Below are 67,547 nucleotides of genomic sequence, written 5' to 3' on the forward strand. Positions count from 1 at the left end.
AGAACAACCACCACCAGAAGCCAACCGTGCTGCCCAGTAGTTGCTGCCCTGGAGGCAGCATCCATCCGGTCCTGCCTTTGAGCCCAAGACTGTGCAGCTGAAACCCCCACCCCAGGCACCCCTGCTTGGAGAGAGCCACTGCGAGGAGGTATATGAAGTTTTGGGCTGGCTATCTGGAACCTGGATGAGTTGGCTGGGGCCCCAGAGGTGGGAGTACCCCTGGGCCAGGGTGGTGGCTCCGAATAGCCCGCCTCTCCAAACTGGTCCCGAAGGATGTCCATAGTGTATTGGCCCGATGCTGTAGAATAGCTCCACTCCTTCTCTCATCTCCAGTCAACTGTCTCTCCCTCCAGCCAGAGAGGGCCTCCCCCAGTCCTGACACATGCAGCCGGCCAGCCTCTGGGTGATGCAGGGCAGGTCTTAACCACCATTCCCCTGAAGACACCGTAGGGCCTGTCTGCTGAGACTCACCCACTGGGCCCACAGGGTGCTGGGCCTTTTCCTTGGGCTGTACTACTGGCTGCTCCTCCCCTGCCTCTGCTGTGGTCTGATGCAGTTGAACCACCAGCTCAGTAGCCTCCTGCTCTGCCACAACCTCTTGGGTTCCCTCTGCCATCTCCCGCACTCACAAGGAACCAGGTAATGCGAATAGAAGAATGTAATGAGTGCTGTCTTACTGTCGAAGTCATCCTTTTTGGTGCTCCGAATAATAAGCCAACAAGCAGGAACAAACGACTGACGGTAGTTTTAATTTACTCCGTACAAAAAAAGACAGCTGACAGCCTCCTCCCCGCGGGTGAGTGTCAGCCCCTTGAGGCGAGCATTACAGCAGCGGCAATGGGCCTGGAGGCAGGTCAGGACTCAGGGAAGGCGTCTGTCAATGCTGCTAATATTGAATACTCATGCTTTGACAAAATATGCAGAACTGTCTGGTACTTTTAGAGTTAATTCAGATTAGTCAGAGAGGAGAGAAAAGCCCACGAAAGGGAATGGAAGAGAACCTTTGCCCTTCAAACTAATTGGAGAACGTAATTCATGACAGCAAAATAAGGGAGGGGAAATGCTAGCAAAAATAACTGCTCGGCGGGTGGAGATTTCAGATCTTAGCATCCTTCATCATGCCGTGCCGACATTTTGTCACATGAATAAAAAGACTTTTTAGGATAAAATGCCTGGAAGTTTTTTGAAGTGTTTTATTAGTTGGAACCTTGACATCATGCTAATATCTCAAATCCTTTTCAACCAACCTGGGGTCCTGAACTCCATCCGCTGTCTCTAGGCTTGAGAGGAGCTGATAAAGATTCAGGGAAGAAAAATTTATCATGAAAAAAGTGAGTTTGCTTCAAGACCCAACAGCTGCTGATAACCCAGAGGAGGAAACAACAGACAGCATGCTGTGGAAAGATGAATTCTGGCAGATTCCCAGCTGGGAGCAAAGACTTCAAAAGCAAAATGGTATAGAGTTAACGAATGGCCTGCTACTCAAGCTTTGGGTGAGTCACTGGAAAGATTTCAAACCCCAGATGTGAAAAGCAGAAATCCATTCCTGCAGAGAGAAGCCTACAGCCCCTCCCTTGCAGATCAGATCCTGGTTCCCCTGGTCAGGAACTCCAGCCCTGAAAAGAGAGGAAATCCCAGTCTGAGGCCTCTGCAGCAATGGGCAGATTGGCACCCCCCCACAGGTAGATGATCAGCAGCATCTGAGCTTTCCACAGCTATTAGAGACCTTGCAACAGCTTGGGGTGGTGCAGAAGCTAGAAGATCAGCAGCTGGTGGGAGACCGACCACAGCAGGGAGATTGGCCACAGCCCCCGAACGTGCAACCCCTGGGCAAAAATCAGAGCAACCTTCGATGGGGACCCAGAGAAGCTGGGTTTTTTTTCCTCAACCAAGTGCACTCTCATTTGAATTGCTGGGCCTATCTCTATCCGGACCCAGGGGCCATGGTCGATGTGATTGTGTCCAGCCTAGAGGGAGAAGCATTCGAATGGCTGAACTATTTATATAATGAGCAAGATCCACAAAATAAAGCAAGCCAGCAGGCCTGCCCTGGAGTACGTGCAGGAATTTCGCAAGATAGCAGGTCAAATAGAGGGGTGGCCTGAACAATCCCTAATCCATCATTTCATTGAGGGATTAGATGATCACCTCTCTCAGGCATGCATCTATCGAGCCGTACCTGATCAGCTACAAGAATGGTACCAGGCAGCAGTGAAGCTAGACATTCAGCTCGCTCACTATAAGAAGCCTCCCCCACACGAATCCGAGCAGCAACCAGAGCTACTCGAACAGCAATCACCCCCACGAAAGCCTCCAACTACTGCAATGGCTGAGAGACCCAGGCCACCTACAGGCCCATCAATTAAGTGTTTCCAGTGCGGATAGGAGGGACATCAAGCTGCAAACTGTCCAGTCCCCTACCCCCGATTACAGAGGAGACTGGAACCAGAGATGACAAGGAAACCTGCCCAGTGGCTGATGAGAGAGAAATCCAACTGGGTCACGCAGGAACCTGTTGCCCAGATTACACCCCCCACGCAGGAGAATGCCGAGACTCCAGGTGGACCAGCCCCTGCTCTAGCCTCCTTTGACACCGACAATGAAGGAGAGAATGACCCGATGGTGAGTCGACAAATCCCGCCTTTTTCACTGGCCACCAAACTTATAATCTCTAAGTCTGGGGCACAAATGGACTTAAACGTGCTAATTGATTCTGGATGCACCCGCTGCATTATTAGTCTGCCGTTTGCCATGAAAATGGGCGTACAGGCAAAAAGCTTTCCAAACCTGTGAGGTTTGAGCAAGCCGATGGCTCCCTGATGGGAGGGACTCTTGTCACATAATTAACCGAGCCCTTACGCCTAGAAATAGGTGTGTACTGGGAGTTTATTCGCTTCCTAGTGGCTCCAAAAATGACTGAGACTGTGATCCTAGGGCTAGACTGGTTGGCAAATGGAAGTCATTTATCTGGTAGGAGAAAGGAATGAGAACTGTGAGAATAACTATAGGGCCTAAACCTCCCACTGATTCAACTGGTGTTGTGGGACACCTTAGGCCACCCAGTGATCGAGCGCACATGGCTACCTCACCGCTGCCAGGCGAACTACTCATCCCCAATGAATACCGGACCTGGCGGAGGCATTTAGTGAAAAATAATGTGATGCCCTGCCCCCTCACAGACCCAATGACTGCTCCATCAAACTGGTGCCAGGAGCCAAACTCCCACACTCGAGAATGTATGCTATGTCCCCCCTCGAAATGGAGGAGATGCAGCAATACGTGAACCAAAACCTAGCAAGGGGGTTCATCGAACAGGCCAAATCTACCGTTGGAGCCCCTGTGTTGTTCAAAGAGAAAAAAGATGGATCTCTTTGTTTCTCCGTAGACTATAAGAGTCTCAACGCTGTGAGTGTGGAAAATAAATATCCCCTCCCCTTCCTAAAGGACTTATTAACCCATCTGGCTAAGGGGAGTATCTTCACTAAATTAGACCTGAGAGAGGCATATTACCGGGCAAGAATAAAAGAGGGAGACGAGTGGAAAACTGCCTTCAACTGTCCTATGGGGAACTATCAGTTCAAAGTCATGCCATTTGGACTACAGGGAGCCCCAGCTGTATTTATGCAGTTGATTAATGAGGTCCTACATGATCACTTGTACAAAGGGGTTTTGGTGTATCTTGATGACATCCTGATATACAGCACGAATATGACTGATCACATAAAGCTGGTGAGAGAAGTGTTAAAAAAACTATTGAATGCCAAGCTTTATGCCAAATTGTCAAAATGTGAATTTCACCAGACCCAATTAGATTATCTTGGCTACATAATTTCCAACGAGGGCATTGAAATGGATCCAGCCAAGGTGAAAGCTATAATCGAATGGCAGCCCCTAAAGACTCACAAACAGCTCCAGAGCTTTCTGGGTTTTGCCAACTTTTATCGTCAATTCACCCCCTCTTTTGCCGAGATTGCCCTACCCCTTACAGAACTACTCAAAACAGGCAAAGGAGGAGGGAAGCCATGACTGGGCCAACCATTAGCATGGACAATGGGCTGTCAAACAGCTTTTGAGAATTTAAAGAGACTATTTGCTGCTGAACCAGTCCTAAAGCACTCCTGCCCAGGGGAGCCCTTTGTGATTCAAGCCGATGCCAGCGATGTGGCAGTTGGAGCTGTATTACTGCAAAAGAACAAAAGTGGAGTCCTGCAACCCTGCGCCTACACCTCTAAGAAATTTAATGAAAGCGAGCGGAGATGGGCAATTTGGGAGAAAGACGCCTTCGCGATTCAGTGGGTGCTATTAAACTGGCAAACACTATCTAGAAGGGAGCAAGATTTGAAGTATGGACAGATGACAAAAATCTAGAAGCACTGAAAACTCCCTGCAAACTGTCCCCAAAGCAAGTATGGTGAGCACAGCACTTTAACCGCTTCAACTTTACTCTAAAGTACATACCAGGAGGAAAAAACTTCCTAGCTGATGCACTATCCCTGTTACCCTAATACAAAAGCAAATGGGAGGAGGTTAACGAGGCAATTATCCCCAATCCACAAACTACCACTTAACATACACCTCGCAAGGTCCCAATCCTGATGACCCTGGGGTAAAGAAAATAAAACGAGAGCTCCTTACCGATCAATGGTTCAGAGATAATCAAACCTCCCTAATGTGCAGGGATGGCTTGGTTTACAAAGGGGGGAAACTATATTTGCCAGAAGCCCTCCGTCTTAATGCTCTCAAACACAGCCATGATGTAAAACAGGCTGGACACTTTGGATATTTGAAAACCCTACACCTCACCTGCCGGCAATTTTGGTGGCCGGGGCTGAAAAGGGATGTGGAAAACTATGTAAAAAGTTGTACTGTATTTGCCACAATGAAAAGAATCCCAGGGAAAACCCCTGGGTTACTGCAACCCATGACAGACCCTTCTCAACCATGGGAAGAAATAGCTATGGACTTTATAGTAGACCTACCTGAAAGTAGAGGAAATACTGTCATCTGGACTGTAATAGACCTGTTCTCGAAGCAGGCTCATTTCATTGCCTGCAAAGGACTCCCATCTGCCCAACAACTGACCAAATTGTTCCTGAAACATATCTACCAGCTGCATGGTGCCCCTAAGCGAATAATTTCGGACAGGGGGGGTGCAGTTCACAGTGAAGTTTTGGAAGAGTTTTCTTAAATTAATTGGATCATCTCAAGGTCTATCATCTGCTTTTCATCCAGCCACCAATGGGGCTGGAGAATCTGCTAACAAAATGGTGGAGCAATATCTTAGATGCTACGTTTCCTATCAACAGGCAAACTGGACTGACCTCCTCCCTTTCTCAGAGCTGGCGTACAATAATTCTGTGCACAGCAGCACTGGCTACATGCCTTTCAAACTAGCCACAGGAAAAGAGTTCAGCCCAATACCTGAATACCCTCAGGTGCCCTCCGCTTCCCAGACACTTGACCAATGGATGAGGGGGTGGAAAGAAGTTTGGATAAACACAAAAACTGCTTTAAAAAAGACCTTTGAAACCTATAAAAAGCAGGCTGATAGAAAGAGGGCTCCTCAAAGAACATTCCAAGTTGGGGAAAAGGTTTATTTGTCAACTAAATATTTATGCCTCAAATTGCCCAGCAAGAAATTGGGACCAAAATTCTTGGGGCCTTACCCCATAGTAAGAATCATCAATCCAGTCACCATAGAACTAAAACTCTCTAGACTTTTAGGGAGAATTCACCCAGTCTTCCATTGTAGCTTGTTGAAACCTTATCGGGGCTCCACTTTAAGACCTCCCCCGAAGAAGGCACCTGGGCCCCTTGCAGTTGTGGAACAAACCCACTATGAAGTGAAACGTATCCTTGACTCTAGAATTTTTAAAGGGAAATTGCAGTACCTAGTACAATGGAAGGGATACCCGTTGTCTGAAGCCACCTGGGTAAAATCCAGTGAGGTGAAAGCTGACAGGCTCATCAAAAGGTTACATGCGAAATACCCCAACAAACCGAAAACTAGTCATTAACATATGCTTTTGTTTACATTACAGGATCTGTCCTTTTTGTAAGGGGGGGCCGGATGTCAATGCTGCTAATATTGAATATTCTTGCCTTGACAAAATATGCATAACTGTCTGGTACTTTTAGAGTTAATTCAGATGAGTGAGAGAGGAGAGAAAAGCCCGCAAAAGGGAACGGAAGAGAACCTTTGCCCTTCAAACTAATTGGAGAACGTAAATCATGACAGCAAAATAAGGGAGGGGAAATGCTAGCAAAAATACCTCCTTGGGGGTTGGAGATTTCAGATCTTAGCATCCTTCATCATGCCATGTCGACATTTTGTCACATGAATAAAAAGACTTTTTAGGATAAAATGCCTGGAAGTTCTTTGAAGTATTTCATTAGTCGGAACCTTGACAGTGTCTGGGTGGAGATGGAGCCATAATGCGTGAGGGTTGGCCGCAAAACGGCAATGGACCCGCGGCCCGCCGCTCGTCAGCCCGGATGGGTCGGCCTCGCAGGGTTCGACACCATCATCAAAAGTGTTCTGTTTTAGAATCAGAGACATCGAAGCAAGGCAGGAGTAACAAAACACAACTTCTTTATTGAGATCACAAACAGAATAGAACAGCAAACAAAATGGCACTGGCTCTTTTATACTTCCCTTGCAGGGACAGCATCAGCCTATCAATGCAAGGCTAGTCTCCCAACTTGCACATGCTCACAAGGCTGGAGACAGCCTATCTGGTCCTGGGCAACCACGTGGTCTGTCCGGGCCTTCTGCAGCCTCCTGAACCTGCTGAGTTATTCAGCAGTCCCAGGACATAACACCCCTCCCCCTTGGATAAAACAATAAGTGAATGCTTACTGTTTTATAGCAGCATACATATACATGTGTTCAATTAAACATGTTGTTATTTCTAAATAACAGTTATGCCTATAAGCAGGCAGACCCAGTCATTACATTTCTCATATTTACACAAATACCACATATTGTTTAATACTATCAAACAAAACACCTCAACTCTGAATGTGCCCTGAGTTCAAGAGAATAATTAAGCCTCCATTACATACATTGTATTTTTTCACAAGACTATTAGGCCTGGCCTGGAATTGACAAGAACCTTACATAGTCTTGTAAATGCTTGGGGTGACCCCTTCCTCGCTCTGATCTTCTTAGAACTGTTGTGGGCACCTGGCTTGCCTGCCAGGCTTGGCAGACCAGGACGTAGATGCCCCCTTGAATCCGGCGATCTTCCATCATACTGACTGGCCAGCGCCTGTAACCCCAGACCAGATTTCCTTGGTGGGGTGGAATTCCCCGAGTCCACAATGGAACCCTCTTGAGAGCACTGTCCCTTGAGCCCAAGACCAGCAGATGGAGAAGCCTGTAGTGCCTGCTGACTGGCCAAATCCATAGACCCAGTGCCCGAGTCAGAAGCTGCCTCGTAGGCAGAACCCCCTTCTGAAGCCAGTGTATCCCCACTTTCACAGAGAGACTGTGGTTCACGATCATAATCGTGCTTTTCCTCCCCCCCGAGAGCAGAGCCATAAGCAGAAGTGTTGCTGGGAAGCCTCCAGCGTAGTTGATCGATGTGCCGCCTTAACACACAACCATTGTCCAAGACCACTTCGTATGACAGTGGCCCAGAGACCTATCATACCACTGCAGTCACCCAGAGATGTCCAGGTCCATAGTTCCTTGCCCAGATCAGATCGCTCACCTGTAGTCTCCTAGGTGCCCGCAGCTGTGACATCTATGAAGCCACCCGGTCTGGGTGCAACCTGTCCAATTTGGTAATGAGTCTGCGACCCCAGTGGAGTTCACCTGGGCTCTTCCCAGTGGCAGTACAAGGTGTGGTGCGGTGGCAAAGAAGAAAGTCAGCTAACCTGTGATGCCAGTTGCCATGAGTGATTCTCTTTAAAGCATCTTTGGCAGTACACACCATACTCTCAGCCTGGCTGTTGGAAGCTGGATGGAACGGTGCAGATGTGGCATGCCAGATCAAGTTGGCTTGAAGAAAAGCCTGAAACTCAGAAGATGTGTATTCGGGTCCATTGTCAGAGACAAGGACGTCTGGAAGACCATGTGAGGCAAAGATTCCTCTCAGCACCTGGATGGTCCTAGCAGTAGTAGTGGAGAAGACAGGAACAACCTCTAGCCACTTGGAATGGCTGTCCATGAGGAGAAGGAAGAATTGCCCCTGAAAGGGCCCAGCGTAGTCGATGTGTACCCTCAACCATGGAGTATGTGTCTCCTCCCACCTATGTACAGGGGCTTGGGCCATTTCAGGCCTTGACTGTTGGCACACTTGGCACCCATGAACCTGGGTCTCAATCTCTTTATCGAGCCCAGGCCACCAGAGATGGCTACGTGCAAGCGCCTTCATCCAGACTATTCCCGGATGTCCCTCATGCAGAGAGAGCAAGACTCTAGTCCTCAATGAGGCTGGGATGACTACTCTGCAACCCCATAGGATACACCCCTTGAAAGTGGAAAGCTCGTGCTTTCTTTGCCAGAAACTCTGGAATACTTGCACCAGGACACGTGTCAGGCCATCCTGACAACACCCATGTCAGCAAGCTTGTAAGCGTGTGATTAGTGGCAGTTTCTGCAGCTACGTCCCTAGCATTGAGGGGAGATTCAGGCAATTCCTGAATGGAGAGAATGTGCAGAGCAGGAGCAGGATCTGCCTCTACCTGCTGTAGAGGTAATCTGCTGAGCCCATCTGCATGGCCCATTTCTTTACCTGGCTTGTGAAGCAGGGTGAAGTCATATGCTGACAGGAAAATTGACCATCTCAGCATTTGTGGAGATATTATGTGAGGGGTTTGTTTGTTTGTTGTAAACAAGCCCAGCAGAGGCTTATGGTCTGTGTAGACCGTGAAGTGGTAGCCATATAAGAAATCATGGAATTTCTTTATGCCCGCCACTATTGCCAAGGCTTCTCTGTCAATCTGAGCATAATTACACTCTGCAGATGAGAGAGTCCTGGAATAGTAGGCCACAGGGACTTGTGTCCCATCAGCCTTGAGGTGGCTCAGCACAGCCCCAACCCCATAAGGGGATGCATCACAGGCTATGCATACAGGCAATTGCGCATTGAAATGAGCTAACACAGTGTTTGAGGCCAGCAAGGTCTTGGCTTCTGAAAACTCTTTTCATGGACTTGTGTCCACTGCCAAGGAGCCTGTTTATCCAAGAGCCAGTGTAACGGTTCAGCCACTGAGGCCTTCTGAGGTAGAAATGCATGGTAGAAGTTTAACAGTCCCAGAAAAGCCTGAAGTTCGCTTTTGGACTTGGGACTTGGGGCCTGCTGAATTGCTTTGAGCTTGGATTCAGCAGGATGGATGCCTTCAGCATCAATACGGAACCCCAGAAATTCAGTGGAGGTAACTCCAATCTTACATTTGTCTTGCTTCAGCTTCAGCCCTCAGCCTTTAAGCTAAATTCCCAGATGACTCCCCAGCAATAAGGACGTCATCAAAGTAGGGACAGACCCCAGGAATACCATGAAGTGTTCGCTCCATCACACTTTGGAATATTCCAGGGACCACATTAACCCCAAACTGCAGCCTTTTTACCTTAAAGGCTCCCTGGTGCGTCACAATTGTTTAGGCCTCAGCCTTTGCCTCATCAACAGGTAGCTGTTGATAGGTCTGAGCCAAATCAAGCTTTGCAAAGATTTGCCCCCCCCCCTTGAGCGAGGCCAGAATGTGGCTCACCACAGGCACTGGATAGGCATGCTGCTGCAATGCCTTATTAAGTGTACATTTATAATCCGCACAAATTCGGACCTCCATTGGCCTTTAGTGGCGTGACTACAGGGGTTTCCCATGGACTAGAGTCCACAGATTCTAAGATGCCCTGCTGAAGCAGCTTGTCCAGCTCTGCATCTATTTTTTTCTTTAGGGCAAAAGGCACCCTTTGGGGCTTGATCCTGATGGGTATGATGGCTGGGTCTAAACGTAAAGCAATGGGAGGCCCTTTGCATGAGCCAAGCTCTGAACTGAACACATCAGCAAACTCCTTGCAAACTTCTGCAAGGCCTGACGTTTGCAGATTGTGAAGTCCAGTCACTTGAATTCCAAGGGCCTCGAACCAATCAAGTCCAATAAGACTTGTACAATCACCCCCAACTACCACCACATCTAGCAGCCCTTCAAAACTCCTACGCTGCACTTTGAGCATGGCCTCCCCCTTCGCGCTGACTCTGGAATTCTGGAAGCCAGTAAGGATTAAATTTGAAGGCCTGAGTTTAACTCATAGGCCACTTCTGCTGCAAATCTTTTTTAAAGTGTCTAAGGAAATGATCAATAGAGCGGACCCTGTGTCCAACTCCATCGACAAGGGAACCCCTTGCAACTTCACATCTATGTGAAGCTTCTTTTTAAGTGGCCTGTGAACTCCAGTTTTGAAAACGGCCCTATGGGACGCGTAGAAGCCCACCCTGTTTTGGCTGGGGAGCTTGGTACCTTTCAGAGGCAATTCTTCTGGAGACCATTCCTTCTGGCGACCCAAACAGATGGAGGCAATATGGCCTTGCCTTCCACATGCCCGGCAGATAGCGGAGTGGAACCGGCAGTCAGAGCGCTTGTGGCGTCTTCCACACCTAAAACACCGAGGAAATGAGGTTGTCTGTTGTCTACCTTCCTGAGGCCTTCTTTCTGCTTGCTGCTGAAGCCTCTCTACCTCCAACTCTGGATCCTCTTTTCGAATCTCCCGAGCGACCTCGTGATGGACGGTGCTAGGCATTGGGGGGTTCTTGGCAAGCCGCACGGCCTTCACAGCTCCTCCCACTGCTTCTTCAGCTGCAATCTCTCTCAAAGCATCTTGAAATGAGACATCTTCTTTTGCAAAACGTTTATGTTGCAGCTCACAACTTCGTAGGCCACAAACCAAGCGATCGTGGAGCCTTCTAGATCCTTAAATGCACACAGCCTAGCTGCTTGTCTTTTTTTTTTCCAAAGATAATTTTTATTAAATTTTTAAAATTTTACAAAAACAAAAACAAAACAAAACAAACTTCCCCCACACCTCCCCAACCCTCCCATTCCCACCCCCGATCTTCCCAGAGCTGAATATAGGCTTAATTAAAATTTGACCAAAAAAATCTTAAGAAAAAAATATAAACCATAAATGAATCTAGCATTATAAAATAATTATAAAATAATTAACAATAGTATATATTTAAAAAAAAACAAAAAACAAAAAAGGGAAAAAGAAGAACAGAAAGAAGAAAAAAAAGAGAAAAAAAGAAAGCAAAATATTCCATTTTAAATATAAATTATTAAAAAACTAAATAATATTTTTTATATCCAGCTTATGTTGTATAAAATCTATCCATTTTTTCCATACCGCAACGTACTTCTCTTGCGATTGATCCTTCAAGAAAGCCGAGATCTTTGCCATTTCCGCCAAATAAGAAACTTTGAGAAACCACTCTTGCAAAGTAGGCAAAGATTCCTTCTTCCAGCATTGCCCTACTAACAACCTTGCGGCAGTAATTAAATTTAACATCAATATAACCTCCTTGGTATCACAATCAGTAACAATACCTAACAAAAACAATTGTGGGGTAAATTTTACCCTCCTTCTAAAAATTCTTTGAATATTCCACCATATCTTAATCCAAAAGGCTTTTATATTTTTACACGACCACCAGATATGATAATAAGTAGCATCCAGACATCCACATCTCCAACATTTAGGCTGTAAGTCAGGATACATACGAGACATTTTTTGTGGATCAAGTTGCCATCTGTAAAACATTTTGTAAAAATTCTCCCTTAAATTCTGAGCTTGTGTAAATTTAACATTTCTCACCCAAATAGTTTCCCAAGTATCTAATAAAACTGGTTCACCAAAATTTTGTGCCCATTTAATCATACATTCTTTAACTAATTCTGCTTCTGAGTCCAATTCTACTAACACCCCATAAATTCTCTTAATGTGAGTTCGTCTTTGATCTTTTATTTGTTTAAAAAAATTCTCATCTTCTCTGAGCAAACCCACATTACAATCTACCTTCCATCTATCCACAATTTGTCTGTACTGAAACCATGAATATATAATATTTTCTTGTCTAAATCTTCCAAAGATTTTAACTGCCAATTTTTACCATCCCATCTAAGTAATTGTGCATAAGAAACACTATCCATCTTAACTCCTCTCCTTATCCGCTGTATCGCATGCCATGGTATAGCCCATAATGGAATCTAGCTGCTTGTCTTAAGGCAGCAACAAAGTCCACAGCAGACTCACCAGGCCTCTGATCCCTCTGCTCAAAAGCGTGCCTCCATGCAATTACTGAGAGCTTGGGTTCGAAGTGCTCTCGCAGCATCCTCTTTAAGTCAGCATACACAATTGATTCCAGTGGTGCTGGGGCTACAAGATTCTCTGCAATATCAAAAGTCTCTCGCCCACAGACACACAGCAATGTAGCAGCTTTAAGACCATCTTCTTGGATCTTGTTTACTCGAAAGTAATTCTCTACTCGAGCCACATAGGAGCTCCAGCGCTCAGTGTGAGAAGTATCAAATTCCAATAGACGGCCTAACTTTGACATCGTTACAGCCTGGAGCCTCTTTGATACCTCTCGCTGCAAGGTATGAGAAGGGGTCCCACGAAGCTGAGCTCACCTCCAGCGTTCTCGTACTGACAGGCAATCACTTCCTCCAGATGCCGAACTTTCCAGCACTTCAGGCCTCCTCTGGTAAGTCAGCCTAGCTTCTCCTGTTGTTCTTCTTGCAGCCGATCCCACCTTCGTCGCCAATGTTCTGTTTTAGAATCAGAGACATCGAAGCGAGGCAGGAGTAACAAAACACAACTTCTTTATTGAGATCACAAACAGAACAGAACAGCAAACAAAATGGCTCTAGCTCTTTTATATTTCCTTGCAGGGACAGCATCAGCCTATCAATGCAAGGCTAGTCTCCCACCTTGCACATGCTCACAAGGCTGGAGACAGCCTGTCTGGTCCCGGGCAACCACGTGGTCTACCCGGGCCTTCTGCAGCCTCCTGAGCCTGCTGAGTCATTCAGCAGTCCCAGGACATAACAAAAAGTTTAAAGAGCAATAAAGCCTCAGGTGAGGATTTTTTACCAGCAGAATTATTCAAGAAATTTCCCAACTGGTGGGGTCCTGAATTGGTAGGTCTTTTTACACACATAAATAACACCTGCCATATACCAGATGGGTGGAAGATGGCAATAGTTATCCCCATACAAAAGGGAATAATAAGGACCCTAGTAATTATAGGCCCATTAGCCTGATTGATATTGCAGCAAAAATATATGCTAGGTACCTTTTGAACAGAATTGAAATCTGGGTAGAGGAAAACAATATCCTCACAGAAGAACAAGCAGGTTTTACACAAAGCCAATCTACTATTGATAACTGATTTGTCTTGAACCATCTAATTGCCAAATATGCCTATAAGAGGAGACCCCTGTTTGCTGCTTTCATAGACCTTACAGCAGCATTTGATATAGTAAACAGAGAAGTACTATGGAGTAAACTGACATCTCTTAATATAGAATCTAGACTCCTGGCTTTGATTAAGTACCTGTTTGAGGGTGCAGTATAGGGTTAATGGGGCTCTGACTAACAGGATTCACACAAATAAAGGTATAAGGCAAGGGTGTATCCTGGCCCCATTATTATTTAGTTTATATATCAATGACTTGCCAGGGTTAATGAAGGATCCCATGGTACATATACCTATGATCCTAAATATTACTGTAACAGCTTGCTTTATGCCAAAGATATGATTTTATTATCATATTCACAAGTAGGATTATGTAGGCTATTAAGAAGATTCAGCTCTTACTGTCAGGATAACTCCCTAATTATTAGTAAAACTAAATAAAAAATAATGGTGTTTGGAAGACACCGTCAGAGACATAAGTGGCAATTAGTTGGTGAACCAATTGAACAGGTTAACACCTTTGTATACCTGGGCGTAAATTTTTCCAAGACTGGATCTTGGGTTTGCCATCATCAACGAAGTATATTTAGAGCAAAAGCCCACCTGAATCTACTGCTTAAACTAAAGAACCATAGTTATTTAGGGTCCTTAGCTCCATTAATTAAGATATATAAAGCTAAGTTTACCACTATGCTCTTGTATGGAGCAGAAGTTTGGGGTCTTTACTCAACCATAGTCTTAGAACAAACACAGTCCCAGCATTTGAGATGTATTCTGGGTGTAGATCCAAGAACATCTGCTGCAGCAGTTAGAGCTGAATTGGGAATTCATACAATTCATGCTCTATCCAAAATTAGAGCTTATAACTACTGGTGCAAAGTCAATGAAATGGAGACTGATAGACTCCCCAAGTTATGTCTACTAGAGCAAATAAAATTACAATTACAAATCTCCTGGATCACCAAACTAACAAATTTTGTAAGAAGCTGTGGTCTTCCTGTCTCTTGTGTAACAGGAGAACAATTCAAAAAAAGAGCTGGCCAAAGAATTAAGGATATAGAAGCACAAAATGATATAGTGGTCCTTAGTAAGGTGGGTAACTTGAAATGGCTAAGTAAATACAAATGTACTTTTCAAGTAAACAACTATTTGAAGTTACAATTGCCAAAACACCTTAGGGAGATATTTACATGTGCAAGATTCGAACAGCTTGACACAATGGTCAGATATGGGAGATTCCTTCAATACCTTACAATGAGCATCTCTGCATTTGCGAAGCAGCAGAGGTAGAAGACCTGGCTCACATACTATTTGATTGTTGCCTGTACAAGAGGGTGAGAGACAGGTACCTTGGTCTATATACCAAACGAATGACTCATTGGGATTCCCATCTCGCCCCGCCGCCCTGTTTAGGGTGACCTGTTCCCTACTTAACGTTCGGGAAGCCGGGGAGCCCTTACAGGGTAAAGCGGAGGAATTTGTGCAATTCCTATCAGACAAAATCGCTCGGATTTGGACAGACCTAGAGTCCGATTGGGCAGGGCCTTCTGAGATGACTGGGGCAGTTCTTAGCTCAGTTTTATGGGATGAATTTGAGTCTGTGACCGCTGAGGATGTTGACAGAGCGGTGGGAGCAATGAGCGCCTCCACTTGTTTATTGGACCCGTGTCCTTCCTGGTTGGTCTCGGCTGCCAAGGAGGTGACACGAGGCTGGCTCCAGGTGTTGATCAACGCTTCATTGAGGGAGGGGTCTTTCCCGCAATCCTTGAAGGAGGCAGTTGTGAGGCCCCTTCTCAAGAAGCCTACCCTGAACCTGGCTGACTTAAATAACTTCCGTCCAGTCTCCAATCTCCCCTTTGTGGGGAAGGTTGTAGAGAGAGTGGTGGCGCTCCAGCTCCGATGGTCTCTGGATGAAGCGGATTATCTAGACCCTTTTCAATCTGGCTTCAGGCCCGGCTTCAGCACAGAAACCGCTTTGGTCGCACTGATGGATGATCTCTGGCGGGCCCGAGACAGGGGTTATTCCTCTGTCTCAGTGCTACTTGACCTCTCAGCGGCTTTTGATACCATCGATCATGGTATCCTTTTGCGACGACTTGAAGGGGTGGGAGTGGAAGGCACCGTTTTACGGTGGTTCTCCTCCTACCTCTCTGGCCGGTCGCAATCGGTATTGGTGGGAGGGCAGAGGTCAACCCCAAGGCCCCTTCAATGCGGTGTGCCGCAGGGGTCAGTCCTCTCCCCCCTCCTATTTAACATTTATTTGAAGCTGCTGGGTGAGATCATCAGACAGCACGGGGTGAGGTTTCATCAGTATGCTGATGATACCCAGTTATATATCTCCTCCCCGAGCTCTCTCAGTGAAGCGGCCGATGTGATGGGCCATTGCCTCGAAGCCGTGAGGGTCTGGATGGGGGTTAACAGACTCAGGCTCAATTCTGACAAGACCGAGTGGCTTTGGATGTTGCCTCCCAAGGACCATGTTGACTGTCCAGTGTTGACTCTTGCGGGGGAAAATATACCCTCTTCGGAGCGGGTTCGCAACTTGGGTGTCCTCCTTGATCCACAGCTGAATTTGGAACATCATTTGATGGCTGTGGCTGGGAGGACCTTTGCACAAGTTCGTCTGTTGCACCAGTTGCGACCCTACCTGGACCAGGAGGCTCTCCTTACAGTCACTCATGCCCTTGTCACCTCAAGTCTGGACTACTGCAACGCGCTCTACATGGGGCTACCCTTGAAAATATTCGGAGACTACAGTTGGTCCAGCATGCAGCCACGCGAGTGATAGTGGGTGCTCCTCGATACACCCACGTTACACCTATCCTCCGTGAGCTGCACTGGTTGCCTATTGGTCTCTGGGTCCAATTCAAGGTGTTGGTTATTACCTTTAAAGCCCTATATGGCTCAGGGCCAGGCTATTTGCGAGACCGCCTACTACCTCATAGTTCCCTTCGTCCGGTTAGATCCCACAGGCTGGGCCTCCTTCAGGTCCCATCGGCCAAGCAGTGCCGTTTGGCGGGGCCGCAGAGGAGGGCTTTCTCTGTGATGGCGCCCACGTCTTGGAACCAGCTCCCCCCAGAAATTAGGACCGCTCCCACCCTGTTGGTTTTCCGTAAGATGCTTAAGACCTGGCTTTTCCGGCAGGCCTGGGTTTATAAAATGTGACCCCTGGATGACTGTTCTTGTACTGTTTGTTTTGTTATGTTTTATGTCTTTTTATTGTTAGCCACCCAGAGTCCTTCGGGAGTGGGGCGGCTTATAAATTTTAATAATAATAATAATAATAATAATAATAATAATAATATCAAAACAACTTACCTTATGTGCGGCCAGAACTTGAAAATAACATTTAACACAGCACAGTATTTAAACAAAATGGTTCGGTTGAGATCTGCATATCTGGGACTGATTGGGATAGATTGCAAGGGTGATTCCAAGATATAATTTTATCATATTTTATCTATATTTTAAATTACTGTACTCTATTTTAATTTCATTTTAGACTGTATTTTACTCCAATTTCATTTTAAGTCGTATTTTACTCTAGTTCCATTTTAAACTGTATTTTATCAAATTTCATTTTAAATTGCTTTTATCAAACTTTAGTAATAATTTGTTGCTGGAACTTTGCACTTTGATATGGCCCAAGGGCTAATCAATAAAGATTTATTATTATATTATTAACTAAATGTTTGAATATAGTGAAGGATAATTGCTAGAAATAGAAGTACTATTATAACTAGAAAGATAAGATTTGTAACTAGAATATTAGATTTTGGTATAAGAAGGGAAACAGGAAAACGCTAAGAAGTTTGAATAAGAGAAGCTTTTGGTTACCCAAATATAACTTACTTAGAAATTATAGAGACATTTTGAACACTGTTGGGAAATTAAAATTTAAAAAAAGCAAAAACAGAGTACTGATTGAACATGTGGATATTAAGTGCAAATGCAATTAAGATGTTTTGGTTAGAAAAGTAATCTAAAACTGATATTATTGATATTATGAAAAAAATGTAACAAAGATGTTGATATTCAATTGTATATTTACTAATAACAACGAATTGTATCTGCCTAGTGTGGGAAAACAGGTAGTACCGAAAGAAGAGAGGAAACATTTGATGGTGCAATATTGGATCTAGACTGAAGAAGTTAATTTATACCACTGAATTATTAATGGATCCAGACGACATGTTGTTTATTAAGTACTTGATTATAAAAATAGAAAGTTAATAAAACATTTATATAAAAAAATAAGAACCAGTGGTGTGACAGCAGTGGCTGTCCCCCCTACAGCAGCTCTACAATAAGCATGACCTCCCCAAAGACCCAAAGAGGGGCCACCCCAGCCTGCAGAGATGAAACTGATTCCATTGGGAGTGAAATTTGACGGGACTCCCAAAAGGTTGGGGTTCTTCCTTACCCAGGTTTTCACCTACATGCAAATATATGGGAGAATGTTGCCAACAGGTGAGGAGAAAGGGTGGTCACCCTGGCAGTGGACGACAGTGTGGCTGACTGGATGGTGACCTTTTACAACTGCAACGCTCAAGAATTGAGAAATTTTAACCAATTTATGGCAGCCCTCCAGCATTGCTTCAAAGACCGCTTTGCAGACCAGAAAGTCCTTGCTTGCATAAAAACGAAGCAGGGGCAACGGTTGGTAACCGAATACACAGAGGAGTTCCGAGAGCTGGCCAGCTGTCTAAACTGACCAGAGGACATCCTGGTGAGCTGTTTATAGGATGGGCTGAACAAAGACCTATACAATGCCTGTGTGGCCCTCAGGGCAGGACAACTGTACGATTAGTGCCTATTGGCAGAGGAGGTAGAAATAGATCAACACAAATACCATCACCATCCAGTGAGAATGAGCTTCAAGCTGCAGCCTGAGAGGAGAGGAGAAACCACCCAGACACCATCAGCACCACCCTGCTCCACTGTTTGCTTCAAATGCAGAAAGGAGGGCCATCGAGCAGTCGACTGTCACAGCAAAGTGCCAGCAAAGAAAGGAGACCGTCAACTGACTGGGAGATCCACAAAAGCCACACTGCAGCCAAGGAAGTTGGCTTTGAAGACTGTGTAGTTGGTAGAGCTTCCCCAGGCCCATGGGGCAGAGGGACAAGCTCCAACTCCACTAGATGACAACTAAGAAGCAGCAGAAAGTGACTACGAGGAGGTCCCCTTAGTAAGTGAGCCGATCGACTCCATAACCATGCCCCTAGAACTGTCCATACCAGGCACTGGGAAGAAAGTAAAATTAGCAGCCTTGCTGGACTTGGGGTGCACCTGCTGCTTAATCAGCCCGAAACTGGTAGGGAAAATGGGAGCACCCCTCAGGAGATCAAGACTCTAATCACCTTTTGTCAGATTGATGGAACCATTGCAGGGGAGGTACCGGCCAGTTTTACCACCAAGCCCCTGCATTTAACCTTGAGAGACCACTCAGAGACTTTAGCATTTGTTGTGGCTTCTGGCATGGAGTGGCCACTAGTGCTGGGACTGACATGGTTACAAAAATGGAACCCCATAGTTGATTGGAGGGAGGGATGCCTGAAATTCCTGAAGAGGAGGGCCCCATCCAAGAATAAGAGCGGGAGGCATGGGGTTATAGAACCTCCCACTGGAATACCGGGACCTAGCTGAAATGTTCAGTGAGCAGAGATCGGATGAGTTTCCACCCCATTGACCCACAGACTTACCATTGAGATTGCCCCAGGGGTGAAACTCCCAAAACCAAAGTTGTATTCCATGACCCCTAGGGAGTTGAATGAGCTTCATAAGTTCATTGACAAAAATTTGGTGGGGGATTTCATTCAGCCTGCCAGATCCCAGGTAGCTGCCCCGTGCTATTTAGAGAGAAGAAGGATGGGTCTCTTCATGTCTGCATGTATTATAGGGATCTGAACGTGGTGTGCATGGAGAATATGTACCCCTCCCTCTAATGAGAGACATGCTAGCACACTTGTCAAAAGGAAAAAATTTCTCTAAACTAGATTTGTGAGAGGCTTGCAGGGGGCTCCTGCTGTATTCATGCAATTGATCAACAAGGTTCTTCATGAGCACCTGTACAAGGGGGTTTTGGTTTATCTTGATGATATCTTAATCTATACCGAGACCAAGGCAGAGCACGTCAAACTGGTCAGAGCAGTATTAAATAAACCGCTCTGTCAAACTCTATGCCAAACTCCCAAAATGCTAATTCCACAAAGATCACATTGATTACTTGGGCTATCACATCTCAAACAGGGCTGGAGATGGACCTGGAGAAAGTGCGAGCTATACTGGAGTGGGGGCACCCTCACACTAGGAAGCAACTACAGAGCTTCTTAGGCTTTGCACATTTTTACCAGCAGTTTATTTCTTCCTTTGCGCAAATTGCGCTCCCCATCACAAGTCTGTTAAAAACCAAAGGTGGGGATAAGCCAAAACCCAGCCAACCACTGAAATGGACAGGGGAATGTCAAGCCGCTTTTGAAAAGCTGAAGAGACTTTTCTCTGTGGATCCAGAGGAGACTTTTGTTATTCAAGCTGATGCTAGCAATGTGGCAATAGGAGCAGTTCTCCTCCAAAGAAACAAGGAGCTTTTGAAAGCAAACTGAATGTCCGAGAGAGAGGCTTTTGTGAGCAAAGTGTGTGTGAGAGAGAGACAGAGAGACAGAAGCTTTTGCGAGCAAAGAGTGAATGAAAGAATGAGCAAGAAGCTTTTGCAAGCAAAGTGAGTGAGTGAAAGAACAAGAGAGGCTTTTGTGAGCAAAGTGAGTAAAAGTGAGCAAGAGGCTTTTGCAAGCAAAGAGTGAAAGAATGAGACAGACTTTTGCGAACAGTGAGTGAAAAAGAGAGGCTTTTGCAAACAAAGTGTATGACAGAAGCTTTTGCAAGCAAATTGTGAGTGAAAGTGAGCAAGAGGCTTTTGCAAGCAAAGAGAGTGAAAGAGCGAGAGGCTTTTGTGGGCAAAGTGAGTGAGTGAAAGAGCGAGAGATCGAGCGAGAGGCATTTGTGAGCAAAGTGAGTGAAAGAACGAGCAAGAGGTTTTTGTGACCAAAATGTGAATGAGTGAAAAAGCAAGAGAGAGCCTTTTGTGAGCAATGTGTGTGTGTGTGTGTGTGAGAGAGAGAGAGAGAGAGAGAGAGAGAGAGAGAGAGACTTTTGCGAGCAAAGTGTGAGTGAAAGAGCAAGCAAGGGTCTTTTGTGAGCAAAGTGTGAATGAGTGAAAGAATAAGAGACCGAGCTTTTGAGAGCAGAGAGCAGAGAGTGAAAGAGAGAGAGAGCAAGAGGCTTTTGCAAGCAAAGTGGGAGTGAGTGAAGGAATGAGCAAGAAGCTTTTGTGACCAAAGTGTGAGTGAGTGAAAGCAAGCTAGAGGCTTTTGCGAGCAAAGTATGAGTGAGTGAGCATGAGCGAGATACTTTTGTGAGCAAAATATGAATATGTGAGAGCAAACAAAAGACTTTTGCAAGCAAAGTGAGAGTGAGAGTGAGAGGCTTTTGGGAACAAAGTGAGTGAGTGAAAGAATTGAGCAAGAGGCTTTTGTGGGCAAAGTGTGAATGAGTGAAAGAGTGAGTGAAAGGCTTTTGTGAGCAAAGTGTGAGTGAGTGAAAGAGAAAGTGTAAGCGAAAGGCTTTTGCGAGCAAAATGAGTGCGTAAAACAATGAGCAAGAGGTTTTTGCGAGCAAAGTGAGTGAGTGAAAGAAAGAGGCTTTTGCAGGCAAATTGAGTGTGGAAGAGAGAAAGAGAGGCTTCTGCAAGAAAATTGTGAGTGAGCTAGAGAATGAGAGGCTTTTGCGAGCAAAGTGAGTGAGTGAAAGAACAAGCAAGACGCCTTTGTGACAAAGTGTGAGTGAGTGAGCATGAGCAATAGGCTTTTGTGAGCAAAATGTGAGTGAGAGAGTGAGCCAGAGGCTTTTGCAAGCAAAACGTGAATGAGAGCAAACAGAAGGCTTTTGCAAGCAAAGTGAGTGAGAGCAAGAGAGCGAGAGGCTTTTGTGGGCAAAGTGTGAAAGTGCGAGTGAAAGGCTTTCGCGAGCAAAATGAGTGCGTAAAAGAGAGAGCAAGACGTTTTTGTGAGCAAAGAGAGTGAAAGAAAGACTTTTGCAGGCAAAGTGAGTGAAAGAATGAGCAAGTGGTTTTTTGTGAGGAAAGTGTGAGTGAGTGAAAGAGCAAGCAAGAGGATTAGTGAGCAAAGTGAGTGAGTGAAAGAAAAAGAGAAAGGCTTTTGCAAGCAAATTGAGTGAGCAAGAGAATGAGAGGTTTTTGTGAGCAGTGTGAGTGAAAGAATGAGTAAGTGGATTTTTGCAAGCAAAGTGTGCATGAGTGAGCATGAGTGAGAGGCTTTGGTGAGCAAAATGTGATTGAGTGAAAGAATAAGAGAGCGAGAGGCTTTTGGAGCAAAGTGAGAGTGAGTGAGTGATAGAGCAAGAGAGCAAATGAGATGCTTTTGCAAGCAAAGTGAGTGAGTGAAAGAATGAGAGAGAGGCTTTTGCAAGCAAATTGTGAATGAGTAAAGAGTGAGGGGCTTTTGCGTGCAAAGTGTGAGTGAAAGAGAGGCTTTTGAGAGCAAAGTGAGTGAGTGAAAGTGAGCAAGAGGCTTTTGCGAGCAAAGTCTGAATGAGTAAAAGAATGAACAAGTGGCTTTTTGCAAGCAAAGTATGAGTGAGTGAGCACGAGCAAGAGGCTTTTGCAAGCAAAATGTGAGAGAGTGAACAAAAGGCTTCTGCGAGAAAAGCGAGAGTGAGAGATTGAGAGGCTTTTGGGAACAGAGTGAATGAAAGAATTGACCAAGAGGCTTTTGTGAATGAGTGAAAGAGTGAGTGAAAGGCTTTTGTGAGCAAAGTGTGAGTGAGTGAAAGAGAAAGTGTGAGCGAAAGGCTTTTGCAAAGCAAAATGAGTGAATAAAAGAGTGAGCAAGAGGTTTTTGCGAGCAAAGTGAGTGAGTGAAAGAAAGAGGCTTTTGCAGGCAAATTGAGTGTGGAAGAGAGAAAGAGAGGCTTCTGCAAGAAAATTGTGAGTGAGCTAGAGAACGAGAGGCTTTTGCGAGCAAAGTGAGTGAGTGAAAGAACAAGCAAGATGCCTTTGCGACAAAGTGTGAGTGAGTGAGCATGAGCAATAGGCTTTTGTAAGCAAAATGTGAGTGAGAGAGTGAGCCAGAGGCTTTTGCAAGCAAAACGTGAATGAGAGCAAACAAAAGGCTTTTGTGAGCAAAGTGAGTGAGAGCAAGAGAGCGAGACTCTTTTGCGAGCAAAATGTGAGTGAGAGAGTGAGCCAGAGGCTTTTGGAAGCAAAATGTGAGTGAGAGCAAACAAAAGGCTTTTGCGAGCAATGTGAGTGAGAGCAAGAGAGTGAGAAGCTTTTATGGGCAAAGTGTGAAAGTGCGAATGAAAGGCTTTCGCGAGCAAAGTGAGTGCGTAAAAGAGCGAGCAAGAGGTTTTTGTGAGCAAAGAGAGTGAAAGAAAGGCTTTTGCAGGCAAAGTGAGTGAAAGAATGAGCAAGTGGCTTTTTGTGAGCAAAGTGTGAGTGAGTAAACAAGAAACAGAGAGAGAGAGAGAGAGAGAGAGAGAGAGAGAGAGAGGCTTGTGTGAGCAAACTGTGAGAGAGCAAGAGGCTTTTGCGAACCAAGTGTGTTAGTGAAAGAGCGAGCCAGAGGCTTTTGCAAGCAAAGTGTGAGTGAGCAAGTGGCTTTTGCGAGCAAAGTGTCAGTATGTGAGACCATGAGCAAGAGGCTTTTGCGAGCAAAATGTGAGTGAGTGAGAGCGAGCAAGAATCTTTTGCAAGCAAAGTGAGAGTGAATGAGAGAGCAAACGAGAGGCTTTTGCGAGCAAAGTGTGAATAAAAGATAGCAAGAAGCTTTTGAGAGTGATCGAGAGGCTTTTGCAAGCAAAATGTGAGAGAGCAAGAGCGAGCGAGAATCTTTTGCAAGCAAAGTGTGAGTGAGTGAACGAGCAAGAGAGTGAGTGAGAGGCTTTTGGGAGTAAAGTGTGAGTGAAAGAGCTAACAAAAGGCTTTTGTGAGCAAAGTGAGTGAGAGCGAGAGGCTTTTGTGCGCAAAGTGTGAATGAGTGAAAGCGAATGAAAGGCTTTTATAAGCAAAGTGTGAGTGACTGAAAGAGAGAAAGTGTGAGCGAAAGGCTTTTGCTTGCAAAATAAGTGAGTGAAAGAATGAGAGAGAGAGGCTTTTGCAAGCAAATTGTGAGTGAGCAGGAGAACGAGATGCTTTTGCGAGCAAAGTGAGTGATAGAATGAACAAGTGTCTTTTTGCGAGCAAATTGAGTGAGTGAAAGATCAAGCAAGAGGCTTTTGCGAGCAAAGTGTGAGTGAGTATGAGCAAGAGGCTTTTGCGAGCAAAATGTGAGTGAGTTGAGCAAGAGGCTTTTGCGAGCAAAGAGAGTGAGAGCGAAAGAGAGAATCTTTGGGGAGCAAAGTGAGTGAGTGAAAGAATGAGCAAGAGGCTTTTGTGGGCAAAGTGAGTAAAAGAGCGAATGAAAGGCTTTTGTGAGCAAAATGAGAGTAAAACAGTGAGCAAAAGGCTTTGCAAGCAAAGTGAGTGAGTGAAAGAAAGAGAAAAAGAGGCTTTTGCGAGCAAATTGCGAGTGAGCAAGAGAACGAGAGGCTTTTTGAGCAAATTGTGAATGAGTGAGCACAAGCGAGAGGCTTTTGCAAGCAAAATGTGAGTGAGTGAGCAAGAGGCTTTTGCGAGCTAAGAGAGAACAAGCAAGCGAGAGGCTTTTTGGAGCAAAGTGTGAGTGAGTGATAGACCAAGAGAGCAAATGAGACGTTTTGCAAGCAAAGTGAGTGAGTGAAAGAATGAGAGATAGAAAGAGAGGCTTTTGCAAGCAAAATGAGTGAATGAAAGGGTGAGAGAGAGGCTTTTGGGAGAAAAGTGTGATTGAGTGAAAGTGAGAGAGTCTTGCAAGCAAAGTGTGAGTGAGCAAGAGAGCAAGAGACTTTTGCGAACAAAGTGTGAGTGAGTGAAAGAGTGAGCAAGAGACCTTTGAAGAATAAAGTGTGAGTAAGTGAGTGAAAGAGCAAGCAACAGGCTTTTGTGAGCAAAGTGTGAGTGAGTGAAAGTCCGAGCCAGAGGCTTTGCGAGCAAAGTGTGTGTGTGTGTGTGTGTGTGTGAGAGAGAGAGAGAGAGAGAGAGAGAGAGAGAGAGAGAGAGAGAGAGAGAGAGAGAGAGAGAGAGAGACAGAGGGAGGCTTTTGCGAGCAAAGTGTGAGTGAGTGAAAGAGCGAGCTAGAGGCTTTTGCCAGCAAAGTATTTACTAGTGAAAGAATGAACGAGTAGCTTTTGCAAGCAAATGGTGAGTAAGAGGGGGGTTTTGTGAGCGAAGGGTAAGAAAAAAAGGGAAAAGTGAGGGAGAGAAAGGAAAAAGAAAAGGCATTGACTTCTGACTTCCTTTGTTGCAGTATAAGAAAGCATTAACATTGAACCTCAACTTTTTACTTTTCCAAAGAATTATAAACTAGCCATTTCTATACAAATGAATCTAATAAGTAAAGCCCCAAATTTCTCCTTTTTTAATTCATCAAGTTTATGACATCTTGCTAATCAAATATTGTCATATCCTAAAAAATGGTACAATATGTGAAAAGATTGAAAAGCCCTGCCCTAGATAATACCTGAGGATGGTTGGTATTAGATCTATGGGACTGTGGCACATACAATTTTTCCCTCCATATGGTCTGGTATTTGCAACTTGGCAATTTTAGTTACACCTGTTACTACTATTCAGCTTAGTTTCAGAATAAAATCTGATTTTTTTTTTATGTTAAGTGAACTCTATGCAATCCTTTTGTTGAATGGAAGTCCTTCTTCCATTATGTCCTTCATTGATTTTTGCCAGGATTAAGAGTTGCTAAATTAAAATTTGCTCTTTTTAAAATATTTCAGCATTGCTTGCAATTTATGCAAATGTTATAGTAGATGTCATTAGTAGATTACAAAACTGGAGTTTCCTCCATGTCTCCACTTGCTATTCAAAAATGCATAGTTCTAGATTTTTCTTAGCAGGTCAAGGAGGAGTTTATGCTCTTATACTGTAAGTTCTAGTTATTATGCTTATGTTAATCCAAAAAGCCAAGTTCTTGCAGATGCTCACATTATTTTAAATCAATTTGCTATTTTTTATTCTCTTGCAAATACTAATTCAAGTTTTTTTAAATATGTAGAATGCTATTATAGGTAGTCCTTGATTTGCAACCATGGTTGAGGCAAAGGTTTCTATTGTTGGGCAAGACAGTTGTTAAGTAGTTTTGCCCTAATTATGACTGACTGACTACCTGTACTTCATGGTCCCCTAACTTGATGTGGTTGAAATCATTTATTGGTCTTTTTATTTTGATTATTATATTAAGGATTTTGATTTGTTTGTTGGTGCTCACAGTGCCTGATCTGCATACTGCAATCTTTGAAAGCTATCTTCTACATGAGATCTATTACTAATTTTGCAAAACTGTACATTTTATATTCAGTCACTGTTACTATTGATCCTACTTCATTTAGGGTTTTTTAGGAAATGTTTACCAACATTTTATATTAATATATTGCTGAAAGGGCTTATGTTAGCCTCAAAGGGGAAATGAGAACCACACAGGATGGACTTTGTAATAATTGAAACATGGTTTTTGTAGTAGTAACCAACATGAATTTTATATATATATATATATATATATATATATATGTTTTCTGAGGTTTTCGCGGGTATTTGTATATAGGTCTTTGGTTGTTCGGGTTTTCTCCCGCGTAAAATTGGAAGTGTCTTGGCAACGTTTCGACGAAGTCACATTCGTCATCTTCAGGCTGGTGTTTTTAGCTTCTTGCTTTGAGCAGCAATGTTATATATATATATATATATATATATACACACACACATACATACATACATACATACATACATACATACATACATACACTAATCTACAAGAAAAGCTTCTCTTTTGGAAACCAGGACTGGCAGGAAACCATTTCATACATTGTGATCACTTTCGTTTTTAGGTGTTCTCAAGCCTCCGTGAACAAAAAAAAAGAGCATTTGCAAACAATGCTCTTTTCTATGACTATGCTCGTATTTGCATGGCTCAAAAACACTTTTATAATTCTTGTGTTAATTGTTGTGATAGGGTTTATTTTCTGTGCTTACTTGCAATGTTTACCCACAATTATTAGTTGTATGGATTTGATCTCAGAGATCAGGTTATTGGATGTTTTTTTCAATCAAAGCTTTAAAAAGAACAAAAGGGGAAAATGAAGGACTCAGGTTGGAATTAGGAAAGTTTGTTAAAGGAATTGCTGAGACAGAAAGTTGCAGCTGCAATGAGTATAATGAAAGGTGGGACACTACTAGCAACAAAAAAGTTACAAGTTAGAAGGACACACTAGAAGGATGCTAGCTAAAGCATGTAGATATATAAACTTTACTAACCTGTAGTTTATAATAGTAAAAGACACACCTCTTTTAATAAGAAAGCTTATTAACATAAACATGTAATGTATGAAGAGGAAGTGTAAAATAGAAGAATCCAATCAAAAGAAACGTGTCAAGCAAGGAACCCATGTGTGATTCTTAGGGTGTTAACTTCCTTAATCATAACTGTATAAAATTTGTGCTCATGCATTCTTTGAGGTCTTGGCTCCTTTAGCTGCTATGACCCTTGTGCTGGAGTACTCCAATAAAAGAAGCTGGAAAAACCATTTCTTGTGTCTGGTGGTCTTTATTGGCTTTGGCATCAGCCTAGGACCTATTTTGGGTGCAACAGTAGGACCTTCATAGTTTTCATAAACAGGGCCTATCATTAGCCAGAATGAGATAGGGACATTTGGCCAGCTAATAAAGATGGTCTTTGACTTACAACCATTTTTAGTGACCATTCAAAGTTACAGCAGTACTGAAAAAGTGACTTATGGTCACATGATCAAAATTCAAGTGCTTAGCAACTGGCTTATATTTATGACGGTTGCATTCTCCCTAAGTAATGTGATCACCATTCCCAACTGGCTTATGACAAGCAAATCAATGGGGGAAGCCAGATTTGCTCAACAATCACATGATTCACTTAACTGCAGTGATTTGCTTAACAACTGTGGCAAAAAAAAGGTTGTAAATTTGGGCAAAGCTCATTTAACAACTGCCTTACCTATTAATGGAAATTTAAAACTCAGTTGTGGTCGTAAATCAAGGACTACCTATAGCAGTTAAATGGGGAACCTAGCACAGAGACTACCCATCGCTTCTAACCTAAGACTTCCTCAGGATTTTAGGAGCAGCCACCTGGTATTAATAGAAGAGATCTGTACTCAGGGTTCAACTGTGGAGTCCTTGTTGCTCTCTGAGCTTGATTGTTTTCTTATACAGACTTTAGATGCATCTTCATATAGTTGGGTAATAAAACATCTGCAAGAAAACAACCAAGCTCAGAGGGCACTAAAGACTCCACAAACCTGATGCCTCAAGTAGCAAATTGTCTTGGGCAACCCCTGATTGAAAGCCCCGTGTTTGCAAATATAGACATTAATGCTGCTTGTTGGGGTTTTTTTGGCTGATTTTTTCTTCTTTTCGCTGCTATATGTGCACAGATGCTCCCATCAGCCATCAATAAATAAATAAAATAAATGGTCATTAAACAAACATTTGCAACTGGTATAACTGAGAGATGCCTCATAAGGTCATTTTGCATTTCATCCCCGTGATGTTGCAAGAAAAGTATGTGTTTCTCTAGGCTGCAATCAATTTGTATCTTTTTTTTTCATAGCCTGAAAATTGCTCTAGTGGTGTGCCTATTCATCTGGAAATATTATTTATCCAGTTAACAGTCATGGAAAACAGAGTATTGTCTAAGCAAGATGGCCAGGATAATATTTAAAAAACAGAAATTCTAGGCAACAACCATTTGGTGTCCCAAAATCTAATAAATTCATCTTCCTTTGTCCAGAAGAGACTTAAAAGCAGGCTCTGAAGCGAAATACATTCCAGGTCAGACCTGGGTATCACTTCAATATTTAAAACTGGAGAGGAATTTGAGCCTTTCAATGAAACATTAGTCACGTAATAGATCCTGGATTGCCCTTTTAGCAAAAAGTACTCACTTCCAACAGAATTACGAGGCTCCTGTTGGCTGTCTCTGGAGTACTGCAGATAAAAATAATCTTTTGGGGGTGCTTTTAAAAGAAAAAAAGAGTATGCTTTAACCCGTGGATTGGAAAGAGATTTCCTGTGTAACCTCACCATATGATTCCAAAACTCTTAGGAATGCCCAGCTGCTTTCAAAAGGGTTTATTTGCTCTCAGTGCTGTGTTAAGCTTTGCCTCTTTCATCCTGATCCTCGTGGCCATGGGCAGCCAGAAATGGATGACAGGGAAAATTCTTTGCAAAACCGGTGCTGAGCTGGTCAACGCCACAGACCCTGAGTTAATCAAGTTCATGGGAGAAATTTACTATGGGCTCTTTGAGGGGCGCAAAATGCGACAGTGTGGACTTGGGGGCCGGTCTTCCAGATTCAAAAGTAAGTACCTCTTTTGTTTTCATTTTTCCTGCATTTGCAAATAAACATATTCAAGTGAGGTTCTTTGATTATTAGTGATTATTCATCTTATTATTTGCCCCTAAAATTTTGTTTACCGGAAGTTCTCCTGCTTGGGCTGGGATTGGACTAGAAGATCTTCACAATCCTTTCCAACTCTGTTATTCTGTATTCTCTTCTTCATAAGTTTGGATTGAAAAAGGATTTTTGTGCTTCAACATGATTTTGCCTGGGGAAAATGTAGGGGTTGAACAATTAAACCCAGAGTGGCAGCCCTGGGAGCTAAGGGACCACTAGAGGGCAACCAAGAGACACAAGAACATGTCTTTGCTACCCTCTATTGGTGGTCTAAATCATTGGTTCTTAACCTGGGTGATATTGCCCCCCAGGGGGCAATTTCATTTTTCAGGGGGGCGATGGAACGAAAAGGGGCGACGCGGGGGCAAAGGAATGAAAAGGGGGCAATATGGGGGTGATGAAGCGAGAAGTTTTGGGGACACTTTTGAGACTTTTTCGTACAGTGAATCACTGCATATCTGTCGTACAAAAACATCAGATCGCTCGCTATTAGTGGATTGAATTGTGTTTTCAAATGTTCCTCCAACTAGCTTCAGCTAGCTTCAGTACAGAACCCCGTACATATGTACATACACATCGCTTATCTTCATGCGCGTTGTGCAGCAGCTTCTACCCATACAGTGGCGCGCCATTGGCCAGAATATGGGAGATATGGGGAAAAGCCTGGAAATAAATTATTTGCATCGATATGTCCTGATGACAGTTTTAAAGAAAACAAAAAAAGTGTTTGCATAAATTGAAGAATTATTTCCTATGTTGTGATTGAGAGGTTATGTTGGGGGAGGGGGGCGATGACAACTTCCTCATTGGCTCAAGGGGGTGATTCGTTCAAAAAGGTTAAGAACCACTGGTCTAAATCTTTGCCAACCAGATCTTGTTAACTGTACTTAAATTATTATTCCCACCCAAAGAGCAGAACACAGGTAGTCCTTGATTTATTATGATAATTGAGGCCAGAATTTCCATTGTTTGCCAAGGCAAAGCAGTTGCTAAGAGAGTCAAGCCTAGTTTTAAGATCTTTTTTGCCATGATTATTAAGTGAATCATTGCAGCTGTTAAGTAAAATGTGGTCATCAAGCAAATCCAACTTCCCCCATTGACTTTGCTTGTTGGAAACCAGCTGAGAAAGTTGCAAAGGGTGATCACTTGATCCCAGGAAGTTGCAACCATTGTAAATATATATCCATTGCCAAACACCCAAAGTTTGATCACATAACCATGGGGATGTTGCAATGGTTATAAGTGTCAGGACCAGTCATAAAACATATTTTTCAGTGCTGTTATAACTTTGGAAAAGTTGCTAAATGGTTGTAAGTGTAGGACTACCTGTAATGCAACTAGAATTGTTAGAGAAAAAGGCAGTCCTCTCTCTTATGACTAAGGCCAAAATATCCATAATTCTCTTCTTCCCCCATCAGGCCTAAAAAGCTTCTCTATTTTCATTATGTAGGACTAATTCAGAAGTTCATTTTTGCTTTGATTTTATTCCAATCTTCATTAGCAATTTTCTTCTATGCCCAGGAAAGTGTAACTTGGGATTGAAAGAATACACAATATACAAAAATTCAAAAAGAATAAAATTAAAATTAAAAAAAGAATAAAATTAAAATGACAGCATATACTCCAACACTCCAGAAAAATCAGGAATGCTTGTTGGAGCCTGACTGTGCAGCTTTTTTTTTTTTTTTTCACTAGTCTTCAGCATAGAAGTTGAGTGAGTAAACTTTCCATGTGAGACAAACAACCAAAAGGATGGATGCCTGGTGAAATGGTGTCTACCTGAAGTGAACTTCAGCCTGTCCAATAATTTGGTTGGGAACCTGGAGGTACTTTCAGACCCAACTGTGGGGTGACATGATCCAGGGTCAACAATGGGCCTGGTAGATCTGATGGGAAACCTCCCTTTTGCATCTGGCTCCTGGGCATGATTCTTGCTTTGATGGGTGTCAGAATCAACCTCCATTTCCTTTCACTTTCTTGAAATTGACTTGAAAGACTTAGCATTAACTAATGCACTTAAAATTGTAAACAAAAAGTTCTGCGTTCATGCTTGCTGGGACAAATCCTCCAAGCCTCCTCTTGCAGAATATTCTTTTGAAAATATTCTAGTAATTAAATTCTGAGCAGTTAAAAAGAATATTATGTTGAACTGCCCAGAGTTCCTGGGAGTTGGCCAGCATATAAATTTAAATGATGCTGATGATACTGATACTGATGTTACTGCTGCTGCTGATGGACGATGTCATTCTAAAGCAGCCTGTAAAAGTTTGGCCTCCGCACCCAGCTCTTTAACATTTATGCCACAGCTGCAGAAATCTACACTATCACTAGATGGCAGGCAAAATATATAAAAGACTACACATAATTCTTTACTTTCCTCTAGGTCAGGAGTGTCAAACTCGCAAAGTCACATGATGTGTCGTGACGTATCACAACTTTTCTGCCATTGCTGGCAATGGGGTGGGCGTGGGTTTGCTATGATGCATCCGGCCTGTGGACCGGCAGTTTGACATCCCTGCTTTAGATTAATAGATTAATGATTTTGCAGAAATTATGTAGATGGCTGAATAAACGCTGCTGAAGATGTTACCTAGCCTGGTAATGAAATGCTTGGAAACCAATCCAGAAGCTCGGAGAACAAACCTTCATCCTCATCCTATACCTGAGCTATAGATATTCGCCACTATGGCTGAATATCTCTCTGACAACCCCCCAAGCTACTTTCTTCAACTCATTCCCAGAACATTCAGTCAGTCAGTTTGTATGACCCTATTTCAAATTGACTCTGGGTAACTCATACTTATGCAGCAGATAGGTTTCATCAATTATTGCAATTCAGAGAGCTGAGCACTTTGCTGCCATTAGTTCTCAAAGCTGACATTCTTTTGCGAGGAACAAATGGGAAAAGGTATTGATTGGACTGAATGTATCATTCCAGCCCATGAGCTGGCTGTATGGCAAGCTTGAGTGGTGTGCCTTCCAGTCTGTGATATTTGAAGTTCACCCTGGGGAAAAGGCCAAGAGTGGATGGATATCCCTGTTGTAGGTGGGTGTAAACAGCGAAGTATATGGGCAGACAATTTATGCTCACCTGATTTGCTTCTGGTTCTGGTGCAAGATGAAAGCACAACATAAAGGTACTTGCACCGGGCATCAAAAAAGTCCAACCCGTATAAGGGGTCTTCAGTCACATGGTTGCAGTTATCATTTTGACTTTTCTGACTCCTATTGTGGTGAGTGGTCTTCTCCTATTTACTTCTGAATTAGTATGGAGAATTGTATCAATTGGTGGGGTTTTCTAAAAGCTACACAATTAGGATACAATATCAGTTTAGTGATATCTCTTCTGACCAGCTGCTCTGGAAGTCATCTTAGATAGCTTTTCAAGACTTAGAACAGGGGTGTCAAGCTGGTAATATTGCCGGCAATGGGGTGGGCATAGTTTCGGCATGATGCATCCAGCCTGTGGGTTGGCAGTTTGATACCCCTGACTTAGAAGATGATAATCCAGGCAGAAGCTGATTAATTGTTCCCCCTCCCCCTCCCTGGACCTTGAGCCAATAAAAAGGGTTTTGTTGTTTCAAGTCAATGATGCAGCAGCAGAAAGATTGGAGATGATTGTTATAAAGAAAATATTTTTTTGTCTCAAAGAGGGATCACCTGAGCACTGTTGCACATGTTAAAAATGATACTTATTGAACCATGCATTACTTCCTCTGCATGAAAAGAGAAAAAAAAAGTAAATCTGTTGCACTCACTCACTTTCCTCATTTGCATTGGCTTCCACACAAACCAAATACTTTTACTGATCCATGTTCAAACATATACATAGAATCATATAAAAATAGTTTGCTATACACAAAAGCAAGGCAAAGCAAAACTTTAAACAAGAAGAAAATGCCTACCCACACAAACAAGCAGGCAAAAACTGTAATTAAAACTATATCCCAAATTCACCTGATTTTGTAAATCTTGAAAAAGAAAATAAAACTCAGCAGGCTTAAGTCATTCTCAGCTGCACTGATATTAGAATACAGGTAGTGCTCAACTTCCCCACAATTGAGACCAGAATTTCCATTGATGAGCAAGAGTTGTTAAGTGAGTCATGCCTGATTTTAAACCTTTTTGCTATGGTTATTAAGCAAATCACTGCAGCTGTTAAGTGAATTCTGTCATTAAGCAAATCAGGCGTACCCCACTGATTTTCCTTCTGGGAAACTGGCTCAGGATGTTGCAAACAGCAGTCATGTGACCCCAGGATGCTGCAGCTGTTGCAAATACATGCTGGCTGCTGAATGCCTAAATTTTGATCACATGACTGTGGTGATGTTATAAGTGAGATGACTGTGACTTTTGTCAGCATCATTGTAACTCTGGTTGCTAAATGAATGATTGTAAGTCAAGGACTACCTGTAGTTTTTGTCCCTGATTCTGCCACTGCCCAAAGGCAGTTTCATGTGAAATTGTCAGCCTTGCCTTGGAAGGAAATCAGGAAAAAGAAGCATTTTTGAAGTATTGTGATGCTCTGGTTCTCCATTGTGTAGTATGTATTCTACATCAGCACAAATATATCCCCCCCCCCCAACCTCACCTTTCTGCTGAACCCCATTCAAGCTTAGTCACTGCTGCCTGCCAGCCTAATCATCCCTTTTCACAGGTTATCAAGATGGGGACAAAATAGCTGGAGACATGCAAATGAGGGATGCATGAAAAAATGGGTGGGGTTTTGATCTCATGCTTGTGTCCATCATTTTGACTTCTTTAACCTTATCTATGGACACAGCGCTTGCACCTTTGCTGAGACAATCCAAAGTTGAATGAGCCAGCCAATGTGACAAAATAAAGAGTAGTGGTAAATTTCAATTTCAGTTCTTGATTGATTGTTCACCCACAAGTACAAATCAATTAGTTACAGTACAACTATCCAAATGTTGCCAGATCTATGACATAATTTGATTTAGACTTGGATTGCCTTCTGTAGCTGCACAAAAGCTGATGTAATCCTGGGGTGCATCAACAGAGGGATAGTTTCAAGATGATGTGAAGTGTTAGTACCACTTTATACTGCACTAGTTGAGATCACGCTTGGAGTATTACCCCCAGTTCTGGTCATCATGATACAAAAAATGTTGAGATGCTAAAAAAGAGTGCAGAGAAAAGCAACAAAAATGATTAGGGGGCTGTAGGCTGAATCATATGACAAATGGTTGCAGGAACTGGATATGTGTCAGCTCTGCCTGGCTCAGCTTGGGGCCTCACAGGCATCCTTTCATCAAAAGAAGGGGGGAGGATGAAAGGGCAATAAAGCTTTGTGTGTACATGATAGGTAATCAGGAGGGGGGAAATAACAGATGATAAGGACCAGAGCAGCCAGTTCCTATTTGTACCAGCATTCCATTAAAGTGGTACCTGGAAAAATACTGATGGTCCGACAAAGGATGTGTATAAAAGGCAGATGGCCCAACAAAAATGTGGGTAAAAGGGAGGTTTGTTTTGCTTACAAGACAACTCTTAAATTTAGGATGGCCAGACATCCTGTTCCCAGCTCTGCACATGATATATTACTAACTGCTTGTCACATGGTGTATCTAAATTGCTTAACACTTGATATATTGCTATTGCTAAAAACATTCCAATGTAAACGAGGAGCTATCGATTATAGATCTGTCTAGTAGTTTTTCTATGTTAGAATAAGGACCTGTGGAATGTGACCTGAAAATAACCCCCGCTTGAAGGGTTATAAAAATGGTCATCAATGACCAGGCTTTTGTTCAGATTTCTTCAGCCAGGATGGCTCTCTGAACCTGCGCGCAATAAACTTCCCTTTCCTGAAAGAGCTGATTCAAGTTTTTCAATTCTACAACATTTTCTGGTGCATTGGCCGGGAAAAGCTTGAGTGAGGCGATATTTCGCTGAGGACGGCTGGACCCTTCGGACCTGCTGGTAAGCCATCTCTGAACAATTCTCCAGGCGCCATGGGGGTGTGTTTCCTCCAGGAGACAGCTGTGGCTTCTCAGCAGAGCCGACAGTACTGAAGGCCAGTCCAAGAACCCTTTGGGAAAGGAAAGGAAGTCTGAACCAACTCCTGGCCAGGACGGGTGTAACTACAAGGCAGGCGAGTATGTGTTTAAAGTAATGGTACCTATCTCACTTGAAGATAGAAGAGGGGGCCTGATCACTCCCCTGGACTCGGGATGGCGATCCTAATGAAGTCCGTGTTAGGTTGTGTGGGTGGTTAAGCCAGTGCATTCCCTACTAGTGACCGCCGGCGCTGTAGGTCATTGGCAGTGTGTTAGAATGGGGGGGCGTAGTATGGATGTGGGGTGGCCCCCAGAGGGGACTTTTAAGAAAACTATCCTAACCAATTTCAGTATATAGATCAGGGGGGATGCAGTAGCAGGACGAGCTGATGAGTTATTGCAATGTCAGGCTGAAATGGTTCGTTTGTGTGTGGCTAGACCCAAAGGAAAAAAAGCTTCAAGTACAAACTAAAAGAGTGAAAGATGTGAAGATTTCAGAAACTAAGGTGTCAGATGCTAAGAAGGAGATAAGGATTGAGGTAGAGGAGTTGATTCTCAGACCTCCTCCCTACGTTCCACCTTTCTCCCCCCCCCCCCAGTGCCGGCTGCGGCAGCAGCCACTCTGCCGGAGGAAGGGCTGATTGCCCCTGCTGTGTCCGAAGAAAGGCAGCCAGCTGTGAGACGGAAACAGAAAGGGGGAGGCTGTCAGCCCCCAAGGAGGAAGGGGATTTGGAAGGTCTCTCTGTAAATGTGAGGGGAGAAGTAAGTAAAGAGGACGTGGCAGGATGTACAGCAATTGTTGAATATTTTGTTGACTCCCGAGGAAAGGGAGAAGTGGAAGGCTGCTGTTAGGCAGTGTTTGAAGGATAGGTTGCCGGCTGTGCGGGATATACAGCCAGAGATGGAAGCCAGGGCACCAGAAAAGGACCCTGAATGGAATACACAAAATCCAGCACACATGACTTTGTTAAAGGAATATCAGAATTTAGTAGTAGAGGCTCTTTGCAAGGCTGGAAAGCCTTCAGTGAATGTGTTAAAGCCGTCTTTTGTGATGCAGGAGGCAGATGAAAGTCCGGAAAGTTTTTTGCAAAGGCTGATTGAGGTTTATGAGCTTTATACACAGGTTGATCCAAGGAGTGCAGACAATGTGCGAATGTTGAATGAGAGGTTCATAGCACAGAGTTATGAAGATATAAGAAAGAAATTGCAGAGGTTAGAAGGAGCATTAGGAAAGAACACTACAGAATTGTTGGAGGTGGCTAGGAAAGTGTTTGTTAATAGGGATAAGGTGGAAAAACAGGAAAGAGATGCTAGAATGCATAAGAAAATTGAGTTGTTGGCGGTGGCATTGCAAGGAGGGATCATGCTGGGACCCAACCAGTGTGCTAATTGCAAGGAGGGAGGTCATTGGCAAAGAGAATGTCCAAGAAGGCAGATGCGAGGTAGAGGTTGGAGAGGAAGAGAAGGCAGAGGATGTGGAGGTGTTGGCAGTGGGCCCCCCATGCACTCCCCCTTCATGGGTAGAGGGCAGAGAGGGGCTCCAAGTAATGTGAGAGATGGTCCAGGGAATGTAAGAGATGGTCTGAAGAATGGGAGACATTGGAGTAGAGACAGGGAGATTGAAGGAATTGGCTTGGCAGGAACTAACTGGTCAGATTGACGAGGACCTGGCTTGGAGGAAGCCCCCCCTGAGCCATTGGTTACTTTAAATATAGGGGGCAAACAGACAACGTTTTTGGTGGATACTGGAGCAGGAAGATCAGTTGTGGATTTGAAAGCAGAGTCTTTGTGCGTGAAGTAAATATGACTGTTACTAACCTCAAGAGAAAAGAAGATACCAAAAAAAAATAACCTCACTCTGTTTGTCTGGCCAACAAACAAAGTGAAGGAAGATGTGTTTGTTTATTTATTTATTTTTTCTCTCCCTCTTAAGAACAGCCCAAAGTTACCTGCTCAGGCAGGAAATCCTATACCATTTTCTTGCCTATTCTGCTCTCTCCCTTTTGCAAATGTTAGTGTGTTAATGCCTTTTCAAACTCTATCTGCAGACACAACCCCCTTTCCCCCCCCTGCTTTTTTCTGGCTGTGTTGCTTTGAGAGAGATAGAGAGAGAGGAGAAAAGGGGGGGGGTTGATCTTTTTAACTTTTTCTCTGCTTAGAATTCAGGTTTGAGAAAGATTGGGTGGCTGTGAAAATTTAATGCCCACTTTTGCAATTTTTTCTATTCAAAAGAGGAGTCAGTAATTGTTGGACACGGACAACTTTTTTTTTGGAAATTTTTGAGTTTAAATTGTTTAATATCAACCAAAAGAGTTTGCTTAGATTTGTAAATGTTCTCCCTATTTAATGGAAATTTAATGGAAATCTGTTTCCATCTGAATGGAATTTGATTAAATTGGAATTTGACTAACTTTATATTAAAAGCAATACTAGAGTTTAGAAAAAAAAACTTTCAGTAACTCAGAATATCTTATTAAACTTGTTTATTTTTTTGTGTGAAGTTAGAACGAAGTTGAGAAAAATTTTGGGATTATAAATAACTATGCTGTTTTGAGTAAAGATTTATATGCAAAACTGTTAGAAAAAGAGCTTGTGTTAATAAATGCAAACAGGGTTTGGTGAGCTCTCCTTTGTTGGTTCTTTGCTAGGTAATTTATTTATAAACAAGGACAAAGGTTGGAGGAGGTTTTTACCCAGAAGTGTGTGCGTGGGGGGGAAAGGCAGCCAGTGGCATTTTTATCTAAAATTGACATTTGGGGACATCTTGGTGGTTAGCATTTCTTATCAAGTGTGGACAATTTTAATCAGGAAGCCTAAAGGAGGTATACACTTGTTCATAGCAAAGTGGTTTTCAGTTGTGGATTTGAAAGATGCTTTTTTCACGATTCCTATTCACAAGGCTAGCCAGCCGTTGTTTGCTTTTGAATGGGAGGGAGAACAAAAGAATGCTTTTAGGGAAGTGAAACGAGCCCTCACATCAGCTCCAGCTTTAGCCTTGCCTAACTTAGAAAAGCCTTTCAATTTGTATGTTGATACCAGGAAGAATGTTGCCTTGGGGGTGTTAACTCAACAATTAGGACAGTGGCAACGCCTGGTGGCTTACTTATCTAAGCAATTAGATGGGGTTGCCCAAGGCTGGCCACATTGCCTGAAGGTTCTTGCTGCTATAGCAGTTCTTTTACAGGACTGTAATAAATTGACCTTCTCATGTTCCATAAGTGTCCACCCCCCTCATGCAGTTCATTCTATCTTGGATAATAAAGGGCATTTGTGGATCAGCAGTCAAAGGATTTTTAAGTATCAGGCGATGATGATTGAAAATCCTCAAGTGAAATTAGTGGTGTCTAACCGGCTAAACCCTGCCACCCTATTGCCCACAGAAGTGGATTCAGAACACAACTGCTTGCTGCCCTGAATTGGTATACAGACGGCTCGAGTTACATGAAGGATGGGAGGAGGGTTTCTGGATATGCGATTGTGAATGATGAGGAAGTGATGGAAAGTAGTCCATTAGGAGCAAGCTGCATTACTCAAGTAGCAGAATTGTGGGCATTAATTAGGGCATTGGAAAGAGCTGAAGGGGAAACTTTAAATGTCTGGACAGATAGTAAATATGCTTTTTTGACTCTGCATGCTCATGGGGCTGTGAATAAGGAAAGGGGATTCAGGGATTCTGCGGGCAAACATGTGTTGCATGGACATTTGATCAAGCGACTTCTCGATGCTGTGCAGAAACCAGCAAAAGTTTCTGTGATGCATTGCAAAGGACATCAGCAAGGGGTGGATCGGGTGGCTCAGGGGAATAGAAGAGCTGACTTGGAAGCTAAGAAGGTGGCAATGAAAACAGGGCCTATTCCTGATCTGTCAATATGTGTGGCAATAGACATAGGGAACTTGCCTCCTATCATTAAACCAACATACTCTCAGCAGGAGTGTGTGAAAGCAGTGAATGATCTCAAAGCTACTATTAGGGATGGGTGGTATCTTTTGCCTGATGGACGTATTTTTGTCCCTCAATCTTCAGCATGGGCTTTACTTCAGGCAGCACATGAAACAACACACATGGGGGAAACTGGATTGGATGCTGCTATTGGGAGGGATTACTATGTACATGGGTCGGCTGGGATAGCTGCTCGAGTGGTTTCACAATGTGGCATCTGTGCTAAGGTCAATCCTCGACAAGGGCCCCTACTACCACCTGGAACCATACCTGTCTCTTACTTTCCTATGGACTCTGTCATGGTTGACTTTACAGACATGCCAAGATGTGGACTATACAAAGCTTTATTGGTATTTGTGGATAAATACACTGGCTGGCCAGAGGCTTTCCCTACAAAGACTAAACAAGCCAGGGAAGTGGCAAGACTATTGTTAAAAGAACTAATACCTCGTTTTGGTTGCCCGTCTTTTATTTCCTCTGATAATGGTCCTGAGTTTGTTCATCAAGTTAATCAAGCAGTGGCTACTGCTGTGGGATCCAAATGGCGGTTTCATTGTGCTTTTCATCCTCAGTCCGGTTCGAATTCTGAACGAATGAATCGCACACTGAAAGAGAAAATTACTAAGATCTGTGCTGAAAGTCACCTGAAATGGCCTGATGCATTGCCCTTAGCTCTCTACGCTGTGAGATGTGCTCCACGTAGACAATACAACCTATCCCCATATGAGCTGATGTTTGGGCGTCCTCCTACACTGCTGAGAAGAAGTTTGGCTGGATGGCCTGATTTGGGCCATCAGGGGGGAATAGGGGCTCTGAAAATGGTGCAGGAACTGAATAAGCAAGTGGAAAAACTTAGGAATTATGTTGTTGAACAAACACCTCCTAAACTAATAACAAGATGTCATCCCTTTAAACCAGGGGATAAGGTGTGGGTAAAACATTGGAAACATGAACAACTGGAGGGGAGATGGAAAGGACCTTATGAAGTAATAATGGCCTCCCCTTTAGCAATAAAGATTGCAGAATCTAAATCTTGGATTCACTGGACCAGAGTTAAAGCAGCTGCAGAACCTCTGTGGACAGTGAACAGGGACCCCAAGGTTCCCACCAAACTCACTCTTAAACGTGTTTAGTATGTTTAAGGAATATTTTATTGTTTGTAAACCAGATATTGTATTAGCACAAGTGTATCCTGCACATATATCTACGGCTGTCTGGCTGAAATTCAACCCCCTGCTAAGCCACACCCGGAAGCTGGCTTTCTACGCACGGGAGAAGAAAGGATGAAAGGCTTCCTTCTGCTTTTATATAGTACTATTGTTGCATGTAATAATGTTTGTCTTTCTAATTTAGGCCAATGGAGCAAGCCAGAAGAAGCTCCACGCCTTATCCAATCTTATGCTATAGGCACGGGCACTTGTAAAGGTCACCCCCTATTGGATTTTCCCCAGAATGCTGGAATGGTATCTGGCCTCATCCTTGTCAATTTCCCCAAGCATTTGACAGAATAGTTAAAGAAGCCTCCTCCTCCTGTTACTCTGGAGTGTGGGCCTCCTTTATTCTGGGGATGGGAGCGGGTCACCCTAGTCTCGCAGTTGAAGACAGGATGGAAGAGGACTTGCATCGTACATGTAATCCCGGGGGAATTAGGAGTTACTATCCAACAACCCCCGAGGAAGCGCCCAGAGAGAAAGCAAAGTAAAAGGTCCCAGCAGAATAAGGATATGCCCCATCCATTGGAGTCAAGGATGTAATATAATTTGTGGGTCCAATTGGCTAAACTAGCCAACACAACTGATTTTTGCCTTTCTGAAGCATATGACATGGAAAATTTGCTGTCCACATGTTTAATACCAGTATGTGTTCCTGTCACAGCAGCCAAGGAGTTCAGTCACCATGAGTTTAAAGAACATATAGGCTATGAAACAATGTACAGCTGGGGTCACATTTCCAAGTTTCTACCCACTGATGCTTTAGCTTTACATACTCCTAACGTAGCCATTCCAGAAGACCTACAATGTGCACATATCACAGGGTGTGAGCAGAATAAACCTTCACCTCATTGCCTGAAAGTGAGCCAAGAAAAGCTAAATTGCACATCTTTCCAAACAGTGTCTTTTGGGTATGCAAACATATGGTTACCTAAAGGGTGGTTCTTCACATGTGGGAATTCCAGAGACAAGAGTATAACAACATACATACATCAGACCCAAGTGTTATGGAATGAAACTTATCTGCATAGATGAGATAAGTCTCATCAGGGGGGAATAAAGTGGTACCTGGAAAAATACTGATGGTCCGACAAAGGATGTGTATAAAAGGCAGATGGCCCAACAAAAATGTGGGTAAAAGGGAGGTTTGTTTTGCTTACAAGACAACTCTTAAATTTAGGATGGCCAGACATCCTGTTCCCAGCTCTGCACATGATATATTACTAACTGCTTGTCACATGGTGTATCTAAATTGCTTAACACTTGATATATTGCTGATTGCTAAAAACATTCCAATGTAAACGAGGAGCTATCGATTATAGATCTGTCTAGTAGTTTTTCTATGTTAGAATAAGGACCTGTGGAATGTGACCTGAAAATAACCCCCGCTTGAAGGGTTATAAAAATGGTCATCAATGACCAGGCTTTTGTTCAGATTTCTTCAGCCAGGATGGCTCTCTGAACCTGCGCGCAATAAACTTCCCTTTCCTGAAAGAGCTGATTCAAGTTTTTCAATTCTACAACACCATGGCCAGACACCCTGAGAAATATGCAGATTACCCCCAAACTTCTCAGAGATCTTGGCGAGCTCTGGTTGGCTGGAAATAAACTGTTCACAGTGGGGGAAAGATGGGCTGGGAGCAAGCCTACACCTTATTTTTGTAACAAGCGAGTGCGGTAAATTTCAGAGCTGGCTTGACTTTACTGCAACCAACATCCTTAGTAAAAGAACCCTTTGCTTTACACAAATGGAGTCAAAGGCTTTTCTTTCTTAAGGGACCGGATTGGGGCAGGTCTGACATTATGTCTAGTCCAACGAAGAGAAGGACTAGGGATGACATGATAGCAGTCTTCCAATTTTTGAGACAGTGTTACAAAGAGGGGGACAACCTATTCTCCAAAGCATCTGAAGGTAAGATAAGAAGTAAAAGATAGAAGATTATATAAGAGAGATCAAGCTGGAAATAAGGAGAAATTTCCCGAGACTTGAGAACAATCAGTGGAATGACTTGCTTCCAGAAGTTGTCGGTGCTACATCACTGCAGGTTTCAGGAAGAGACTGGGCAACCATTTGTCCAGAAGGGTATAGGATCTTCTGCTTGAGCAAAGAGTTGGACTAGAAACTCCCTTCCAAAACTATTATTTTATGTTCTATGTTCCCTGATGCCAAATGTGTGTGGGTGTGCACATGACTTCAGGCGAAAGTAATAAAAATATGCACCGATTCCAAATAGAAAATCTGAGAATTGCTGCCCCCTTTTCTGAGTGTGATATTGTTTATTTATGGGATTTGTTTACCTCTCCAACCTTTTTTGACTCTGCTTTGTCCTCCCTTGTCAGTGTTTCCACACCTGGTGAAAAAGGTGAACATGATGCTTCATGTGACAATTATCCTCTCCTTGTCAGTGGCATTTTCTTTCGCTCTGGTCAGCTGCGGATTCTGCTTCTTGAACCTCCTAAAAGTCCCTTTTCGGGCCATTCAAGGACCTGCAGGAGTAGCTTTGTGGAACTTGGTGGCAGGTATAGTGAACTTTTCTTTCTTCATATCAACAATCCTGAAATTGTGGGAAGGTGTAAAGTGAGGGTCTGAGGTTTCCTTCCACAGTCCACAAATTCTGGCCATCAGGGATGTCCACAAGGTGTGGTCAGAAAAAGGCAGCCACAACACTGTATTTGGAAGTCTATGAAGATTCTCAGTCATCCAGGTCATGGTTGTCCCAAAGGTGCTTTTTCACAAGGCAACTGGACTTTCTTTTTTTCTCTCTGAAGGCATTTCGCTTATCATCCAAGAAGCTTCTTCAGTTCTGATTGGATAGTGGGGAATGAAAGGATTTATATTCCTTGCAGACAGCTGGTCATTTGCATTCTTTTAGCAAGTCATTGATGCTACCTGGATGTTTATCTGTGTCCTCAGGGTCACCTGAGTAGTGCAAATGAGTGTGGAACCTTCTTAGAACTGTTGAAAGGACTGTGTTGTAGACTGAAGATAGATGATGTCATATCCCTCCCCCTCTGTTGAGAGAGGGCTGTTCAATTTTGACATAGATGGCCTCTTTGACCCCTCTTTCAAACCAGTGGTCTCTTTGCAAAGTCCACATTTTGGACAGAGAGGACTTTAATAATCAACTGCAGGTCCACTATAAGTTTCTCTCATGGAGGATTTTATATTTAAAGACCATGCTATCCATGAATTTAAATGTAATTTAACTACATTTTTAAGTGTGATTGTTAGCATACATGTACACATTTTAGGACTTTGATTGTAAATGGCTGGGAGGTTTGGGTGATACAAAAATGCTACTAAAGTAAAATAGGAACTGCTGAAAAATAATCACAAAGTATTTGATGTGGTGACACTGGATCCTCCAGTAAAACCCACATGATGCAATTCACAAGATAACATTACTTTCTAGAGTGTAATTTGAGGTGGTGAACTGCAAACTTCAACAGTTATAACACATTAAAATATTTCCTGTTAATAAGTGATAAATGGAAAAGAATTTGATTACATTTGCCCTTTGAAATTACAGAGTCTGCTAGGAGGTATGTAAAAAGATAAAGACTCTGTTCAGTCATGCTGAACTTCTGATGATTTCATGGTTATCTCTATTTCTGTTTTTTTTCTTGACCACAGCATAATCTTTGAAAAAAAAAAACTAAAGCTAAAATATTTTTTAAAAGTGTATTTAATTTTCCAAACATTTTTCAATTATATATTTTAATTTTCAATGCAACCTACAATATGGGAAGTCCTAATCAGGCACAGCTCCATGCAGCTTTGGGAGAATCAGCCAAGTTTAGCATAATGCTTTACTGCAATCAAGAAGCCCAGTTCCATTCAAGTGTTTTAAAATGATATGGAACTGGTTTGTTTTTTTCAGCTGAGATTTCTATATAGTTGAATGAACTTAAATTTGCTTTCATTTAGGTAAGGACTGAATAGGCAAGCAGAAGCATAACATACCACTGATCCTCACACTTATGACCATCACAGCATCCCCACAGTCATGTGATCAAATTTCAAGCACTTGCAACTGGCATGTATTTATAATGGTTGCAGTATCTCAGGATCACATGACTGCCATTAGTGAGCTTCTCAGGGGACTTCTGACAAGTAAAGTCAATTCATGTTAAGCATGGATTTGCTTAACAACCATAGTGATTTCCTTAACAACCATAAAATCAGGTGTGACTTATTTAATGAATGCATTGCTTAGCAACTGAAGTTTTGAACCCAATTGTACATACATTGTACATCAATGACTATCTGTAAGGAAACTAGAAGCAACTTACAGCGGAATATCTGCATCTAAGATGCAACCGATTGGTTTGTGCCTCTCCAGTGACATAAAATTTGTGAGTTTCATGTCTTTTTGGAAGGAAACAAATGCGCCACTGGAGAAATTTGCAAGGCTTTTTTGGGCATTAAAAGCAAAATGAGCCTCTGGTCCCAGAGACATTTATATAGAATATAGAATTCGCTAGTATTTATTATTTAGGCTCAAAGCTTGGGGAACAAACAGGGTGAACTAGAAGCAATAGTACATGAGGATAGGTATGACATAGTTGCCATTATAGAAACCTGGTGGGATGAAACCCATGACTAGAATGTACTGATGGATGGATACAAATTGTTCAAAAGAAACAGATCTACAAAAAGAGGAGGTGGAGTTGCACTATATGTAAAACAACATTACATATCTACAGAAATGCACATGATCAAAGATAAAACTCCTCCAGACTATGTATGGGTCAATATAAAAGGAAAAAGAAGTGATATTGCAATAGTGTATATTACAGGCCACCCAACCAACCAGAAAAAATAGATGAACTCTTTGCCAACCTGTTAACAAATGTTATATATTTATGTAGGAAGAATACCACAGTAGTAATGGGAGACTTCAACTATCCAGATATCAACTGGGAGACAAACTTTGTAGCGAGTGGAGATCAAACAGACTCCTAACCAAACTAGCCGACAACTTTGTCATCCAAAAGATAGAGGAGGGAACTAGAAGTAAAGCTATACTGGACCTAATTCTTACTTATAAGAAGTGATAGAGGGAGTTGAAGTTGCCAGAACTGTGGGTGAAAGTGACCATGTCATATTGGAATTCAATATAATGCAAACTCAAGCAATAGAAAATAATCCAGCCAGTATCTTAAACTTTAAAAGAGCTGATTTTAATAAACTCAGAACCTAGGAAACATTCTGTGGATGAAAACTAAAGAGGAAAACAACTCAAGAAGTGTGGGAAACTCTGAAAAATGTGATCATAAAAGCCCAGTCCAGCACAATACCACTTTAAAAAAAAACAAGAAATCCAAGAAGAAACCAGCATGGCTGCACAAAGATCTTTCTGACAAACTGAAAGACAAAAGGACAAGTACAAAAAATGGAAAAAGGGACACATAAACAAAGGCTGAATATCAGCAGACAGCCAGAACATGCAAAGATGAAGTCAGGAAAGTAAAGGCTCAGAATAAATGACAACTTGCAACAGAAGTCAAGGATAATAATAAAAACATATCAATAAGGAAAAAAAAGTCAAGGAAACAGTAAGTCCACTAACGGGAGAAGATGGCAAGGAAGTAACAGACAGTAGAGAGCAAAAAGAGCTGCTTAACTCATTCTTTGCATCAGTCTTCATGCAAAAAGAAACTATAGCCCAACCTACCAAAAACCTAATTGTAAAGACAGACTAGAAAAAAAATTAAAATAAGCAAGAAAATGGTTAGAAAATACCTATCTGATCTTGATGAATATAAATCACCAGGACCTTACAAATTACGTCCCAGAGTTCTGAAGGAGCTGGCAGATGTTATCTCAGAACCATGGTACTATATCTTTCAAAAATCCTGGACCACTGGGGAAGTACCTGAGGATTTGAAAAGGGCTGATATGGTTCCCATCTTCAAGAAAGGAAAAAAAACAGACCCAATTACAGACTACAAACTACAGACCAATCAGTCTAACATCAAAACCTGGGAAGATCCTGGAAAAGATAATCAAAAAACAGATCTGTGAACAACTAGAAGAAAACAAAGTTATAACTAATAGCCAGCACATGTTTGTTAAAAACAGATCATGCCAAACCAATATTATTTCCTTCTTTGATAAAGTGACTAAATTAATAGACCAGCAAAATGCTGTGGGCATAGTATACTTAGATTTTAGTAAGGCATTTGACAAAGTAGACCACAACCTGCTGCTTAGTAAGCTAGAAATTGGTGGGATAGACAAAATTACCACCAGATGGATCTGTAGCTGGCTGACAAACCATACTCAGCGAGTAGTCCTCAATGGTAGTATATATATATATGGAGAGAAGTAAGCAGTGGGTACTACAAGGCTCCCTCTTAGGCCCAGTGTTGTGTCCTGAGCCTGCAAAGGCAGGCTCGGGACGTTGCAATGGTCCCGGGCAGTTGCAAGCTGCCTGGGACCAGACTGGCTGGCACTGGCTTCGCACGCATGCGCGAGGCTCGGAGCGCGCCTAATTGTTACCATTCTGCCCAGGGATGTTGTTAAAAGGAGTCAGAGAGGCCTGCGAGCCTCAGAGCTGTGTCGGAGAGTGTGAACTGTTGAATAAAGGCTGTTGTAATGAGCAGACTGTCTTCTCTTCATTCGCCGTTGATCCAAGGACTCAACACTGGCGACGAGGATGGGGTCGTTTGCAAGATCAAAGAAGAAGATTTGTGAGCTCACCCCAGGAGTCCTGGAGAGAGGAAGACGACGTTAAATTCAGCACCTGGCTTGCCAGTATAGCGTCGCTGGAGGTAAGCTGGCTGATAGACCCCTTCCTAGAGTAAGAAGCAAGAATGGCGAAGATAGGAAGACTGTCTGAATTCGAGGTTAATCACCCAAAAAGATGGGAGTCTTATGTTGCCAGAGAAGAAAATTACTTTAGACTAAATCAAGTAAGAGAAGATGGCTTGAAGGCCGCTATTTTGCTGTGTGTCTGTGGTCAAGATGCATTTGAAATTGCAGAAAACTTAGCAGCCCCCGCTCCTCTGGAATCTGTCACTTACACAGATATAAAAAGGTTATTGAAGGAACATTTTCAGCCCAAGTTGTCTGTTATTGCGTGAAGACACACTTTTGAACAGAGGGATCAAAGAGCTGGTGAATCAGCTAAAGAATATATTGCAGCATTAAGAAGAGCAGCTAAGCCTTGTGACTTTAAAGATTTAGAAGAAAGGCTGAGAGACCGTTTGGTATGCGGACGTAGAAACAGAGACTTGCAACAGAGACTCTTTGCAAAAGAGGACATCTCATTCCAAGATGCCTTGAGAGAGGTCACTGCAGAAGAGGCAGCAGGTGGGGCAGTCAAGAATATGAGGCCTATCAGGAACAATCCAGAAGCCGTCTCCATGCACCATGAGGGAGTCCAGGAGAACTCAGAAGAAAATCCTGAAGATGAGGTGAATCATCTCTACCCAGCCAGAGAAAGGAAGCAAAAGGAAGGCAAAGAAAAGTCTTCAGCTGTGCCCAAGTGCTTAGGGTGTGGAGGTCGCCACAGGAGGACCGACTGCAGGTTCCGTTCTGCAATCTGTAGAGCATGTGGCAAGCAAGGCCACATAGCAGCTGTGTGTCTGGGCCGTCAGAAGGTACAACCACGAGAAAAATTGTGCCTGAAAGGTACCAGGGTCCCCAGCCAAAACAGGGTGGGTTTCTGTGCATCACGTAGAAGCATTTATAGGATAGGCACACACAGGCCACTTAAAAAGAAACTGTCACTTAAGGTGAAGTTGCAGGGAGTTCCATTGGTTATGGAACTGGACACTGGATCTGCCCTTTCAATCATTTCTATTCACACTTTCAGAAAGATTTGCTCTAGCAGTGGGTTCCAGGTCAAGCTTAGGCCATCCAATATAGTCTTGACAGACTTCCAAAATTCCAAAGTGTGTGTTAAGGGGGAGGCCACCCTTAATGTACAACACAAGGATTTTGAAGGTCCATTAGATGTATTGGTAGTTGGGGGTGAACGCACGAGGCTCATTGGACTTGATTGGTTTGAGGCCTTGGGAATACAAGTTACAGGGCTTCACAGCTTGCAAACATTAGGTCTACAGGAAGTCTGCAAAGAATTTGCAGATGTCTTCAGCCCCCAGCTGGGAACATACAAAGGCCCTCCAGTTTCCTTGAAACTGGACCTCACTGTCACTCCTATCAGAGTAAAAGCAAGGAGAGTACCCTTTGCTTTGAAAGGGAAAATTGATGCTGAATTGGACAAATTGATTCAGCAAGGTGTCTTAGAACCTGTTGACTCAAGTCCTTGGGAAACTCCCATTGTCACGCCTCTTAAGGCTAATGGGGACATTCGCATCTGTGCAGATTACAAATGCACTCTAAACAAGGCATTGCAACAGCATGCATATCCTGTACCTGTAGTCAGCCACATTTTGGCCTCCCTCAATGGGGGACGTGTTTTTGCAAAGCTGGACTTAGCACAGGCTTACCAACAGTTACCTGTTGATGAAGCTGCTGCTGAAGCACAAACTATTGTAACTCATAGGGGGGCATTCAAAGTCAAAAGACTACAATTTGGAGTAAATGTGGCTCCTGGAATTTTCCAAAGCATAATGGAAAACACCCTGAGGGATATACCAGGGGTTTGCCCCTATTTTGATGATGTCCTAATAGCAGGAGAATCCACTCAAAATTTAGCTGAGAGGTTGAGGGCTGTTCTGCTGCGTTTCAGGAAAACAGGCCTCAAGCTTAAAAAAGACAAATGCAAAATTGGAGTGTCTTCTACAGATTTCCTGGGATTCAGAATAGATGCCAAGGGCATTCACCCTGCTGAGTCTAAATTAAAGGCTATCCTGCAGGCTCCTAGGCCTAAGTCTAAAGCTGAATTACAAGCTTTTCTGGGCCTCTTGAACTTTTACAATGCATTCATACCTAACAAAGCTAATGTAGCTGAGCCACTTCATTGGCTCTTGGACAAACAGGCATTGTGGCAGTGGTCACAAGCACACGAAGCAAGCTTCAATGAGGTTAAGGCCTTACTTACATCAAATGATATGCTTGCACATTTTAATGAAACTCTTCCTGTGTGCATCGCTTGTGATGCTTCCCCTTATGGGGTGGGAGCAGTACTTAGCCATCTAAGACCTGATGGAACTCAGGTTCCTGTTGCATATTACTCCAGAACCTTGTCTTCTGCTGAGCGAAACTACACTCAGATAGATAGAGAAGCCTTGGCCATTGTTGCTGGAATTAAAAAATTCCATGATTTCCTATATGGCATACACTTCACGGTCTACACTGACCATAAGCCTCTGTTGGGGTTGTTTACTACAAACAAACAAACCCCCCATATCATCTCCCCCAGAATGCTGAGATGGTCCATCTTTCTGTCAGCCTATGACTTTTCTTTGGTTCACAAACCTGGCAAGGAAATGGGCCATGCTGATGGCCTTAGCAGATTACCTTTACAAATGGTAGAGGCTGACCCTGCCCCTGCCATCAACATTCTTTCCATTCAGGCGTTGCATTAGTCACCTTTAAATGCCAGGGATGTGGCTGCTGAATCAGCCACGGACCTCACACTCACACATGTATTGTCCTGGGTTTTGTCTGGATGGCCAGAGAGTTGTCCAGGTACTGAGTTTCAGAGTTTCTGGCTTAAGAAACATGAGTTATCCACTTTTCAGGGTTGTCTGCTGTGGGGCAGCAGAGTTGTTATTCCTACCTCAATGAGGCCTAGGGTCTTGGCTTCCCTTCATGAGGGCCATCCTGGCATTGTCAGAATGAAGGCGCTTGCGCGCAACCATTTGTGGTGGCCAGGGTTAGACAGGGAAATAGAGGCTCAGGTGCACGGATGCCACTTGTGTCAGCGCTCACGCCCGGAAATGCCTCAGGCTCCTGTACATAGATGGGAGGAAACACAGTCACCTTGGTCTACGGTGCACATTGATTTCGCTGGGCCCTTTCAGGGTCAATTCTTCTTGGTCCTTGTTGACAGCTATTCAAAGTGGCTTGAGATTGTACCTGTCTCTTCAACCACTGCTGCCAAGATCATTCAAGTACTGAGGGGGATTTTTGCTGCACATGGGCTCCCTGATGTCCTGGTGTCTGACAATGGTCCTCAATTCACTTCTTTCGAGTTTCAAGCTTTCTTACAGGCCAACATGATTCGTCATGCCACCTCTGCACCATTCCACCCTTCTACCAACGGTATGGCTGAACGGATGGTCCACATCACCAAGGATGCTTTAAAGAAACTGACCTACGGGGACTGGCACCACAGGTTGGCAGACTTTCTTCTTGCTTACCACACCACGCCTTCAACTTCCACTGGGAAGAGCCCAGCTGAACTCCGTTGGGGGCGCAAACTGATCATCAAACTTGACAGGTTGCACCCGGACAGACTGCCTCCTAAGGTCACCCAACCCAGGGCACCGCGGTATCTGCAAGTGGGTGCCCCCGTATGGACCCCGAACTACGGGTCTGGTCACTTGTGGGTTCCTGCCGTAGTATGCAAGGTTACTGGCCCTTTGTCATATGAGGTCTCCTTGGACGACGGTCGTGTCCTTCGGCGGCATATCGATCAGCTGCGTACAAGACTGGACTTACCCTCTGGAACTCCTGGGCTTTCTCCAGGGGGGGAGGAGGACCACTATGGGCAAAGGGAAGGGTGTTGGCAGCAGCCGGGGCCAAACGGAGAGTCCACAGACGGCCTGTTCCAAGGTTCCGCAAGTGTTCCAAACAGGAATTCAAGGGAACAAGAAATCACACAGGCACCAGTGCCTACTCCAGTCAGGGAGAATAACCGGGAGCATCCTAATAACCCAAACATTGCAAGAGAGCTGGCACACAAACAGTCAAGTTGGCCCAGTACTGCTACTGTTTCCAGAAGGAAGCCTTCACACAGGGAGGTGGTCAGAGAGGCAAATCCCAATTCTGGCACCTCCGGCATAGATTGGGGGGCAACTGAGTTTTGGGGCACTGCAGAAACCCCAGACGATCCCGTTACGGGGCTTGGGAGTGAAGGGATATGTTCCCTTGATAGGTCCATTGTGGGCTTGGAGGGCTCTACAGAAATGCCAAACAGTGGCAGGCTTACAGAGGGGCCTGAGAGCCTACAGTTAGGCAGGTCAACCAGGTTCATGGGGGAGCAAAGTCCTGGTCTGACGAGCTCGGTGGGCAAGCAAGCAGACCAGGCAACGGGGCACAGTTCACGGGGACCACCAGGGTTTGAAAGAAGGGGCAACTGCACATCATCCTCTGTACAAGAGGAAGTAGGGGATTCTCAGAATCTAAGGAGGTCACAGAGAGTAAAAAGATCTCCCAAGTTTCTTGAGGACTTTGTAACCCTGCTGGCAAAGCAGAAAAAGTGAGAGGATGCCTGCTGTTGTGGAAAATGGAAGTATGGGCATTGGGTATTAATCCCAGATTTATAGCCCGGTACCATTTGTGGTGCAGGTATTGCACAGCTGCAATAGATGTACAGGTTTGGGGTTGGCACACCACGCTCGTGTTGAGGTCGCGTATAACTACCTATATAATTAATAAGTCTCATCTGGGGGGGAAGGGGTGTTGTGTCCGGAGCCTGCAAAGGCAGGGACGTTGTAATGGTCCCAGGAAGTTGCAAGCTGCCTGGTACCAGACTGGCTGGCGCCGGCTTCGCACACATGCACGAGGCTCGGAGTGCGCCTAATTGTTACCATTCTGCCCGGGGACGTTGTTAAAAGGAGTCAGAGAGGCCTGCGAGCCTCAGTGCTGTGTCAGAGAGTGTGAACTGTTGAATAAAGGCTGTTGTAATGAGCAGAATGTCTTCTCTTCATTCGCCATTGATCCAAGGACTCAACACCCAGTATGCTTCAACGTCTTCATCAATGACTTAGATAAAGGGGAACTTATCAAATTTTCAGATGACACCAAACTGACAGGAATAGACAACACCCCAGAAGTCAAGCTCAGGATCCAAAAAGTTCTTGACAAACTTGAACAATGGGCCCAATCCAGCAAAATGAATTTTAATGTGCAGAAAAGCAAAGTTTTACATTTAGGCAGGAAAAATCAAAGGTATAAGTACAGATTAGGCGAGACCTGGCTCAAAAACAGCAACTGTGAGAGGGACCTTGGAGTCCTAGTGGATGATCACTTGAATATGAGTCAGAAGTGTGCAGCAGCAGCCAAAAAAGCTAATTCAATCCAGGGCTGTATAAATAGAAGCATAGAATCAAGATCACATGAAGTATTAGAACCGCTTTATAAAACCCTAGTAAGTCCACACCTGGAATATTGCAACCAATTTTGATCACCATACTACAAAAAAGATGTTGGAAAAAGTTGAGAGAAAAGCAACTAAAGTAATGCAAGGCCTGGAGACTAAAACATATGAAGAACAGGACTACGGTTTAGCTAGTCTAAAGAAAAACAGAAATGGGGTGACATGATAGCAATATTCCAGTATTTGAGGGGCTGCCACAAAGAAGAGGGGGTCAAATTATTCTCTAAAACACCAGAGGGCAGGACAAGAAACAATGTTTGGAAACTAATCAAAGAGAGAAGCAACCTGGAATTAAGAAGAAACTTGTTAAGTTTGAGAGCAACACATGCAGCACTCAGGTCATCTGTTAGTCTGTTTATGGTGTCAGATTTGATATAATTCAAAGCTGAAAACAGCTGCTCACAAGCATACAGTAAGATGATCCAAACAAAGTAAGGAAAGCAATCCCAAGTGCTTTCATTGTCTTAAAATTATTTGGCAGAGAATTCCACACTTTAAGGATCTCATTTTTAAAACTAACTGTGCTGTCCTTTGTCATCCTTGTTTTTGCAGGATTGCTCTCAATAAGAGCAAGGCGCACTTTGGCTCCGTTTTTGCCAGGAAGGGGCTTGGGAAGTGGCTGTTTCCTGGCGAAAACAAACCTCCAAGCCCTGATGCTGGCAGACTGAGGCAGCGGAGGCGGGAGCAGACCCTTCCCCATATCCCCTTGGTTCCCCAAAGCCTCCCTTCACTAACCTACTTTCCAGCTCTGTTCTCCACCACCGCATGCAGGGCAATAAAAGAAGCTTCTGGGGCTACCAGTTAAAAAAAAGTTCAACCAGATCTTCCAACTTTGCAAGATCTCTTTTTTTGTGTGAGAAGTTGGAAGGTCAGATTGATCTTTTTTTTTTAGTCCAACAAACTTCTTTTGTATCCCTGCACATGGAACGGTTAGTGAAGGAAAGTGGTTGCCCTGGGGTGGGAGTTAGGATTTGGCATTATGAATGCCCTGGGGTGTGGTGGAGGTTAGAGTTTGGCATTGTGGATTATGGAGTGTTTGTGCTCTGGTGGGGGTATTCAAAATGCATGGATTCCCTGCATTTTGAAGCATCCTGTGTGACTGCATGGAAAGGAGCGCTCCATTTCTCAAGTGCCCCATTCCAGGCATACGGAGGTTGCAGTCTCTGCCAGATCTCCGCCAGATCTGGCAGAGACTGCAAGCTCTTTGGCTAAGTTTTCACAGGAAAAAGTCATTTCTCAAGCCCCTTTTTAGCAAAAACAAGCCTCCAGAGCAAGCATGCCTCACTCTTCTTAAGAGCAATCCTGCAAAAACAAGCCTCTGGAGCGAGCGGAAGCTTGTTTTGGCTAGGAAGGGGCTTGAGAAATGGCTTTTTCCTGAGAAAACTTAGCCAAAGAGCGAAGCATGTGTGCCCACAGAGAGGGCTCTGTGCTTCCTCCGGCATACGTGCCATAGGTTTGCCATCACCTATCTGAAATGGTATAAGTTCTCCTGCTAGAAGACCTCCAAGATCCCTTCCAGCTTTCTATTTCTATTTCTTTATTGGCCAAGTGTGATTGGACACGCAAGGAACTTGTCTCCAGTGCAGAAGCTCACAGTGTCCATACAAGCAACAAGTGATAAATCATGATCAGAATCATAAAATACAATCATCAAAAATCATGAGATACAACATTCAGTGATAGCCATAGGATACTAAATAAGCAATCAATATAAAACAAACTAGGATACTAAATAAACAGTATAAATCATAAGATACAAGGAACAAAGTTATAGTCATAAGAAGATAAAGAAATAGGTAACAGAAAAGATGAGAAGGATAATAGTAATACAGCCTTACTAGGTAGTTTGACAGTGTTGTGGGAATTAGTTGTTTATATTCTGACCCAGCCTTCACGAATGCTACTCAACAGCTTACTCATGAGGAAAAACCCCTTTTCAGTTAACAAGGCATGAGCAAGGCAGGAACTCGTAAAAAAAAAACCCTTTTTATTTTAACAAGGCATTTATGGAATAAACTCCAGATAACCAGTCCTTAGATGTACAAACAGTAGCAGTCTCTGCTCCCACTTGGCTGAGATAAGTACAAAGTCTCTGAGTTCCCAGCAGTAAGGCTCAATTAGCAATTCAACCCAAACACACAATGTTGCGTCCTTGGCGGGAAAGCAGACACGAGAAGCAGCTGGAGTTCTCAGTTTCTTTTATTCAGCGTTCAGTTTACAGGAAGATGGCTTCAGCCTCGCCCAAACGCCTCGCAGCCTCTTATATAGGCAACTCCCGGGTAAATGGGTTACTTTTCCCGCGCCAGCACCCGCGCATGCGCACGGCGCTGGCGACAGCCTGTCTGGTCCCGGGCAGCTTTGCACCTGCCCGGGACTGCCTGCAAACGCCCGAGCCGTTTGCAAAGGCTCGGGACATAACACCCCTTTCCCCCGGGCTAAAACTACTACCAACATACAACATTTATTTTATATGACATTTTGCTCCCCAGTGCTCCCACTGTTTACTGGCCTTTGCCTTGCCAGCAATGTTATGTAGTCTTCTAGGTACTTGGGAGATTTCTTTGCTCTCTGTGACCTTCTTAGCTCTGGATTACTGGCATAAGTCCCCTGACTGGAGGGAGGCGTGAGCCTTTTCTCTCTATTGTGCCCTGGTGTCTTCCAAGGACTGTGCCCCAATGCCTGGCCTGCTTGCTTGCCCACCGGGCTCGTCAGGCCAGGGCTTCTGTTGCTTTGTGACCTGGTTGACCTGCCTAGCTGTAGACCCTCGGGCCCCTTGAAGTGATAGCCGCTGCTGGGCGTCTCTGTAGGACCTCCTAGGTCAGTCCAAGACCTGTCAGGAGGCTGTCCATTCCCTGAACCCCATTCTGTGTTCGGGCTCGTGTGGGTTTCTGTACTTTCCCAAAACTCAGGTGTTCCCTGATTTGTGCTAGGGTTGTTGTAGTCGGGACTTGGTTCCTCGACTAGCTCTGTGTATGTTTGACCCCCTGTAGGATTTGGGGTAAGGTCAGGCCAACCTTGGGGATTGTGTGCCAGCTCTCTTGCGGGGAATGATTTGTTGGGATGCCCCCGGGTATCCTCCGTGACTGGAGTGCTGTGTGACGTGTGTGGAAAGTGAGTATGCCCCCGGGGTGACTCCCTGGCTGGAGTAGGCGTGAGTGCCTGTTGTGTGGGTAAGCTCATGGAATTCTTGTTCGGAGCGCTCGTGGAACCCTGGGATGGGCCGTTTGTGGCTCCCTCAGTGGAGATGGGCAGCAGCTCGTGCCCTTCCCTTTGCTCCAAAGGGTCCCCCTCCCCCCCTGGAAAAGACCCAGGAGTCTCAGCAGAAAAGTCTCGCCTAGAGCGAAGTTGGTCGATGTGCCGACGTAGGACACGACCGTTGTCCAGGGCAACCTCGTAGGAGAGAGGACCTGTGATCCTGGACACAGAAGCGGGGACCCATGTATGACCAGGCCCGTAATTGCGAGCCCAAACCGGGGCACCCACAAGTAGTTGTCTAGGTGCCCTAGGATGTGAGGTAGATGAAGGCAGTCTGTCCGGATGCAACCGGTCAAGTCTAGTAGTAAGTTGGCGCCCCCAACGAAGTTCAGCTGGACTTCTCCCTGTAGAAGTGGACGGTGTGGTGCGATAAGAAAGGAGAAAGTCAGCCAACCTGTGATGCCAGTCCCCGTAGGTGAGTCTCTTCAAGGCGTCCTTTGCGATGCGCACCATGCGTTCAGCCATACCGTTGGTGGACGGGTGAAAAGGCGCAGACGTGGCATGACGAATCAGGTTTGCCTGTAAGAAAGCTTGGAATTCGGAGGAGGTGAATTGAGGGCCGTTGTCGGACACAATGACATCTGGCAGCCCGTGTGCAGCAAAAATCCCCCTCAGTACCTGAATAGTCTTTGCAGTGGTGGTGGATGAGACAGGCACAACCTCAAGCCATTTTGAATGGCTGTCAACAAGGACCAAGAAGAACTGGCCCTGAAAGGGCCCAGCGTAGTCAATGTGCACCCTAGACCATGGGGACTGTGTTTCCTCCCATCTATGCACAGGAGCTTGGGGCATCTCTGGGCGAGATCGTTGGCACAGGTGGCATGCGTGTACCTTAGCCTCAATATCTTTATCTAAACCAGGCCACCACAAGTGGCTTCGTGCAAGAGCCTTCATACGGACAATGCCAGGATGACCCTCGTGGAGGGATTCTAAGACCCTAGTCCTCATTGAGGTGGGAATGACAACTCTGTTTCCCCAAAGCAGACAACCCTGAGAAAGGGACAGTTCGTTTCTTTTGGACCAGAAACTCTGAAACTCAGGACTAGGGCAGTGCTCAGGCCACCCGGACAGGACCCAGGAGCGGACACGTGAAAGTGTGTGATCTGTACCTGTTTCAGCGGTAACATCCCTGGCACTAAGAGGGAGCTCGGGCAAGGCTTGGATTGATAGAATGTTGACAGCTGGCGCGGGGTCAGCTTCTACTACTGGCAGAGGCAACCTACTGAGGCCATCAGCATGGCCCATTTCTTTCCCAGGCTTGTGGAGTAATGAAAAATCATATGCAGACAAGAAAATAGACCACCTAAGCATTCTAGGGGAAATGATGTGGGGAGTCTGCTTACGTGTGGTAAACAGTCCCAGCAGAGGCTTATGGTCAGTGAAGACCGTGAAATGCCTGCCATATAGAAAATCGTGGAATTTTTTAATTCCAGCAACAACAGCCAGAGCCTCCCTGTCTATCTGAGCGTAGTTGCGCTCGGCAGAAGACAGTGTTCTGGAGTAGTATGCAATAGGAACCTGAGTTCCATCAGACCTGAGGTGACTCAGGACAGCTCCAACCCCGTAGGGGGATGCATCACAAGCGATGCACACAGGAAGAGACTCGTTGAAATGTGCAAGAACACTGTTAGAAGTGAGCAAGGCCTTGACTTCTTTAAAGCAAGCCTCATGTGCTTGTGACCACAGCCACACAGCTTGTTTGTCTAGTAGCCTGTGAAGAGGCTCAGCTACACTAGCTTTATGTGGAAGAAAAGAATTATAGAAATTCAGGAGGCCTAGGAAGGCCTGAAGTTCGGCCTTAGACTTTGGCCTTAGACCCACTTCTGGAACAAATCTTCCTAAATGTATGCAATGAAATGATGGACAGGGCAGACCCTGTGTCTAGTTCCATAGATAATGGAACCCCTTGTAGCTTCACGCTTTTTCTTCATGGGCTTGTGTGTGCCTGTTCTACAGATGCTTCTTCGCGAAGCGCAAAAACCTACCCTATTCTGGCTGGAGAATCTGGTACCTTTCAGGCGTTCTTCTTGGGGTTGTGCCTTTCGTCGGCTCAGACACACAGCTGCAATGTGCCCTTGTTTGCCGCATGCCCGGCAGGTAGCGGAGCGGAACTTGCAGTCGGTTCTTCTGTGGCGACCTCCACAGCCGATGCACTTGAGCGGAGCCGAAGAGCTTCCCTTCTGGTTCTCTTCCTTCGCGGGGTGTAGACGGTCGACTTCCTCGTCCGGATCCTCCTCGGAGTTTCGTTGGACGTCTTCCTGGTGCACGGACGCACCCTCTGCACTGTTTCTGATCGGCCGCATGTTTTTGATGGCGCCGCCTGCTGCTTCTTCTGCGGTGACTTCCCTTAAGGCATCTTGGAAGGATAATTCTTCCTTTGCGAAAAGTCTCTGTTGTAGCTCGCGATGCCTTAACCCGCACACGAATCGGTCCCTCAGTCGTTCCTCGAGGTCCTTGAACTCGCAGGGCTTGGCGGCCTTCCGTAGCGCGGCGATGTATTCCTTTGCTGTTTCACCGGACCGTTGATCCCTCTGCTCGAAGGTGTGGCGCCATGAGATAACGGACACCTTGGGGTGGAAGTGCTCTTTCAGCAGCTTCTTCAGGTCTGCGTAGCTTACAGACTCTACTGGACCAGGTGCTACAAGATTTTCTGCGATTTCGAAGGCGTCTTGGCCGCAAACGCAAAGCAGGGTGGCGGCCTTCAAGCTATCTTCCCTCACTTGGTTTGCCTGGAAGTAGTTCTCCAGTCTGGATACGTAGGACTCCCACCGCTCTGGATGTGAGACGTCGAATTCCGAAAGCCTTCCGATTTTCGCCATCTTCGGATCTTCAGGAGACGGGTCTATCAGCCAGCCTACCCCCGAATGCGCACCGGATTGGCGGGCAGCTGCCGAGGCGACGCCGTTCCTCTTCCGCCGCTCAGGACTCCTTGGGTAAGCTTACACTTCTTCCTTTCCAGGTAGTGCAAGGCATCCCACCCTCGTCGCCAGTGTTGCATCCTTGGCGGGAAAGCAGACACGAGAAGCAGCTGGAGTTCTCAGTTTCTTTTATTCAGCGTTCAGCTTACAGGAAGATGGCTTCAGCCTCGCCCAAACGCCTCGCAGCCTCTTATATAGGCAACTCCCGGGTAAATGGGTTACTTTTCCCGCGCCAGCACCCGCGCATGCGCACGGCGCTGGCGACAGCCTATCTGGTCCCGGGCAGCTTTGCACCTGCCCGGGACTGCCTGCAAACGCCCGAGCCGTTTGCAAAGGCTCGGGACATAACACACAAAGAAAGCCAACAAACCTGCAAAGAATTGGCAAAACTCCTGGCAAAAGAAATCAGAGGAACAAGATACCATAGCATGAACTGTTGTCTGCAGCAACCGGTGCCTCCCACACCTCTCCTCTTTATAGTCCAGCCAGGGTATGGCTTCTTAGTGTCTCTTATTTTTCCTGGAGATCCATCCCACTGCCCTCTGTTGTCCTGCATGCCTCTCCTCTCTGCATATACATGCATATGGGACAGGCCCCAACCGTTCCTGCTCTTTGCCAAACACAGCTGTCTCTCTGCCTGAGTGTGAGTAGATGGGCCTGGTTCCATGTTTGACTCTGAGTCTTCTTGTTCCTCAGAATCTTCTGCAAACTCCAATGTGATCCCAGGCACCCCTTCCCATCTGACTCAGCTGCCGGATCCGCTGGCAATTGAGGAACTACAACAGTTTTGCAGAGTGATGGCATGGGGAAGAACTGTCCTTGTGTCTAGTTGTTTTGGTGTGCAATGCCCTATAGCTTCATCCTGAGGGAAGAAATTGAAATAGTTTATGTCCAGGATGTGAGAGGGCTACAGAAATTTTCACAGCACCGTTTCTGGTTCATGCAGTATACAGGTCCTCAATGCAGTATACTTTATGACCATTGAACCCCCTTGTTTCAAAAGGGACAGTTTAATTTCTCCAAAACCCAAGGGAAAAATGAAAAACCCAACTCTGCTTATAGGATAAGGTATGCTCCTTTATTTTGCATCAGCATCCTGCTTTCTGTGGCCTTGGCATCTCTTAAAGAGTTAGATGCAATCTTTGGCTACTCAACAACTCAAACAAAAACAACTCCAGGATCAGTTTAGAAATGAGAGTCATCTGCTCTGTAGGGCATGTGCACAAATGACTTTTGTTTTTTACATTTATTTCTAGGAGGATGTACCATGCTGGCTGTGACTGCTTTTGTATCAGCTGTCAAACTCCATCAGCTTACAGAAAGAATTGCCAATTTTCGGGAAAATGGCTTCCAGTTTCTCATCCTGGAAGAAAAGTATATGCCTTCTTTCTGGCTTTGTGTAGCAAGTGCAACAATCCATGGGCTGAATCTGGTCATTGTTGCCCTCAGCGCAATTCACTTCCCGACTTTGAAAACAAAGACAGAAGAAGCAAATGTTACAGCAGAAGATATCATGTACTAAGTCCTTTGTTTCCAATTTGCCCTCTTCAGAACTTCCATGATTCTTTGATCATCTGCATATTTTAAAGCCACTGACATCAAGTAGGAAAAATTGGTATCACAAACAGGTTGATTTCAGCAAATGCTGAGGTCCATTGACTGCTGTGCCCATAAGCTGGAAGAGGATTGTGTCTCCCTCATAGTGTTCAAAAATTTAGGTGTCCTCCACCTTCTCCTGCTGGTTATAACTGTCATTCATAAATCTTCCAATCACCAAAAAAGAAGTTTACTACCTTTGCCCCAACATTGTGCATTGGAAAATGGATACCTTTGCTTCATGAAAACTAATTCAGTTTATCATCATTAGCCTTTGTTCAATACCTCAGAAACTAAAGAGATCTGTATCTGTATCTTTGTCTGTATCACTGTTTCTTTAAAGATGAGGAACTAAAGGAGAACTTTTCCTCCTGCCACATGTGTCAGAATCCAATTATATTTCATCTCTAGTTATCAATTATAGAAAACTCCATTTCTGCCTTCTGTGGATTCTGTCATATGATGAAGGGAAGGGGGTGAACAAAGGGGCTTTATGGCCCTCACTTCCTTCGGTACACTTCAAAGGAACTGGATGTGTGTATCACCGAAAGGATTAACCATAACAATGGGGCTATTACCTTTCATGTAGTTTTCTCTGAAGTCTCCATCCAGCCGGCAGTAAGGAAAAGGGGATGGGAGTTAATGCCTGAGACTGTCGCTGGAAGAAGGGGGTGATTGGGTGGGGCTACTGGGGAACCCCTTAAAACCTTAAATGGGAGAGCTTGGACTCCAAGTCCTGTCTAGAATGCCTGCAACCATTTTCTCTTAATAAAGGATGCCTGTTGGAAGAATTATTCCAAGAGTTCTGTCTTCTTAAGATGCAAAGTGGGGTTTCCGGTGGCTGCGTTGGTGTTGATGGCAGCTGTTTTACAGCTGCCTCTCCCGGGAGATTGTAAAAGCCGGTTAAATAGCGACAATCAGCTGTTTTATGGCTTGAAAACTTCTTCCCGGGTGAAGGGAAGAAGGTGAGCTCTCTCGTGGATAGGAGTTGAGCCTCACCAATCTCCCAGGGATTTTTTCTCAGGAGGTGAAGTGTGAGAGCTCCTCCGAAGTCCGGGTGTTGCTCCGTTTCCTGGGATGTCTTTGTTCTCCAAAGAGAACGAAGCCAGACGCCGCCTCCACTGCTGCTTTCCTAATGAAAACTGTAAGTTACTTTTAAAGCAGACAGAGCTGTCAGGAGGACAATGATTGGATTTTACTTCTAACTTAACTCAGGGAGAACTAACATCTTCTCCTGTTACTATTTTAACAAATTGCTGGAGTCAAGAAATATGGCGGAGGACTATTGTTTCTTTGTTACTCTCCTTGTTTGAACACTTTCACTTTCTACTTTTTATCAATGGATTTCCTGGTAATAGCTTTAACAACGTAATGGACTTGATTTGTTTAAGATAATTCCTTTTTTTAAAGAGTAAACTTCTTTTTTTTGCTGTTCTTGTTCTTTTTATTTTTACTAGTTTTTAATTCTTTTTTTTTTTAAAAAAAAAAATTCCTTTGTTAAAATGGCTTCAAAACGTCCTGGACCTGCTTCTCTTCCTAAAGTTGCAACTCCTTCTTCAGCAACTCAGACTGTACAACAACTCAGACCTAAACTTTCTCCACCCTCACCACCACCTCAGTCAATAACACTTAAAGATTTGCAAGATGCTTTGAAGAACATTTATGAGAAAACTATACAAAAGTCAGCAGAACTTATTGAGAAAAAAAATGACCAGATGAGGGTAGATATTATTTCTGCACTTGAGGGGCTTGCTGGACTTGTAGAAAAAATTGATGACAGGGTGGATGAAGTGGTGGGGAAGGCTGAAATACTACAAGATAGAGTTGATAAGATAGAAGATAATGCAGACAATGTACAGAATGAGATTTTAATGTCACAATATAGAAAAATGGAGTTTGCTTTGAGAATAAGAGGTTTGAAGGAGAATGTTCAGGAGAATTTGAAAGAAGAAATTGCAATAGAATTGGCTTCTATTTTGGAATGCAGCCCTGAAGCAATGTTGAGAGATATAGAAAAGATTTTTAGAGTTAATTCATGGGTCGCAAGACAGAGGAAGCTACCAAGAGATGTGGTGGTTTATTTTGCTAGAAGATCATTGCGGAATGAAATTATTCAGGCTTTTTATAAGCACAGATTTCAGATTGCAATTCAAGATGTGATAATCTTAAAAGAAATACCTTCAAAAATCCTTAGGAGAAGGAGAGATTTTGCTTTTTTGGCTGATGAACTTAAGAAACAACAAATTCAATTCAGATGGTATATTCCTGTGGGGATAGTGGTGACTTATCTGGGTTTACGTTATCGCCTTAATACACTTTCTAAAGCAAAAGATTTTTATATGACTGTGTTAAAAGCAGAGGCACCACCATCTCCAAGATCAAAAAAAGATGAGAGCAAGGCAGAAACACAATCTAATGTAGGCTTAAAGCCACTCCCAGGAGAAGAGTTATTGGTTGAATCTATTCAATTAATTGATGACCCAAAACAACAGAGAATTACACGTGCTGCCTATAAACGTAGAGAAAGAGAACAACAACAGCAACAGCAACAAAAGGTTGATGATGGATCACACTTTACTTCGGAGCCAGTGGGAGGAGCAAGGCCAAAGAAATCATTGACTGCAAGTCTAGAGGTTTTGTTCCAAAGGCTTGAACCTGCCAAGAATGGCAAAGCTTCTAACCTGGAATGTTAAGTGTTAACGGGCTTAGCACTCCACAGAAAAGAAATAAAGTTTTTTACTATTTGAAACAACATAAAAATGATATTATTTGTTTGCAAGAGACTCATATTATTTCCAAAGATCAAAAATATTTGTTCAACCCTCGGCTGGGGGTACATTTTACAGCTCCTGCATTGCAGAAAAAAGGAGGTGTAGTTATATATGTAAGAAAAGAGCTTTCAACAAAATTAATTGACTCGGATTTACAAGGCAGATACATTATTACTGATCTTTTAATAAATGATAACAGAACTCTTCTTGTTGGATTATATGCTCCCAATCAACAACAAAAACATTTTTACAAGATGATTCATCAGAAACTAATTTCTTTGGATTATAAATCGGTTATTATGATGGGAGATTGGAATGGTGTTTTGGATCCAAGCAAAGATAAGAAGGGTTCTTTTAAAGTGTGTAACCAGGGGAGACTTCCTAAAGCTTTTTTGATTTAAAGGATGATTTGGAACTCAGAGATATTTGGAGAGAATGTAACCCTCAGGAAAAAGATTTCACCTTTTTTTCAGACAGGCATCAATCTTATTCTAGAATTGACTTTTTTCTAGTTACTAATGACTTTTCTTTCAGAGTGAGGAATACTAAGATATTTTCTAGAATTTTTTCAGATCATAGTCCTGTATGGTTGGAAATTTCTTTGGATAAAGGGTCTAGAAGGTCTTGGAGGTTAAATGAGAATTTATTTAGATATGAAGAGAATATATAGAAATGTAGAGGTTATTTAAAAGAATTTTTCTCTTGGAATATGAATAAGGGCACCTCGATGCCAATGGTTTGGGATTCCAGTAAAGCATACATGCGAGGGATTTTGATCTCTATGAATAATGCTCACAGACGTAAACAAACTGAGAAGCGTAAAGAGTTGGAAGATGAGATCAAATGTAAGGAAAAGATTTTATTATCAAATCCAATGGATAATAATTTGAAAGCTTCTATAACTCTGCTTAAGGAACAATTTAATATGTTAATAGCGGATCAGATGGCAATTAATTTGAGGTATATGAAGTATAATACATTTTGTAATGCAAATAAACCTGGTAGATGGTTGGCTTATCAATTATGTAAGAAGCAGAAATCAAGGATTATAAACAAAATATGTTATAAAGGCAAAGAGGTGTATCAACAAAATTTGATTAAAAAGGCTTTTTTAGATTTTTATTCTAAGTTATATACTAGTGAAGTTATACAAATTTCAGAAATAGAAAACTATTTGTTGTTGTTAATTGCGAAGTCGTGTCCGACCCATCGCGACCCCATGGACAACATTCCTCCAGGTCTTCCTGTCCTCTACCATCTTCTGGAGTCCATTTAACTTCACACCTACTGCTTCAGTGACTCCATCCAGCCATCTCATTCTCTGTCGTCCCCTTCTTCTATTGCCCTCAATCTTTCCCAGCATTAGGCTCTTCTCCAGTTAATCCTTCCTTCTCATTAGGTGGCCAAAGTACTTGAGTTTCAACTTCAGGATCTGGCCTTCTAAAGAGCAGTCGGGGTTGATCTCTTCTAGGACTGACCGGTTTGAACTCCTTGCAGTCCAAGGGACTCGCAGGAGTCTTCTCCAGCACCATAGTTCAAAGGCCTCAATTCGTTTGCGCTCAGCCTTTCTTATGGTCCAACTTTCACAGCCATACATTGCAACTGGGAAAACCATGGCCTGGACTATACGCACTTTTGTTGGCAGGGTGATGTCTCTGCTTTTTAGAATGCTGCCTAGATTTGCCATAGCTTTCCTCCCCAGGAGCAAGCGCCTTTTAATTTCTTGGCTGCAGTCCCCATCTGAGGTGATCTTTGAGCCCAGAAAAATAAAATCTGTCACTACCTCCATTTCTTCCCCATCTATTTGCCAGGAATTGAGAGGGCCGGATGCCATGATTTTGGTTTTCTTAATGTTGAGTTTCAAGCCAACTTTTGCACTCTCCTTCTTCACCCGCATCAAGAGGCTCTTTAGTTCCTCTTCACTTTCTGCCATTAGAGTGGTATCAGAAAACTATTTACAACAAGCCAATTTTCCCAGATTTACAACTGATCAGCGTGATGGGATTAATGCTTCAATTACTGCTGAAGAGATTACCTCTGCAATTAAACAATTAAAGGTTGGTAAGACGCCAGGCACTGATGGATTAACTGCAATTTATTACAAGATGATATCAGAAGAAATGATAGAACCATTGAAGGAACTTTTTAATGACATTTTGCTGGGAGCAGAGTTACCTCCATCTTGGAAAAGGGCCTTCATCTCATTGATTCCAAAGGACGACCAAGACTTGTCCCAACCTAGAAATTATAGGCCTATATCTTTGTTAAATACGGACTATAAGATTTTTGCAAAGATATTGGCAAATAGATTAATGCAGGTTTTGAAACAACTGATTCATACTGATCAATCGGGATTTATAATGGGAAGATATATGAAAAATAATGTAAGACAATTGGTTAATATAATAGAATATTTGGATAAGAATAATCAAATTCCTGCTGCCTTAATATTTATAGATGTGGAGAAAGCATTTGATCAATTAGATTGGAAATTTTTATTGAAAGTGGTAGAGGAAATGAACTTTGGAGATAAATTTTTGTGTGCTCTTAAAGCTGTATATCAGCAACAATCAGCACAAATTATAATTAATGGGGGATTAACAGAGCAATTTAAAATAGAAAAAGGTTCTAGACAGGGTTGTCCTCTATCCCCTTTGTTATTTGTATTAACTATGGAAATCTTACTTATTAAAATTTGAGAATCCCCTAGATTAAAAGGAATAAAAATAAACAAGATTGATTATAGGTTGAAAGCTTTTGCTGATGATTTGGTGGTGACATTATCTTATCCAATAGATTCGGTTAATGAATTGGTTGAAATTTTAGCTCAGTATGGACAGGTCTCTGGTTTTAAGGTGAATAAGAATAAAACTAAAATTTTATTGAAAAATGTGTCTATGAAGGGAAAAGATACTATAGCTGAAGTAACAGGTTATGAAGTAGTTAATAAGGTTAAGTATTTAGGAGTATATATTTCAACATCTAATGGGAAATTGTGTAAGAATAATTATGAACAATTGTGGATAAAGGTACAAAAAGACTTAAATGACTGGCAAAAATTACAATTATCATTGTTGGGGAGAATTTCAGTAGTAAAGATGAATGTTCTACCAAAGTTTCTTTTTTTATTTCAGATATTACCCATTTTGAAAAAGGATGCAAATTTGGAAGAGTGGCAGAAGGGTATCAATAAATTTCTATGGGGTGGCAAGAAATCAAGGGTTAAGTTTAAGATTTTACAAGATGCTAGAGAAAGAGGTGGACTTAAAGCACCTAATCTGAAATTATATTATGATGCGGCCACCTTAACCTTAGTAAGTGATTGGCTCAATTTAACAAATAAAAATATTTTGGTTCTTGAAGGCTGGGATTTATTATTTGGTTGGCACACATATTTAGTTTTTGATAAGAAAGTAGATTGGGTGTTTAAATCACATATTTTAAAAAATGCCATACTTCGAGTCTGGAAGAAGTATTATTACAAATTAAACTATAAAATACCCATTTGGGGGATTCCTGGACAGGCAATTCAAGGGGTTTCTAAATGGGTGAATTTTGACAATATTTCCTACAAAGAGTTGCTCATTTGGTCAGGTACAGATTGGCAATTAAAGTCTTTTGATTTGTTAAGGCAAGAAAATATTTTACAATCATGGTTTCAATATTTACAAATAATAGAGAGATGGAGGGTAGATAAGAAGGTGGGAATTACTTTAACAGATGAAAACTTGGTAATTCAGATTAAAGATCAGAAATTTGCTCATATCAAAAGAATTTATAATGAGTTAATAAAATTGGATTCAGAAACAGAGTTAGTAAAAGATTGTATGATCAAATGGGCTCAGAATATATAGGAACTGATCTTAATGGATTCCTGGGAGATAATTTGGGTTAGAAATGTTAAATTTACTCAAGCACAAAATTTGAGGGAAAATTTTTATAAAATGTTTTATAGATGGCATTTGGATCCTAAAAAGTTATCTTGTATGTATCCGAATTTGCAACCCAAATGTTGGAGATATGGTTCTTTGGATGCAACTTATTTTCATGTTTGGTGGACTTGCAAAAATATTAAAGCTTTTTGGATTATGATTTGGTGGAACATTCAAAAGGTTTTTAAAAGGAAAATTAAATTTACTCCCCAGTTATTTCTTTTGGGTATTTTTGTGGATTTTGATGTTAAAGAAACTATTTTAATGCTGAATTTAATAACAGCAGCAAGACTATTGGTGGGTCAGTATTGGAAAAAAGATTCTCTGCCTTCTTTGGAAGAATGGGTGTTCAAGGTTTCTAATTTAGCAGAAATGGCTAAAATTTCTGCTTATTTAAAGGATCAGTCACAAAAGAGATATGTTTCTGTATGGAGAAGATGGATAGAATATATTCAGAAGAAGTATGGAACAACAAAGTTTCATTTATTTTATGAATAATGGATTTTTTATTAAATTATGAATTGAAGTTTGCAGAGAGTTAAGGGGTATTATGATTTTGGTTATTGTATAAGTAGTAAGTTTAAGTTGACTATGTTTAGTTTTTTTGTGTGTGTAACCCTGTACTGAGCTCTGGGAAGTCGGGGGGAGAAGGGGGTG

General features: G+C 43.4%; 1 protein-coding gene across 1 annotated transcript; it reads left to right on the forward strand.

Annotated features, from left to right (window-relative positions):
- Positions 1–28,632: 28,632 nt before the first annotated feature.
- Positions 28,633–60,113, forward strand: CLRN2 (clarin 2). Its single transcript, XM_039326517.1, has 3 exons — positions 28,633–28,912; positions 42,520–42,699; positions 59,848–60,113. The coding sequence occupies exons 1-3, from the start codon at positions 28,639–28,641 to the stop codon at positions 60,111–60,113; spliced, it is 720 nt and encodes a 239-aa protein (XP_039182451.1). The 5' UTR covers positions 28,633–28,638.
- The last annotated feature ends 7,434 nt before the right edge of the window (positions 60,114–67,547 follow it).

The sequence above is a fragment of the Crotalus tigris genome, unplaced genomic scaffold (genome assembly GCF_016545835.1).
Source record: "Crotalus tigris isolate CLP2741 ecotype Arizona unplaced genomic scaffold, ASM1654583v1 scf7180000024341.3516292, whole genome shotgun sequence".
NCBI classification, from domain to species: Eukaryota; Metazoa; Chordata; class Lepidosauria; order Squamata; family Viperidae; genus Crotalus; species Crotalus tigris.

Excerpts from the sequence above, each read along its gene's own strand:
- CLRN2 (XM_039326517.1), top strand. The coding sequence starts at position 28,639 with ATGATTCCAAAACTCTTAGGAATGCCCAGCTGCTTTCAAAAGGGTTTA. Across the intron at positions 28,913-42,519 it reads CCGGTCTTCCAGATTCAAAA|TGTTTCCACACCTGGTGAAA; the intron begins GTAAGTACCTCT and ends CTCCCTTGTCAG. Across the intron at positions 42,700-59,847 it reads TTTGTGGAACTTGGTGGCAG|GAGGATGTACCATGCTGGCT; the intron begins GTATAGTGAACT and ends ATTTATTTCTAG.